This window comes from Oryx dammah, unplaced genomic scaffold, assembly GCF_014754425.2.
Source record: "Oryx dammah isolate SB20612 unplaced genomic scaffold, SCBI_Odam_1.1 HiC_scaffold_11185, whole genome shotgun sequence".
NCBI lineage: Eukaryota > Metazoa > Chordata > Mammalia > Artiodactyla > Bovidae > Oryx > Oryx dammah.
This window is the reverse complement of record NW_024080578.1, coordinates 151,127-223,215: the sequence shown is the minus strand read 5'-3', so window position 1 is coordinate 223,215 and position 72,089 is coordinate 151,127.

Here is a 72,089-nt window from a genome sequence, read left to right as displayed (position 1 = left end):
TAACTGTGGTTTCAGTCTGGCTGCATTCTGATGCCCTCTCTCAGCGCCTGCCGTCTTACTTGGTTTCTCTTGCCTTGCATGTATCTCTTCACAGCTGCTCCAGCAAAGTGCAGCCACTTCTCCTTACCTCAGACGTGGGGTAGCTTGTTGGCTTCCACCCCAATCTTGGACGTGGGGGAGTTCCTCAAATAAGAGTATGTATTTATTGAGCATTCACTATATCTCAGTTAATATGCTAAATATCACTCATGAATTATTATACAGCAATCGTATTAGGCTAGTTTTGTTTTGAGTACCCCCAACATCTTCCTTCCTTTAATCGCTCTTTCATAAATAATAACTGTATTCTGGTATAATCTCTCAAGAATAAATTGCATTTATTTAAAGTATAATGAATCAGTTTTGGCTATCTAAAATCAACACCACAAACAAGATGCAGGATTGTTCTGTCACCTGTAAGGTTCCAGAGCTCCTTTCCAGTTCTTTCTTTCTTCCTGAAAAGAATGAAGGGATGGAGCCAAAGCAAAAACAACACCCAGTTGTGGATGGGAATGGTGATAGAAGCAAGGTTCAATGTAGCAATGAGCAGTGTTGCATAGGAAACTGGAATGTTAGGTTCACGAATCAAGGCAAATTGGAAGTGGTCAAAAAGGAGATGGCAAGAATGAACATTGACAGTCTAGGAATCAGCAAACTAAGATGGACTGGAATGGGTTAATGTAACTCAGATTACTGTGGGCAGTAATCCCTTAGAAGATATTGAGTAGCCATTATAGTCAACAAAAGAGTCCAAAATGCAGTACTTGTATGCAATCTCAAAAACGACAGTATGATCTCTGTTCATTTCCAAGGCAAATGATTCAATATCATGGTAGTCCAAGGCTATGCCCCAACCAGTAATGCTGAAAAGGCTGAACAATTCTATGAAGACCTACAAGACCTTCTAGAACTAACACACACAAAAATGTATTTTTCATTATAGGGGACTGCAATGCAAAAGTAGGAAGTCAAGAAACACCTGGAGTAACAGGCAAATTTGTTCTTGGAGTAGAGAATGAAGTAGGGCAAAGGCCAATAGAGTTCTGCCAAGAAAATTCACTGGTTGTAGCAAACACCCTCTTCAAATAACACGAAAAGACTCTACATATGGACGTCACCAGAACATCAACACCGAAAGTAAATTGATTATATTATTTGCAGCCAAAGATGGACAGGCTCTATACAGACAGCAAAACAAGACAGGGAGTGGACTGTGGCTCAGATCATGAACTTCTTACTGCCCATTCTAGACTTAAATTGAAGAAAGTAGGGAAAACCACAAGAAAATTCAGGTATCAGTCAGTTAAGTTCAGTTGCTCAGTCATCTCTGACTCTTTGTTACCCCATAAACTCCAGCATACCAGACCTCCTTTCCATCACCAACTCGCGGAGTCAACCCAAACTCATGTCCATTGAATCTGTAATGCCATCCAACCATAATATCCTCTGTTGTCCACTTCTCCTCTTGTTCTCAGTATTTCCCAGGATGATGATATTTTCAAATAAGTTAGCTCTTTGAATCAGGTGGCCAAAGTATTGGAGTTTCAGCCTCAGCATCAGTCTTTCCAATGAACACCCAGGATTGATCACCTTTAGGATGGACTGTTTGGATCTCCTTGCAGTCCAAGTGACTCTAAAGAGTTTTCTCCAACACCACAGATCAAAAATCATCAATTCTTTGGCGCTCAGATTTCTTCACAGTCCAACTCACACATCCACACATAACTACTGGAAAAACCATATCCTTGACTAGATTGACCATTATTGGCAAAATAATGTTTCTGCTTTTTAATATGCTATCTAGGTTGGTCATAATTTTTCTTCCTAGGAGTAAGCATCTTTCAATTTCATGGCTGCAGTCATCATCTGCAGTGATTTTCGAGCCCCAAAAAACAAAATCAGCCACGGTTTCCACTGTTTCCCCAACAATTTGTGATGAAGTGATGGGAACAGATGCTATGATCTTAGGTTTCTGAATTTGGAGCTTTTAGCCAACATTTTCACTCTCCTCTTTCACTTTCATCAAGAGGCTCTTTAGTTCATCTTCACCTTCTGCCTTAAGAGTGGTATCATCTACATAGCCGAGGTTATTGATATTTCTCCCAGCAATCTTGGCTCCAGCTTGTGCTTCCTCCAGCACAACGTTTTTCATGATGTACTCTGCATATAAGTTAAATAAGAAGGGTGACTGTATACAGCCTTGATGAACTCCTTTTCCTATTTGGAACCAGTCTGTTGTTCCATGTCCAGTTCTAACTAGTGTTTCCTGACCTGCATACAGACTTTTCAAGAGGCAGGTCAGGTGGTCTGCTATTCCCATCTTTTTCAAATTTTTCCAGTTTATCATGATCCATACAATCAAAGGCTTTGCCATAGTCAATAAAGCAGAAATAGATGTTTTTTCTGGAACTCTCTTGCTTTTACCATGATCCAGGGGACGTTGCCAATTTGATCTCTGGTTCCTTTGCCTTTTCTAAAACCAGCTTGAACATCTGGAATTTCATGGTTCATGTGATGATGAAGCCTGGGTTGGAGAATTTAGAGTATTACTTTACTAGCATGTTAGACAAGTGCAATTGTGTTTTAGTTTGAGCATTCTTTGGCAATGCCTTTCTTTGGCATTGGAATGAAAACTGACCTTTTTCAGTCTAGTGGCCACTGCTGAGTCTTCCAAGTTTGCTGGCATACTGAAAGCAGCACTTTCACAGCATCATCTTTAAGGATTTGAAATAGCTCAACTGGAATTCCGTCACCTCTACTAGCTTGGTTTGTAGTGACACTTCCTAAGGCCCACTTGACTTCTCATTCCAGGATGTCTGGCTACAGGTGAGTGATCACACTATCATGATTACCTGGGTCATGAAGATCTTTTTGTATAGTTCTTCTATGTATTCTTGCAACTTCTTAATATCCTCTGCTTCTGTCAGGTCCATACAATTTCTGTCCTTTACTGAGCCCATCTTTGCATGAAATATTCCCTTGGTATCTCTAGTTTTCTTGACGTGATCTCTAGTCTTTCACATTCTATTGTTTTCCTCTATTTCTTTGCATTGCTCCCTGAGGAAGTCATTCTTATCTCTCCTTGCTATTCTTAGGAACTCTGCATTCAAATAGGTATATCTGTCCTTTTCTTTGTTTTTTTTTTTTTCCTTCCCTTATTTTCAAAGTTATTTGTAACGCCTCCTCAGACAGCCATTTTGCTTTTTGCATCCCCCCCCCTTTTTTTTTGAGTAATGGTCTTGATCCCCGTATCCTGTACAGTCATGAACCTCCGTTCATATTTTACAAGGCACTCTGTCTATCAGATCTAGTCCCTTAAACATATTTCTGTCTTCCACTGTATAATGAAAAGGGATTTGATTGAAGTCATACCTGAATAGTCTAGTGGTTTCCCCCCTTTTTTTCAATTTAAGTCTGAATATGGCAATAAGGTGATCATGATCTGAGCCAATCAGCTCACTATATTGACCTTCTTGATCTTTGGCTGCAAAGAATATAATCAGTCTGCTTTTGGTGTTGACCATCTGGTGATGTCCATGTGTAGAGTCTTCTCTTGTGTTTTTGGAAGAGGATGTTTTCTGTTACCAGTGCATTCTCTTGGCAAAACATTGTTAGCCTTTGCTCTGCTTAATTCTGTACTCCAAGGCCAAATTTGTCTGTTACTCCAGGTGTTTCTTGACTTCCTACTTTTGCATCCCAGTTCCCTATAATGAAAATAACATCTTTTTGGGGTGTTGGTTCTATAAGGTATGTAGGTCTTCATAGACCCATTCAACTTCAGCTTCTTCAGCAGTACTGGTCAAGGTATAGAGTTGGATAAACGTGGTATTGAATTGTTTGCCTTGGAAATGAACAGACATCGTTCTGTCATTTTTGAGACTGCATCCAAGCACTGCCTTTCAGACTCTTTTGTTGACTATTACGGTTACTCCATTTCTTCTAAGGGATTCCTGCCAACAGTAGTAGATATCATGTTAATCTGAGTTAAATTCACCCATTCCAGTCCATCTTAGTTCACTGATTCCTAGAATGTCAATGTACGCTTTTGCCATCTCCTGTTTGAACACTTCCAAATTGCCTTGATTCATAGACCTAACCTTCCAGGTTACTATGCTATTGCTCTTTACAGCATGGGGTCGCTGAGGGTCGGACATGACTGAGCATCGTCACTTTCAATTTTCACTTGTATTCATTGGAGAAGGAAATGACAACCCACTCCAGTGTTCTTGCCTGGAGAATCCCAGGGATGGGTGAGCCTGGTTGGCTGCTATCTCTGGGTTCACACAGAGTTGAACACGACTGAAGTGACTTAGCAGCAGCATTGGACCTTGCTTCCATCACCAGTCATATCCACAGCTGGGTGTAGGTTTTTCTTTCATTTTTTTCCTGTAGTTATTTCTCCACTGATCTTCAGTAGTATATTAGGCACCTACTGACCTGGGGAGTTCATCTTTCAGTGTCATATCTTTTTGCTTTTTCATACTGTTCATGGGGTTATCAAGACAAAAATACTAAAGTGGTTTGCCATTCCCTTCTCCAGTGGACCACATTCTGTCAGACCTCTCCATCATGACCCATCTGTCTTTGGTGGCCCCACACATCATGACTTAGTTTTATTGAGTTAGACAGGGCTGTGGTTCTTATTATCAGATTGGTTAGTTTTCTGTGATTGTATTTTCATTCTGTCTGTCCTCTGATGCCCTCTCTCAGTGCCTACTGTCTTTTGGGTTTCTCTTACCTGGACGTGGGGTATCTCTTCACGGCCTCTCCAACATAGTACAGCTGCTTCTCCTTAACTTGGACATGGGCATCTCCTCCCAGTTGCTGCTCCTGTCCTTGGATGTAAGGTATCCTCCCACGGCCACCATTTCTGACCTTGGACGTGGGATAGCTCCTCTCAGCCGCCACCCCTCACCTTGAACATGGGGTAGCAATGGCTCCTGACCTTGGATGTGGGGTCACTCCTCTCGGCTGTTCCTGTGCATGTGCTGCTCCTGTGCTGTGCAGCCACTGCTCTTGCATGCAGAAATATGTGTCTATAATTTTTCTTTTATGTGATATCTTTAACTTTGATATCAGGGTGATGCTGTACTCATAGGATGAGTTTGCAGGTTTTCCTACCACTGTAATATTTTGGAAGAGTTTCAGAAGTGCATGTGTTAACAAGTCTTTTGGTTCATAAAACTTACCTGTGAGGCCATTAGGACCTTGAATTTTGTTAACTGGAAAATGTTTCATCACAGTTTCAATATTAGTGCTGATAATGCTGTGTTTATATTTTCTCTTTCCTCTCAGTTGAGTTTCCAAGAATTTGTCTGTGATTTACAGATTCTATATTTTATTGGCTTAAAGGTGTTTGTTGTAGTCTCTTATGATCCTCTAATATTTCTGTGGTACCACTTATAACATCTCCTTTCTCATGTCTAAATATTGATTTGAGTGTTCCTTTTTTGTTGATGAGTCTGGCTCATGATTTATGCATTTTCTTTATGCTCTACTAGCATTCCCCCTTTATGGAGAAGGTAATGGCACCCCAGTCCAGTATTCTTGCCTAGAGAATCCCAGGGATGGGGAAACCTGGTGGGCTGCCATCTATGGTGTTGCACAGAGTCAGACATGACTGAACAACTTAGCAGCAGCAGTAGCATGCCCTTTTAGTATTATTGGTTTATGCTATTGCTTTCATTTTCTTTTTTCTGTTCTGTTCTCTATGATATTTTTCCCAAAACTAATTTTTGGTTTTGTGTGTGTTTTTTTTCTTTCTCTAATTGCTTTAGTTGTAAGGTTAGGTTGATTATTTGTGACATTCCTTTGTTATAATCTTTACTCTTAGTGTTTTCCCCTGTTTCATAGGTTTTATGCAATTACATTTTATTGTCATTTGTTTGTATGAATGTATAAACATGCATGCATGTACTCATAGGATGAGTTTGCAGGTTTTCCTACCACTGTAGTATTTTGGAAGAGTTTCAGAAGTGCATGTGTTAACAAGTCTCTTAATGGTTCATAAAACTTATCTGTGAGGCCATTAGGAACTTGAATTTTGTTATATATATATATTTATTTTACCTTCTCTCTGATTTCTTCATTGATTTCTCGGCTATGTAGAGATGTATACATGAGCCTCAACACATGTATTGTGTTTTTTAGTTTTGTTGTTGTTGTTGTTATTGTTTTCTTATTTTTATTTTTTTTTTATTTTCTCCCCCCACAACTGACACTTAAACCATAACATTGTGGTAAAAATAAATGTTTGATACAATTTTGATTAACTTGAATTTACCAAGGTTTGATTTGTGATCCAGTTTGTGATTTATCCTGAACATGTTTCATCTGCCCTTTAGAAGACACTGCATTCTGCTGATTTTGGATAAAATCTACTTAAGTATCAATAAAATTGTCAGATCTGTTGTGTTATTTAAAGCTTGTGTTTCTTTTAATGCTTCATTTTTAAATTGGAAGATAGTTATTTTCCAATGTTGTTCTGGCTTTTGCTTTAAAAAAGCATAAATCAGACTATGGGAGCCAGCACGGGCGATCCCATGAAAGTCGAGAGGAACTCCAGGGGTCGTGTCACCATTCCCAAAGTCCCCCAAATGTCTCAGTACACTCCAGAAGAACGTGATTTCCAAGCACTGCCTCGACTTGCACGCCAAGGATCGACTCACACCACATTGTCACGTGTGACAGCCCTGTGGGAAAGCCTCGTGGGAAAGCCTACAGGGAAAGCCACAGATCCCTGTATCAAGGCGACAGGAAGCCTGCCAAGGCTGCTCCAGCTTGGGAGGAAAGCGGACTTGCAGTCCCCACTCGAGACGATGACTGACTCCCCTGTGGATCCTCCAGAAGTACCCCAAGATCCATGTCAGCACTGGAGAGGAATCCTCAGGTTCTGGCCTTGACTCCATACGAGGTCTTAGGCCTCAGCACTGACAGGAGAGGAATCCCGAGAGGCCTCTCGCAACTCACATGGAGACTGGTCTTTCCTGAGGCCACAAGAGCGGCTACCTGAGGTCCCCGTCGTAACTCGAGAAGGACCCGCCGCAACTCGAGAAAATCCAGGAGGTTCTCCCCTCCAGTCGAGATGAGGCCCTTTTCTGCTGAGGTGTGTCGCGGCAAATCACACCATCCCTCTTGAACTTCGAAAGGGTCCTTCACAACCTTGCTGAAACTCTAGAAGTTCCCGGACATACCCGTCTCCACTCTAGAGGAACACCTAGGGTCCTGCTCACATCAAGAGGAGCCCCCTTTCCACCTCATAGCTCGAGATGAGCGTTCCTTTCCCTGCTTCATTGGGAAAGGATTCCCGGTGTTCCCGTCACATCTCAAGAGGAGGCTATCTCCACAGGAAAGTCGAGAGGAACTCCAAGGGTCATGCCACCATTCCCAAAGTCCCCCAAAAGTCTCAGTCCAGTCCAGAGGAACCTGATTTCCCTGAACTGACTTACTTGATTAGGTCCCAAGGGGTCCTCTGCCTGAGCATCTACTCCGAAATCAATATATGTCTGTATCATTATTTCATGTCTCTCAGCAACACCTCTGACATTAATAGAGGGCTGTCCCCGACCACCTTTATCTGAAGAAAATCAACTTAGAGCTTTTAATAAGTCTCCTGAGCATAATACGAGTGTTTCAATTCAGACCTCTCTGATAGCTTTCTTTCTTTTTTTTCTTTCATCTTTCTTTTTATTGCAATATTGTTAATTTACAATGTTGTGTCAGTTTCAAGTATACAGCAAAGATTCAGTTTTACATACATATGTATGCATTACTTTTCAGATTCTTTTCTATTATAGACAATTGCAAGATATTGAGTATAGCTCCCGGTGCTGCATAATTCTAACTTGCCTGACAGGCTTATCTGGACTTTTACAACTACGCATATGATTGTTTATAGCCTCCCAACCATGAGAGGCATAGGAAGCCTAAAACATTTTAGAAATGTAGAGCCTTTTGAGGAGTTAAAAATCATTAGAATAGAACTGATTAAGGGTTGCATTGTTGAGCCAATACTTGCTGCCAAGTTTTCATATGCTTTATTTATTGTGTACCTGGGAGTGCATTAATTAATGTAGTTGGTATATAGAAAAAAGAAGTGGCAATATAGATCTTTGAGTTAAGCACTTTCTTTTTGGTAACCCACTGCACATTTGTTCTATAAGGATGTAACTTTATTTAGTACTTTGAGGGTGATACAGATTATAGAAAAACACTTTAAGGGAAAATTAGTTTTTCGGTTGATTAACATTCATCAAGGAAAAGAGCCATAAAATGTTAACAGGCCTCTTGACCAGAAGATAATATAAAATCACTGAGAACTTTTGCATAAAGAAAAGTATGCAGAAAGAAAACCTGGTATCGATAACAGTCAGGACTGCTGCCCCACATGACTCTGCCTCTTCCATTATGTAAAACTTAGGGTATATAAGCACCTTTTGAAAATAAAGTTATGGGGTTTTTGCACAAGCTTGGCCTCCCTCGTGACAATTCTTTCTCTCTCTTTCTCCCTCTCCCTCCCTCTCTTTTTTCAGGCTGATCCCTTGGAACACAGAGGCTCTCTGTGTTCACTTTTCTGCCTGGGCTTCAAAGACCCACGTGAGAGGGAGCCCAAGGTGGGACATCCACCGCTACTCAAGCGGGCACCTGTGGTCTGCATGAACAGAGCAAGTCTCTTGTCTTGAGACTTTATTGGCTTTCTGTGTAAACCAAGGAATATCAGCCTTTCTCTCCTCTATTTTCTTAACTGTTTACTTATCTCTATATATATCTCTAAGTCTATAAATCTATATCTATACCTATATAACTCTCTTGCATGGCTGTCCATGCTTTGGATACCCTGGATCCAACTGGGGCTGGACCCCAATAGGCTACAGTATACAGATGTCAGTTATTGTTCAGTTAATCATTTGTTATTGTTTCATTGTTCCACGCCCTTCTTAAATATTTCCTGCTTGATCTCTATTTATTTTCTGAGATGTTTGGTCATCTTTACTATCGTTACTCTCAATTCTTTTTCAGTGACACTTTCTCAGTTCAGTCGCTCAATCGTGTCCAACTCTTTGTGACCCCATGAATTGCAGCACACTAGGCCTCCCTGTCCTTTACCAACTCCCAGAGTTCACTCAGACTAACGTTCATTGAGTCAGTGATGCCATCCAGCCATCTCATCCTCTGTCGTCCCCTTCTCCTCCTGCCCCCAATTCCTCCCAGCATCAGAGTCCTTTCCAGGAGTCAACTCTGTGCATGAGGTGGCAAAAATACTGGAGTTTCAGCTTTAGCGTCATTCCTTCCAAAGAAATCCCAGGGCTGATCTCCTTCAGAATGGACTGGTTGGATCTCCTTGCAGTCCAAGGAAATCTCAGGAGTGTTCTCCAACACTGCAGTTCAAAAGCATCAATTACTCCATGCTCAGCTTTCTTCACAGTTCAAATTTCACATCCATACATGACCACTGGAAAAACCATAGATTTAACTAGATGAACCTTTGTTGGTAAAGTAATGTCTATGCTTTTGAATATGCTATAGAGTTTGGTCATACATAATTTTATTCCAAGGAGTAAGCATCTTTTAATTTCATGGCTGCAATCACAATCTGCAGTGATTTTGGAGCCCCCCCCCAAAATAAAGTCTGACACTGTTTTCCACTGTTTCCCCATCTATTTCCCATGAAGTGATGGGACCAGATGCCATGATCTTCGTTTTATGAATGTTGACCTTTAAGCCAAAATTTTAACTCTCTTCCTTCACTTTCATCAAGAACTATTTTAGTTCCTCTTCATTTTCTGCCATAAGGGTGGAATCATCTGCATATTTGAGGTTATTGATATTTGTCCTGGCAATCTTGATTCTAGCTTGTACTTCATTCACCCCAGCATTCCTCATGATGTACTCTACATATAATTTAAATAAGCAGGGCAACAATATGCCGTCTTGACGTACTCTGTTTCCTATTTGGAACCAGTCTGTTGTTCCATGTCCAGTTATAACTATTGCTTCCTGACCAGCATATAGGTTTCTCAAGAGGCAGGTCAGGTAGTCTGGTAGTCTCATCTCCTGAAGAATTTTCCACAGAATATAATCAAATTGATTTTGGAGTTGATCATCCAATGATGTTCATGTGTAGAGTCTTCTCTTGCGTTTTTGGAAGAGGGTGTTTGGTCTGACCAGTTCTTTCTCTTGGCAAAATTCTATTAGCATTTTTACTGCTTCATTCCGTATTAAAGGCCAAATTTGCCTATTACCCCAGGTGTTTCTTGACTTCCTACTTTGCATTCCAATCCCCTATAATGAAAAGGATATCTTTTTCGGTGTTAGTTCTAAAAGGTCTTGTAGGTCTTCATAGACCCTTTTAACTTCAGCTTCTTCAGCATCTCTAGTTGGTTCATAGGCTTGGATTACTGTGATATTAGATGGTTTGCCTTCAATGAACAGAAATTATTCTGTCATTTTTGAGATTGCATCCAAGTACTACATTTTGCACTCTTTTGTTTACCATGATGATTACTCCATTTCTTCTAAGGGATTCCTGCTTATAGTAGCAGATATAATGGTCACCTGAGTTAAATTAACCCATTCCAGTACATTTTATTTCGCCAATTTCTAGAATGTCGACGTTCACTCTTGCCATCTCCTGTTTCAGTTCCGTTCAGTTTAGTTCAGTCGCTCAGTCATGTCCGAATCTTTGTGACCCCATGAATGACAGCACACCAGGCCTCCCTGTTCATCACCAACACCTGGATTTCACATAGACTCACGTCCATTGAGTCCGTGATGCTATCCAGCTATCTCATCCTCTGACATCCCTTTCTCCTCCTGTCCCCATCCCCTCTCAGCATCAGAGTCTTTTCTAATGAGTCAACTCTTCGGATGAGGTGGCCAAAGTATTGGAGTTTCAGCTTCAGCATCATTCCTTCCAAAGAAATCCCAGGGCTGATCTCCTTCAGAATGGACTGGTTGGATCTCCTTGCAGTCCAAGTGACTCTCAAGAGTCTTCTCCAACACCACAGTTCAAAAGTATCAATTCTTCAGTGCTCAGCTTTCTTCACAGCCCAAGTCTCACATCCATAAATGACCACCTGTTTGGCCACTTCCAATTTGCCTTTATACATGGACCTGACATTCCAGGTTCCTATGAATATTGCTCATCAGACCTTGCTTCTATCATCAGTCATATCCACAACTAGGTATTATTTTGTTTTGGCTCCTTCTCTTCATTCTTTCTGGAGTTATTTCTCCACTGATCTCCAGTAACATATTAAGCATGTACAGACCAGTATAGTACATCATTTAAAAAGAAAAATCCGGTTCTATGGGCTTATTTACAAACAATGGGATAACCAATTCAGCCTCTTTTTTATGAACCTTTGTTGTTTTAATTTTTTTCCAATTTTTAAAATTGTTTTACTCACAGTTATTCTAGCAATTTGACTGCTTCAAATAGTTTGAGACTTGTTGACAAATATCTGTTGTGAATACCTCAAATTCCTCTTTGTTTAGCATATTTAGTAGCAATGGCATCTTACTGATTCTACTTTCAGTAACTAACTCTTATCTTTTAGTTTGTTTAGTTACCTAACATTCTTTTTAGTAATTTTGTTTTGTGTTCAATTTTCTCTATTCTTTTTGTATTTATATTATCTTATACCCATACTAATATTTTTTGATTTCTTCTTTCTCCTTGCTGTGAATTTAGATTTTTTTCCCTGCTTCTGAAGAAGGCATTAGCTTATTCTGCTGTATCTGATGACCTGCTATATTGGTGTTTTCATTTTGAATCACTGCAAAATATGTTCTCATTCCCCATGTGAGTTATTATTTGCCTCATTGAACCCTACACAATGTGTTGTTTAACTTTCCACATGTTACATTTTTAAAAATTTCCTCCCATTGTTGATTTCAATTTAAATAGTTGGGTTGCCAGATACCATATTTGGAATGATTTACATTGTTAATGTTTTTTTCCTGTCTTAATATAAACCCAATTATCAGGAATTTTCTGGAGATTATTCCATATGCAATTGAGATAGATGTGCATTCTTCTGTCAGTTTTGAGCAGAATATTCTCCACATGTGTTTGGTCCACTGGTTTGTATTGTTGTTTAGGTTCTCTCTTCCTTCAGTGGTCTAATCTTCTTCTCGAATTATTTGAATATTTATTGCTGAATATTTATTTTTGGGCTATAATGCTTGCTCATGTTTTGCAGTTTTTACCCTTCGTGTTAGGATAAAGGCAGAGAAACCATCCAAATATTAGGTAACTGTAACTATTTGATTTTCTGAACTTCTCTTTGTGTGTGATATAACCATATATCATTAATATACAGGTAATGTGAAAAATACATAATTACAATAATCATTGGAATGACTAATGCTGAAGTGACAACTCCAACATTTGGCCACCTGATGTGAAGAACTGACTCATTTGGGAATACTATGTTGCTGTGAAAATTGAAAGCAAGAGGAGAAGGGGACAACAGAAGATGTATGGTTGGATGGCATTACCCACTTAATGGACAGGAATTCAGAAAAAACTGGGAGTTGATTTTGGATAGGGGGGCCTGGAATGCTGCAGTCCATAGGGGTGGCAAAGAATCAGATATGACTGTGTGACTAAACTTAATATATTTAGTGGCATTTGTTTCATATTTTTTTTTAAATTTAAAGTCTGTTTTATCTACTATTAGTATAGTAACTATGGCCCTCTATTGCTTATTATTTGCTTAAAATGTTCCTTACAATGTAATTTTGCAAATTTATTCCATTGTAAGATGTGTCTCTTTGACAGTCTATAGTTGCCGTATTTAAAAAAAAAAAAAAATCCATTATCCCATCTCCTAGTATACCACCTTAATGTGTTGGGGTTTTTTATGTTATTGCTATTTCTTTTACAAAATAGATTTTAGAGTGATTTTAAAAAGTTCTAAATAGCAAATGAAGCAACTGACAAACAACTAATCTCAAAAATATACAAGCAACATATGCATCTCAATTCCAGAAAAATAAACGACCCAATCAAAAAATGGGCCAAAGAGCTAAATAGATATTTCGTCAAAGAAGACATATGGATGGCTAACAAACACATGAAAATATGCTCAACATCACTCATTATTAGAGAAATGCAAATCAAGAGCACAATAAGGTACCACTTCACACCAGTCAGAATGGCTGTGATCCAAAAGTCTGCAAGCAATAAATGCTGGAGAGGGTGTGGAGAAAAGGGAACCCTCTTACACTGTTGGTGAGAATGCAAACTAGTATAGCCACTACGGAGAACAGTGTGCAGATTCCTTAAAAAATTGCAAATAGAACTGCCTTATGACCCAGCAATCCCACTGCTAGGCATACACACCGAGGAAACAAGAATTGAAAGAGACACATGTACCCCAATGTTCATTGAAGCATTGTTTATAATAGCCAGGACATGGAAACAATCTAGATGTCCATCAGCAGATGAATGGATAAGAAATCTGGGGTACATATACACAATGGAGTATTACTCAACTATTAAAAAAGAGTACATTTAAATCAATTCTAATGAGGTGGATGAAATGGAGCCGATTATACAGAGTGAAGTAAGCCAGAAAGAAAAACACCAACACAGTATACTAACATATATATATGAAATTTAGAAAGATGGTAATGATGAACCTTACACGAGACAGCAAAAGAGACACAGATGTGTGGAATGGACTTTCGGACTCTGAGGGAAAGGGAGAGAGTGGGATGATTTGGGAGAATGGCATTGAAACATGTATACTACCATTTAAGAAATGAATCGCCAGTCTATGTTCAATGCAGGATACAGGATGCTTGGGGCTGGTGCACGGGGATGACCCACAGAGATGATATGGAGTGGGAGGTGGGAGGTTGGAGGGGGGTTCATGTTTGGGAACTCTTGTACATCTGTGGTGGATTCATATCAATGTATGGCAAAACAAATACAGTATTTTAAAGTAAAATAAAGTAAAAAAAATGTAGTTCTAGATATTTTGATTGTTGTTGTTCATTCACTCAGTCATGTCCAACTCTTTTGTTACTCCCTGGACTGCAGCACACCAGGCCTCCTTCTTTCACTGTTTCCCATAGTTTGCTCAAATTCATGTCCCTTGAATTGGCGATGCCGTCCAACCATCTCTTCCTCTGTCACCCCCTTCTCGTATCATCTGTCTTTCCCAGTCTCATGGTGTTTTCCAGAATTGGCTCTTTGCATCAGTATGGCAACATCCTCGAGTTTCAGTTGCAGCATTAGTGCTTCAAAAGTATATTCAGGGTTGGTTTCTTTGAGGTTGTATCTCCTTACACTTCAAGGGACCCGTAAGAGTTTTCTCCAGCATTACAGTTTGAAGATATCAATTCTTCAGCTCTCAGTCTTCTTTAGATTCCAATTATCACATCAATATATGACTACTGGATAAACCATAGGGATTTGTGACTGGGGAGACCTTTGTTAATAAGCTCATGTCTCTTCCTTTTAATACAAGGTCTAGGTTTGTCATAGCTTTTCCTCCCGGAAGTAAGTGTCTCTTAATTTCATGCCTGCAGTCAACATTCACAGTGATTTTGGAGCCCAAGAAAATTAAGTCTGTCACTGATTCCACTTTTTCCCCTTCTATTTGCCAAGTAAAGGTGGGATCAGACACCCTGTATAGGTCTTTTGAATGCTGAATTCTCAGCAAGGTTTCAACTCTCCTCATTCAACCTCATCAGGATACTCGTTAGTTCCTCTTCACTTTCTCTTTTACAGTGCTCCCATCTGCATATCTAAGGTTGTTGAAGTTTATCCCAGAAACCTTGATTACAGCTTATTATACATCCAGCCTGGCATTTTGAATAGTATGCTTCTGCTAAGTCACTTCAGTTGTGTCCAACTCTGTACGACCCCATAGACAGTAGCCCACCTGGCTCCCCCATCCCTGGGATTCTCCAGCAAGAACACTGGCGTGGGTTGCCATTTCCTTCTCCAATTCATGAAAATGAAAAGTGAAAGTGAAGTCACTCAGTCATGCCCGACTGTTAGTGACCCCATGGACTGCAGCCTACCAGGCTCCTCCACCCATGGGATCTTCCAGGCAAGAGTACTGGAGTGAGGTGCCAATATTTCACATAAGCAGAATGATAATATGCAGTCTTGCCACTCACCTTCCCCAGGTTTAAACTGGTCAATTGTTTCATGTCTTGTTTCAACCCTTCCATCTTGACCTGCATACACATTTCTCAGGTGACAGGTAAGAAGGTCTCTGACCCCTGTCTCTTTCAAACTGTTCACAGTTTACTGTGATACACACAGCCGATGTCTTTAGTGGAGTCACTGAAGCAGAAATAAATGTTTTTTTCTGAAATTTCTTTGTTTCCTCTAGGATCCACTGAATGTTTCCAAATTGTTCTCTGGTTCGTCTATTGTGTCCAAGCCTAGATTTCACATCCTAAAGTTCTTGGTGTAGGTACTACTGAAGAATTTTGACTTTTACTCAGGTAGCATGTGGAAGGAACAAAAGTACATGCTTGTTTGAAAATTCTTTAGTATTATCCTCCTTTGGTGTTAATGAAAACTGACCATTTCCAATCTCATGCCACTGATGAGTTTTCCAAATCTGATGACGTATGAATTCAGTATCCCAGTTTAACAGCATCATTAAAAGCTTAGCAGTTTCATGTTAACTACTGCTCAAAGGTTTTGCTTAAACCATTTTATTTTTTCCTTCATATCTGAATGAGATCCTTGTTGCTGTTAGAGTTGGCTCATTAATCATTTTGAGAATGTTCTACCATACTCTAATGACCTAAAGAGTTTCTATTGAAAGATCAGCTGCTATCTTCATGGGGATTCAACTGTATATTTATGTCTTCCCTCTTCCTGAATTTAATGTTTGTTTCTTGTGTTTAAATTTTCAGTGTCTGATTAAAATAATTTTTGTGGGGTGTTTCACTTTGGGTTCATCCTGTTTGGAACATTCTGGTATGTTGCAATTCAGGGAGCTGTTTCTTCCCCATTTAATGGAGGTTCTCCACTTTTATCTCTTCAAGAATTTTCTCATGCCCCCCCTTATTTATTTATTTATTATTATTATTATTATTATTGGTCTTTTCCATGTGGATATTGTCATGATAGGGCATTTGATATTATCCCAGAATTCTCAGAGCTTTCCATGTTTTTCTTTTTCTTTTCTTTTCTTTCTTTTTTTTCTTTTAACACACCCCACTGTGTGTCATTTATTTCCTCCTTTCTACCTTCACCTAATTAGTTGTTTCTCTGTCTCAGTTATTTTAATGTTGGTTCCTTCCAGGGTGTTTGCTAATCTCAGTTATTGCATTAATTATTAATGCTTGATTCTTCTTTATTTCTTCTAGATCCATGGTAAACATGCTTCTTTCTTCTCAATCTGGGCCTCCAGTGTATTTACTGGCAACTTCACTTAGCTTTCCAGATTTGAGTCATCTTTACTCTCATTATTTTGATTATAATTTTTTTTTTTCAGGAAAACTTTCTATCTCTTTTTTTGTTTGTTTTGGTGGTTTTATCATGTACCTTCACCAGTCACATATTTCTATTCATTTTCATTTTGTTTAGATTGCTGTGGTTTGGGTCCCCTTTCTGCAGGCTGTGGGGTTTGGGATCCAATATGCTGAGGGTCTTGATCTTTATGGTTGGGATTATACTGCTAAGTTTTCAAGGTTTAATGCTTGGGATATTTTGTGCCTGTGGTCTGTCAGATGGAGCTGAATCACTTCCCTATGAAGTGAAATGAATTGTCCTATAATGTGCTTTGTGGTGTCTGTGGGTGGCTTCAGGCAGTGCCTTTTATAATATTCATTACTGTGTTTCTGCTTTGCTGAAGAATAGGTGTGTGTTGTCTTACCTTGAAATTCCTGGCTTCAGCTTGGGGCTTTATTTCCATATAGGCAAAGAAACTTTTGAATGTATTTCTCTTTAAATGTTCCTTCATATCAGTTCAACAATGATCTAAAGAATTAGAGTGACCTCATGGCCTCTGGGTTTTGGTCCCTGAGTCACAGAAGCATCAAGAATGCTGCATCCTCAGAACAGAAGATAAAACCCAAGGTTGGTGGTGAAGCAATTCTCTATAGACAAAAAGACTCAAAGGGATTCACAGAGTTAAACAGAGCATAGCAAAGTGGGGAGGGAGATAGAGGTTTCCAGAAAGAGAAAAAGGAGACTAAAAAGGCGAAAGTGCAATCAACTCAGAAATTAAATCTGTAGTGAAAATAGATTCTAAAGATAGAATTCCTAAAGGTATAAACATTGATTAATAAAAAGTTTCAAAAAGCAAAGTTTAAGAACCTAGAATACAATTCAAACTACTATAAATACTGGAAAAAAAGATAGTAGACAAAATAATTCTCAAACATATAATAATGTAGTATATAGAAATGAAACTAAAGGAAATGATAAGGAACAAAGCATATTTAATTAAAAAACAAAACATGAAAACAATAAAGAATAATCTAACAATTTGTCTAAAGTTGCTGTGAGCTTAGTGATGTCAAATAACTGTCAGATTGCCTTTTTTTTTCCCCCTACTTCTACTTGTTGCCAAAGGCTCTTGTTCCCGAATTGCACAGTTTCTGCTTTAACTTCAGAGTTTCAATTTGTTGCACTTGTCATTTCTGGGCTAGTTCACTCTTCTGTGCTTATTTTTACTTCCTCAGTTTGCATTTCTCTTCCTTAACAAGTTTGGTGCGCTATAACATGAGGGGACAGCAGACATTTACTTGACCACACTTGCTCAGTAGTGCAGTGGTGAGGGGGAGGGCACTGAAAACAAATACCAGTGGGATATGTGGGTGTAGCTGTTTAAGGTTGATGGGGGACTGTGGGCTTGCCACTGCCATAGGTGACATGTACTTTCTTTGTCCACCCTGCTCAGGTTCCTCGGTGATCCACCTGGGCACTGCCCAAATTGGGCCCTGTGTTTCATGGACTTCCCCAGTCTAAGCCACGCAGGCTCTTAGGTGCTCTGCAAGGGCACTGAACACAACTGGCTGTGTGCTTTGGTTCCTTCCCAAATCCAGACTGCTCAGGCAACTGGTTGGCAGGCAATGCACTGTCCAAGTTAGGCCATTCATCTTATGTACCTGTCAGGTACTATCCATTAGGTTTGATAGTAGAATAGGGGAGTTAGAGAGGGCAAAGTTCAGAAAATTAATGAGACTAGCACTTTACAGGAACAGATCATCTTCAGTGAGACGAGAAAGGGTAGCAGTCACATTAGTGAGATGCTGCACTAACCCAACAAAAGAGTAAATATATATATTAAAGCCACTGTCTTAAGCGGGCCTGTTCTTCTCCAAGGTTGTTTGGAGTAGTTGTTTCTTAAGTAGTTATCTCTTAAACAGCTGGGACAAGGAATTTTGGAGATTAGCCTGAGGCTAGACCTGCTGGGAGCTGAGAGTAATCAGCCTTAACCCTCATTTTTTTCTTCAGGTGAGAGTACTTTGTTTTGCATAGAATTGTAGGAAGGACCTGGAGGGGAGTTTTAACTCCAGGCTCTTTGAGCCATATAAATTTTCTTCATTGTTGGCTTTTCCAGAATTGCAATTTTCAAGAATTCCCTGTGCTGATGGGTGCTGAACTCATGCTTTGACCCTCCTGGCCTATGTGAACTGTTCATCAATTCAAGAAGACATGGCTAGCAACTGACAGCATGCTCAGCGCTTGGTAGGAGATATGGTCTCTGGGACTGATATAACAGCTGCTTCTTGCCTTCGGCCTCTTTTGGATGCAAACATTCCTCTCTGCCTCCATGGAGGAAAAGGCCATAAATGGCAGGTAGCATACACACCTTTGATATTTTGTCATGTGCAATCTTTTGTTCTAAGAATGTGTCAGTTTTCACTATGTGGCCATAGAGACTTCTCTCAAGAAAGGTCATTTCTGACATTTTTTTTTTCCTCTGGAGTTTCCATGGTTTAGATAGCAACATCACCTTTGCTCTGTCAGATCATCCTCAGAGGATTAAAGCCGAGTCCTTACCATAGAGCAGATGATACAGACCAGGCATCCCTCCAAGCTCCACCTCAATGATGGTGGACAGGAGTATCTGAGTTTTTTCTCTGCTGGTAATTACAATTAGGGGCATGTGATTTTGTTTTTCTTTCCCTTGGTTATGTTGTTCTATGAGATCCCAGAGTTCTCCACTGTCACTGATCTGAAGGGTTTGCTATTGTCTGCAAGCTTCACCTCATTTACAACTCTCCAAAACTGGCCTCAACCCCTAAATACTTTATCTCACTTTATGTCTCTTTGATTTTGTCCTACCTCCTTGTGAAAGGACATATTTGACTTTCTGGGTATCTTGGGCCAGTCAACAGCATTCACAATTTGTTATCTGGAAGTTCTTCCATGTGCAGTCGATGCTAAGATGAATTTGTTGAGGGGAGAGTGGTCTTTTCCTTCTATTCCTCTGATATTTTTGGACCAACAGTCTATCACCAAGTTTCGTTTTATTAATGGTAATGTTATTATTTTCAGCCACCAAGCCATGATTGACTCTTTGTGTGCCCTTGGACTGTAGCACATCAGGCCAATCTGTCCCTCACCGTCTCCTATAGTCACCCTGGGATCATGACCTTTTAATTGCTGATGCTATCCAAATGTCTCATTCTTTCTCATTCTCTGCTCCTCCTGCTTTCAACATTTTCTAAAAATCATGGTATTTTCTAGTGAGTCAGCTCTTTACCTCACATGGATGAAGCATTGGAGCTTTATTTTCAGCATCAGTCCTTCCAATGCTTCTTCAATGTTGATGTCCTTTATGATGCATTTGTCTGATATTCCTGCAGTCCAAGGGACTCTCACAAGTTCTCCCGAGCAGAACAGTTTTTGAACTGAACTCAATAATTCCTTGGTGTTCTCTCATCTGTGCATGTTTTTGAAAGGCAATAGATGTGACTCTATGGGCCTCTATTGGCCAAGTAATATCTTAGTTTTTAAAACACTTTCTAGAATCGCTTTACTTGCGTGTATGTGAGATGGGTGCTATTATGCTAGAGTATGTGCATTCTTTGGCATTGTCTTTCTCAGTGATTGGAATGAAAACTTACCTTTTCTAGCCCTATGGCCACTGCTGAGTTTTCCAGATTTTCTGACATATAGTACAGCACTTTTATAGCATCATTTCCAGGATTTGAAATAGCTTTACTTGGATTCCATGATCTACACTAGCTATGTACATAGTGATGTTTTCTAAGGCCCACTTGACTCCACATTCCAGGATGTCTGACTCTAGATGAGTGATCACATCATTGTGATTATTTGGGTCATGGAGATCTTTTTAGTACAGTTCTTTTGTGTATTCTTGCCACCTCTTCTTAATATCTTCTCTTCTGTTTGGTCCCTCACGTTTTTGTCCTTTATTGAGATTACATGTGCATGAGACATCCCCTTGGTATCTCTAATTATCCTGAAGAGATCTCTAGTCTTTCCCATTCTATTGTTTTCCTCTATTTCTTTGCACTGATTACTGAGGAAGGCTTTATTATCTCTCCTTGTTATTCTTTGGAACTCTGTATTCAAATGGGTATATCTTTCTTTTTCTCCTCTGTTTTTCACATCCCATCTTTGCACAGCTATTGGTAAGGTCACCTTAGATAGCCATTTTGTTTTTTTACATTTCTTTTTCTTGCAGATTGTCTTGATTCCTGTCACCTGTACAATGTCACAAACCTTCATCCACACTTCTTCAGGCACACTCTCTGTCAGATTTAGTCCCTAAATCTATTTCTCACTTCCACTGTATAGTCACAGGGGATGGATTTACATCATACCTGAATGGTATCTTGGTTTTCTCCACTTTCTTCAATTTCAGCCAGAATTTTGCAATAAGGAGTTTATGATCAGAGCCACAGTCAGCTTCTGATCTTGTTTTTGCAGACTGTATAGAACTTCTTCATCTTTGGCTGCAAAGAATAAAAGCAGTATGATTTCAGTGCTGACCATATTGTAATGTCCTCTTTCGGGAGTGTCATTTGTTTGGCCAGATCAATAAAGATGCCTTAAATTATATTTTAACAACAACAACAACAACAAAACACTTGGAAAATGATACAAATCGTGAAACCATTTAAATGATATTTACTGTAGACTGATAACATATTTTACTTGAGGAGCATAATGTCTACCACTGTGTAAGTTTTTAAGTCTACTGTTGGAGGGGGATTATTTGATGCTGTTAACTTTTTATGATTAAAAGAATGAATTTTTCCTTTTTTATGATTTACCTTTGTTGAAAAACTTACCAATTCTTTTTTTCCCCTTTTTCCTAGTTGAAATTCTATCATAACCATATTTTGAACGAAGTTTTCCTAAAATTTAATAAGAATGAAAAGAAGATTTGGGAATAAAAATGTCACTACAGAATCTTCATTAGTCTGAGATTATAAGAAGCATGTTAAAACAAGGGGTAAATGTGGATGATCATAATTCCAAATTTCTTCCTGAAACTAGAGAAGAGAGTGTATTTTCTGCCTGCAGAACTTTAAGTGTGCCATTCATACAGAAGTGTTATACTATCCATATAGTTGCTGATATAGGTACTCCAACTTGAAATCATTTCTCTTTTCTATCATCAATATCAGTTAAACCACAGGAGCATGTTGTGTTACATCAACCTGCTGTTGCTATTGTTGTTTTAATCAAAGAGTATTTTTTTTTTAATTTTGCTGTATTCTGTCACATCTCAAAATAAGTCAGTCTTAGATATACCTATTTTTTTCTCCCATTTGGAACACACTCCCATCTCCCTCCCCATCGCACAATCTATGTTGAGCATTTTTCATGGAGTTTCACCTAGCATCTGCACTAAATCAAATGGCTCCAATGAATATTTTGCAGCTTTATCTACTTCTATTTCTCAGTACCACATCATATCTTCATTACAGAGCACTTATTTTGAACTGACGGTGGAATCTTCGACTTTTCCAGGTTTGTACGGTAATACACCAGCTCAGGATGATCATTTTCCTAAACTATAACAGGAAGGCATTTCGTATTTCCACGTGCCAAAGATCAATGATACATTGCTGCCTCTCTTTCTAGGTCAACACATCAACCATCTTCATTATCTGAAAATCATCCTAATACAACTGGTATAACAAATAGGAATCAGATTATGCAGGATCTGTTCAGTTCAGCTCAGTTCAGCTCATTTCAGTCACTCAGTCATGTCTGAATCTTTGTGACCCCATAAATTGCAGCACGCCAGACCTCCCTGTCGATCACCAGCTCCTGGAGTTTACTCAAATTCATGTCCATTGTGTCCGTAATGTCATCCAGGCATCTCATCCTCTGTCGTCCCCTTCTCCTCCTGCTCTCAATCCCTACCAGCATCAGAGTCTTTTCCAATGAGTCAATTCTTCAGATGAGGTGGCCAAAGTATTGGAGTTTCAGCTTTAGCATCAGTCCTTCCAAAGAACACCCAGGACTGATCTCATTTAGAATGGACATGTTGGATCTCCTTGCAGTCCAAGGGACTCTCAAGAGTCTTCTCCAACACCACAGTTCAAAAGCATCAATTCTTCAGTGCTCAGCTTTCTTCACAGTCCAAATTTCACATCAATACATGACCACTGGAAAAGACATAGCCTTGACTAGACAGACCTTTTTTGGCAAAGTAATGTCTCTGCTTTTGAGTATGCTGTCTAGGTTGGTCATAACTTTCCTTCCAAGGATACAGAAGATTAAAATTAATATTGGGATATATCAATGAATTCCTACAATTCTCTTATTTGAAGAATAAATTTACATGTTCATCTTCATAGTGTCAATTTCTACTTTGAAATAAGAATAAAAGGAGTATATCAGTTCCTAAATATTTTATTCTGCTTTAATATAAACTCTTCTGTTCAAAGAAACATTCAATATGCATCCTAGGTAAATTACACATAAGTTATTTTAAAAAATAGAAAATGCAAACAAAGCTAAAAAGAGAAATGTAAATAAATTAAATTCTGAAATCATCCAGGCTGAACTGATTGGCTGTCTAAATTAGGATGGTATTGGAGAAGGAACGGATACAAATCGAATTTAGGAAAAGTAAATGAACAGTATATACTTTAGTGCTTTCTCAGTTTTATTATATTATGTTCATTATTGGGAAGAAAACCAAGAGGTTAGACAGCAGGTTATCTTCATTAAAAATACATATAAACACATGTTTCATACTTGAAAATGTAGATGTAGCTTACTCAGTATTCATGATTACTATCATAGCATGACTGATATTTTCAAAGATTACACCACAGTCAGCAAAAGATAGGCATTTTACAAGTGGTATTATAAAAGGTCATTCTTGTTCTGCTCTCTTTATATTTTGCCATTATTTCCTCCCACCAAGACACCACCCTATATTTCCTAATGGATATTTTGATGTTGCTTTCCTGTTCCTGCAAAGACAGACTTAACTCATTGTGATGAATGCAGCATCTCAGCATGATAATCAGTTCTTGGAAGACATGACATCTGTTTCCATTTTTAGCTTCATTATCAGTCTTTCAAATGAACATCCAGGACTGATCTTAAAATGGACTGATGGATTTCCTGCAGCCCAAGGGATTCTCTAGAGTCTTCTCCAGCATCACAGTTCAAAAGAAACAATTCTTCTGTGCTCAGGTTTCTACACAGACTGACTCTCACATTCATGTATGACTACTGGAAAAACCGTAGCCTTGAGTAGACAGACCTTTGTTGGCAAAGTAATATCTCTGCTTTTTAATATGCTGTGTAGGCAGGTCATTAGCTTTCCTTTCTAAAGTAAACATCTTTTAATTTCATGGCTACAGTCACCATAGGCATTGATTTGGACCAACTCTCCACCAAAAAAGTAAACTCTAAACCCGTTTCCCTAATATTTGCCATGAAGTGATGGGACAATGAAGTGATGGGACCATGATCTTGATTTTCTGAATGTTGAAACGTGCCAACACGTTTCTTTCTCATTCAAGAGACTTTTAGATATACCTCATTTTCTGCCATAAGGGCGGTGTCATCTGCATATTTGCAGTTAGTGATATTTCTCCATACAATCTTGATTCCAGCTTGTACTTCATACAACCCCGTGTTTCTCATGAGGTAATCTGCATATATGTTAGATAAACAGGGTGACAATAAAGCCTTGACCTACTTCATTTTCTATTTGGAACCAGTCTGTTCTTCCATGCCTTATTCTAACTGTTGCTCTCTGACTTGCTTCCAGATTTATCAAGAAACAGGTCAGGTCGTCTGATATTCCAATCTCTTGAAGAATTTTCCACAGTTTATTGTGATACATAGAGTCAAAGTCTTTGGCATAGTCAAAAAAGCAGAAATACATGTTTTTCTGGAACTGTCTTGTTTTCAGAGATCCAGTGGATGTTTTCAATTTGATCTCTGGTTCCTCTGCATTTTCCAAAACCAGCATAAACGTCTGGAATTTCAGGGTTCAAATATTGTTTAAGCGTGCCTTGGAGAATTGTATTATTTTATTACTGCATGAGATGAATTTTATAACATTTTGAGTATTCTTTGACATTTCCTCTCTTTGAGATTGGAATGACAAGTGACATATTCCATTCCTGTGGCTATTGCTGAGCTTTCCAAATTTTCTTGAGCAGCGAGCTGTGGCTCTATGGCACTGGATCAGCCAGCTATCAAGAGGAGATAACCCACGTTCAATGTAAGGAGCAGTGGCTGTGCTTTGCTGTAGCAGCAGTGAAGAGATACTCCACGTCCAAAGTAAGAGAAATCCCGGTAAGATGGTAAATGCTGAAGAAGGTATTAGAGGGAGAAACACTGAAACCACAATCACAGAAACCTACCCAATGCATTACCTGGACCCCTGCCTTGTCTAACTCAGTGAAACGAAGCCATGCTCTGTAGGGTCATACAAGATGGACATCCATACATATACTGGGGGTTGAAGAAGGGAAATACTAGCTTTGCCTACAAGCACCTTTGTCGACAAAATGATGTCTCTTCTTAGTACATTGTGTAGATTTGTCATAACTTTTCTTCCTGGGAGCGAGAGTCCTTGATTTTCATGGCTGTAATCATTATCACCAGGGATTTTAGAACTCAAAAACACTGTCTGTCGCTGTTTCCATTTTAAATCTTTGTAGTTGCAAAACTCTGCCTTTAATTTTTGTTCTCCATCATTTTGTACCCCATGTCCAATCTTACTTGTTACTCCATGTATCTCTTGACTTCCTGTTTTACATCACAGTCAGCTATGATGCAAATTTAATCTATTTTGGGTGTTAATTTTAGAATATTGGAGGTTTTCCTAAAACTATTAAAGTTTTCTGGTAGCTTCAATGGTAAAGAATTTAAATACAGAAATTTGCATTGTTGATCTATGAAAATCTACACCAAGATTTTCATACAAAATTAGATAATTCCACATTTGCAGTAGGAAGCATAACCATCCTGAATTTCAAATGTGAATTATAGAGAATTCCAACTTTCAAATAGATTTGACACCTAGAGTTTCCCATGTGAAATTTAGAGAATCATATAGGAAAATCTACACCAAGAAACTCATATGTAAAATATAGAGAATATCTATTTCATTTAGGAATAATGCCCTTGAGTTTTATATTTGAAATATGAGAATTCATGAAATTTACTACATTCATTGCTTAGCTCTTGTAATTTTCTGGTGGAGTTTTTAGGGTTTTCTATATAGAGGATCATGATATAGGCAAAAAGTGAGAGTTGTAATTCTTCTTTTCCAATCTGGATTCCTTTTATTTACTTTTCTTCTCTGATTGCCATGGCTAAAACTACCAAAACTATGTTGAATAGTAGTGGTGAGAATGGGCACTCTTGTCTTGTTCTTGATTTTAGGTGGAATGATTTCCATTTTTCATCATTGAGGATCATCTTTGCAGTGGGCTTATCGTATATAGCTTTTATTATGTTGACGTATGTTCATTCTATTCCTTCTTTTTAGAAGATTGTTATCATAAATGGATGTTGAATTTTGTCAAAGGCCTTCTCTGCTTCTGTTGAGAAAATCATGGTTTTTTTTTTTTTAATATATATATTTCAATTTGTTAACGTAGTGGTGTATTACATTGAAATGAATATTAAAGAATCCTTGGGTCGCTGAGATAAAGCCCACTTGGTCATGGTATTTGATCTTCTTAATAAGGTGTTGGATTCTCTTTGCTAGGATTTTGTTAAGGATTTTTGTATCTTTGTTCATCAGTGTTATTGGCCTATAGTTTTCTCTCTCTCTCTCTCTCTCTCTCTTTTTTTTTTGTGGCATTTTTGTCAGGTTTTAGTGTTAGGGTGATGGTGGTCTCATAGAATGAGTTTGGAAGATTCCCTTCCTCTGAAATTTTCTGGAAGCATTTTAGTAGGATAGGTGTTAGCTCTTCTTGAAATCTTTGGTAGAATTCAGCTGTGAAGCCATCTGTTCCTGGGCTTCTGTTTGCTGGAAGATATCTGATTACAGTTTTGATTTCCATGCATGTGACATGTCTGTTAAGATTTTCTATTTCCTCCTACTTCAGTTTTGGGAAGTTATACCATTCTAAGTGTTTGTCCATTTCTTCCAAGTTGTCCATTTTATTGGCATATAGGTGCTGATAATAGTCTCTTATGATCCTTTGTATTTCTGTGTCGTCTGTTGGGATTTCTCCATTTTCATTTCTAACTTTGTCAATTTGACTCTTCTCCCTTTGTTTCTTGATGACTCTGGCTAATGGTTTATCAATTTAATTTATGTTCTCAAAGACCAGCTTTTAGCTTTGTTGATTTTTTCTATGGTCTCTTGTTTCTTTTGAATTTATTTCTGTCCTAATTTTTATAATTTATTTCCTTCTACATGCCCAGGCACTCTTCATGTCTTCCTTTATGAGTTTCTTTAGGTGTAGAGTTAGGTGATTTATTTGACTTAATTCTTGTTCCTTGAGGTAAGACTGTATTGCTATGAACCTTCCACTTAGCAGTTTTTTTAAGTGTCCCATAGGTTTTGAGTTATTGTGTTTTTTTTTTTAATTTATTTATTTTTTATTTTACTTTACAATTCTGTATTGGTTTTGCCATACATTGATATGAATCCACCACGGGTGTACATGCGTGAGTTATTGTGTTTTTAATTTTGCTCATTTCTATGCAGATATTATTTTTTATTATTCTTTTTTTTCTTGGTTATAAAGAAGAGTGTTGTTTAGTCTACACATATTGGGATTTTTAGAGTTGTTTTCTTTTTTTTTTTTTTCCCTGTAATTGATGTCTAATCTTACCACACTGTGGTCAGAAAAGATGCTTGGAATGATTTCAATTTTTCTGAATTTACCAAGGCTAGATTTATGTTCCAGGATATGATCTATTCTGGAGTACCTAGAGTTTAAAAAGACCAAAGATAGGGGAATCCATATTTCATATAGCAAAATCTCGGCTGAAATTTTCACTTTTGAAATATACAGAAGTGAATATTTCATGTAGGAAAATCATGACCCACATTTTCCTGATGATATATAGAAAATTCATTATTTGATTGGTTAAATCTCTGCCTAGATTTTCATATGTGAAATATAGAGTATTCCATATTTAATAGAGGAAAATAAATACCCTGATTTACATATGTGAAAAAATCAAAATTCCATCTTTTGTGTGCTAAAATCAATAGCCAGATGTTTATAAGGGAAAAATGCAAAATTCCACATTTCATGGAGAAAAGATAGCACCTAGTTTTTCACATGTGTAAAACATAAAATTCCTAATTTCAGGTGGAAAACATGTGCACAGATTTTCATATGAGATATACAGAATTCCAATTTTGTTTTGGAAAGTCCGTGTTGTCATTTCCCCAGGTGAAATATGGTGAATTTATATTTCCGAGAGGAAAATTACATGCATGTATTCCTTTCTCAACTATTGAGTTCTATGCTTCATGTAGAAAAATTTGGCCACGTTTCAGTATGTGACATTCAGAGAATTCCATATTTAGAAAAGGAATTCTCTCTATAGAAAGAAATTTACAGATAACTCATCACTACATATGGAGATATGAAGGGACAGCATCAGGCTAAGGGCCATAACTCACCTGTGTCACAAGGATTGAAGTCTGCCATTTACCAGAAGAAGACCTTTCAAAGTGGTTCTGTTTATTTCCAACCTCCAGGTGAGGACACACCCAAATTTATCCTGTCACCCTAATACTGTGGGACCAAGTGCAGTGAGAGGATCAAGCAACGCCATCCTCTTCAGAGTCCTGATACCCAAGGCAAGATTTAAGGGACTAGATTTGATAGACAGAGTGCCATATGAACTATGGACGGAGGTTCGTGACATTGTACATCAGACTAGAATCAAGATCACCTCTAAGAAAAAGAAATGCAAAAAAGCCAAATGCCTGTCTGGGGAGGGTTTAATCCATTTTGAGTTTAGTTTTGTATATGGTGTTAGGAAGGGTTGTGATTTCAATCTTTTACAGCTGGTTGATCATTTTTTCCCAGCATCACTTCTTAAAGAGATTTTCTTTTCTCCATTGTATATTCTTGCCTCCTTTGTCAAAATTAAAATGTCCATAGGTGCATGGATTTATCATTAGGCTTTCTATTTGGTTCCATTGATCTAGATTTCTGTCTTCATGCTACTGTCTTGATGACTGTAGTTTTGTAGTGTATTTTGAAATCAGGCAAGTTGATTCCGGCATTTCCATTCTTCTTTCTTAAGATTGCTTATGCTGTTAGAGGTTTCCTTGTGTTTCTACACTTTCTATGAAAATATACAAAGTGTGAAAATCTTTCTTCTAGTTCTGTGAAGAATACCATTGGTAATTTAATAAACATTGCATTGAACCTATAGATTGTTTCAGTATGTACACTCATTTTCACTATATTGTTTCTTCAAGCCCATCATCTTTGTATAATTCTCCATCTTTTTTGTCTCATCTTTCGTTTCTGTCATCATTGTATACATATAGGTCTTTTTTTTTCTTTATGTAAATTTACCCCTAAGTATGCTATTTGTTTCACTGCAATAGTGAGCATGATTGTTTCCTTAATTTCTCTTTCTGTTTTCTCATTGTTCATGTAATGTAATGCAAGGGGCTTCTGTGTAGTAATTTGTAACCCACAACATTTTCATATTCATCAATTAGCTCTAGTAATATTCTCGTGATGTCTTTAGGGCTTTCTATGTAGAGGATCATGTCATCTGCAAACAGTGGGGATTTCTTTTCTTTCTTTTTTTTGTTTTTAATCAACCTGGATTCCTTTTTATTTAGTCTTCTTCTCTGACTGTTGTGGATAGAACTTCCAAATCAATGTTCAATAGTTGGGGTGAGAATGGTCACCCTTGTCTTGTTCCTGATTTTAGAGGAAATGCTTTCAACTTTTCACCATTGAAGATAGTGTTTGCTATGGTTTTCTCATTTATGGCTTTACTTTGTTGAGATATGTTCCTTTTATACCTGCTTTCTGGAGAGTTATCATAAGTAGGTGTTGAACTTTGTCAAAGAGTTTCTCTGCATTTATTGAGATAATCATATGGTTTTTAACCTTTCAGTGCAATATGGCATATCATATTGATTGATTGACTTGTAAATATTAAAGAATCCTTGCATCCCTGGGATGAAGCCAAAGTGCTTATAAGGTAATGAGTTATGACTTTTTCAATATGTTGTTGAATTCTGCTTGCTAGAAGCTGCAGGAAAATTTGTACATCTATGCTTACCAATATTGTTAGTGACATTGGTCTGTAGTTTTCTTTCTTTATTGCATTCTTGTCTGGTTTTTGTATTAGGGTGGCCAAAAAGTGACCTCATAGAATATATTGGGGAGCTTACCTTCCTCTGCAATTTTCTGAAAGAATTTGAATTGGTTAAGTGTTTGTTCTTCCATAAACTTTTCTGGTAAATTCTAAAAAATAAACAAAGAAAATAAAATAAAGAAAAAAGATAATTGCAGGATTCACCTGTGACACCATCTGGTCCTTTTTTTTTTTTTTTTTTTTTTGATTGTAGAAAGATTTTTTTTTATGAGAGTTTTAATTTCCATTATTCTGATGTGTCTGTTAAGATTTTCTACTTAACAAAAAACCACAATAACAATTGTGATGATTGCATGTTGGAAGTTAAAGTAGTACCAGTTATGTGTGTGTAGGTATGCAACCTCCCATCAAACAGATTAATTCATGTCAACTAATGTTTCATGTTTTGCTGTTAAGGAAAAAAGAATAATACAGCTTGACAGGAAAACCTGAGAGTTTCCAGGAAGCCTGAAATGTATGAGGATGGGAAATGCAACTCTCTTAATGAATGGATCAAAAATAATATTTCTACATGGACAATAGTTCTCCCAAAACATCAGATAAATACTAACAGAAGACCCTGGTAACCAAAGTGTCCCATGTGGGTTTCAGATATACCTGGGTGTGAAGGAATTAAGATGGGAGAAGGAGGAGAAGAGGAAGCAAGCCAAAATCTGTGCCTTGGGGCAGGAGATGGAGAAGCAGGGAAGAGATTTCCAGAATGAGACAAGCCCCTTCACTAAAGGGTAAGTTACTTTGGACTGAAAGGAAGCAAGGTAAAACAGCTGATGAAATATAATTTGTATAGAGCAAGAATCACACAGAAAGTGTATGTTGTGGGCTTATATGGCCTAAAGTGCAATGCAGCTCAACCAGTGTGCATGGGGTCTGGAAACTGGAACACAGGATTTAGAGAGCCATCCTGGGAGAGGACTGTTGTGACTATGTGGAGATGGCCTGATGCAGCAGGTACAAGAAGATGTGTAGCAGGTAATTACTTTTGAGAATTCCCAAACTGCCAAAGAGGCAGGACCTTACTGCTGTGTCACACTCAGGAGGAAGAGATATCTTTGTAGCCCCTCCTCTTCCCACCTGTTAACACCTACTACAAGGCAATAGAGAAAGACCAGCCAGAAGTACAGCTCATGCTCCTGCAAGCATAGGCTAGAAAAGGATCCCATTAAGGCCAAATCTCTTCTGCCCATGGCTGCTGGCTCCTATTCATAATTGGCACCACCAGGGTTCCAGCACTTCTAGTATCTGTACCACCTCCTATGCCCATCAAGGAATACCCCAGTGCTCCACAAGTGTCTCAGCGCAGACTCATTTGGTGACCACATGTAAGGAAGGATGAAAATTACATCTGAGACCCAGGGACAGAGCCATTAAGGAAGAGGTTGGAAATCTTCCAACCAGTTGTGCATGCTGCAGATTAAATACACGGGATTAATGACACCGACCCTGTATCAATGGAATACATCAAAAGATGAAAAAAAGTCAAATGAAAGAAAATGCCCAGGCTCAGGCAGCTGTAAGAAAGCAGCAGAATTTTAGCAGTTTTGAGTCTGAGCTGTCCTTAGAGAGATCCAAACTCCAGTTCTCTCAATCTTTGGAGAGCTTCCCAAAGAGAGGTAGTTGTCCTCTGGCTCATGCTGGGGACTAGGACACTGAAAGATGAGACTCTAGTAAATATGTATTATTATTTTGATGCATTGAATTCTTGTGTTGTTTGTGTACTGTTTTTCTCAGCTGTAAACTTCTTTGTTAGTACACATTGATTTGGTCTTTTAAGATTATTTCACCATATTTAAATTTTTTGTATAGCTATTTCTACTTTTACTTTGGTTTCCTATTTTCTGTGCCTTTTGTTGCTTTGGCATCTCTTCATTTTTTTTAAACAGGTATGCTTTTCGATATTAACTGTGATTTTCTGTTATTCTGTGAGGGTTGTATCTGATCTTCTTATCAGATCTGGTTTCTTTATTCTTCAGTTGACACTCTTCTCTGGTGTTGTTTTTTGCCTTGAGATTTACTTGATTGGTTCTGTTTATGAATCTGTTGTCTTCTCTGAAGTGTTTATTGCCTGTGGTACCTTTGATTTTTTTCTTCCCATTTATCTATGTTACTTTTTTAATCTCCTCAATCTCTTATTATGGTATTGTGGTTCTCTGAGCATAAGTTGGGCCTGATCATCTCTTGTGTCAGCACTTGAGAGGGTAACAGGCAGGGAAGCCAGGGGTCTCCAAACGGAGGAAATAGCCTGCCAGTATAAGATATTTTTATCTTTTTTAAGCAGCAGGAGGAAACAAACTAGTGACTTTTTATTTTTTTTCATTCTCTATACAAATTTAAAGGGAGTTTTCTCTTAAAATGCTCTCTTGATATAATGTCACCTGGTTTCTCCTGAAGTGAACTATTTTCAAACCTAGAGATAATCAATACATTTTATGGAAATGTTTGTCTTAAGCTATGCTAATGTACTATGCATTTACCCCAAACTCTGTCCTCAAGTCGGTTCTGCCTAATGGCTCAGAACCTACTTGACAAACGAGTATTTTATACTCAGATATCATTTCCCTAATCTATATAAAGGAAACTAATCTGTCCTGAAAGACTCAAGTTAATTATTTTGTGGCCTGGAATGAATTGTCCGATGCCAAGATGATCCCAAAATGCATTTTATGAGTTAGGTGCCATTCTGAGTTTTAATACATTCCTTCCTTTCATTAAATGAGTGCTAATTACTATATAATATTCAGCTGAGGACTATCAGAGGGGTACTTTTTCTGCCCCCTTCTGATGCCTATGTGAGAAGCTTTCTCTATCTCCTTTATACTTTAATAAAAATTTACTACACAAAGCTCTGTGCAATCAAGGCTTCTATCTGGCCCCAGGTTGAATTATCCTCCAGAGGCCAAAAATCCTGGTGTCTTTTCATTCAACAAGAATCTTTCTTCTTGGGGGCTCATCCAGGATCCTTCAGCACAAGGATGCATGGAGCTCTAGTTCTTTGTTCTCCTAGAGAACATGTTTTCTACTGTACATTAATAATTCTTCAGTGTGCTTGTGTGAATGAATGAAATGCCCTTCATGAAGCAAATGAGGAGCCCTTCTCTGCGGTTCCAGAGTGATCTCACATGGCTTATTGCAGACTCTATTGAGGGTTTATACTGACCTGCCAGTGCCAATATGCACCCAATGTCTCCTTCAGGAACCAAACAGAAATGGGCATAGTATGTGGACTGAAGTGTCTTTTCTCAGTCAAACTTTTCTGTCTCTTTGACCATTTCATAACTCCTTTGGAATTAGAAGTACTAACCTAATCTATCGGATCCAAGACTTTCTTTCTTTTTTTTTTTTAATTAATTAATTTATTTATTTTTAATTTTTACTTTACAATTCTGTATTGGTTTTGGCATAGATTGACATGAATCCACAACAGGTGTACATGCGTTCCCAAACATGAACCCCCCTCCCACCGCCCTCCCCACAACATCTCTCTGGGTCATCCCCGCGTGTCAGCCCCAAGCGTGTCATATCCTGCATCAGACATAGACTGGCATTTCGATTCTTACATGATATTATACATGTTTCAATGCCATTCTCCCAAATCATCACACCCTCTCCCTCTCCCTCTGAGTCCAGGGGTATGATTCTCGCTTAGGATCCAAGACTTTCAAGGGACTTGTGATCTATACTGTTACCATGTACTGTGGCTTAGGTCCCAAACTTTGATTGGTAGTCAAGAAAGCACATAGCCTTGCTAGTAATCAAAAATTTGGATGCTAGATGGAGATCTAGCTCCAAGAGCATCTCTGAGGTTAAAGGCTACTTAGATTGGCACTGCATTCCCCCTCCCTTTGGTAACGCTGACTCTTAGGAGACCAGAGGAGACTCTCATACTGGTGTGGTGAAGCTTGAAAGGAACATCTCAGTTTTATGTTCGTATATCATGGTCAGGAATATCCTCAGGGTCATGCACAGGCACTCAGATGGCAAATGTTTCCCCCAGCGGTCTTCTCTTGGGAGGCATTCTGGAAGGTTACTCAGATTGCACACTAGGTGACATCAGAGGCAAGCAAGTTTTCAAAGGTGAAGAGCTAAATGTCAGGTAGGGATGCCATCAAGTCTATCCCTGGTACATCTCCACCCTGTCTCGGTAACAGAACTGGGAGGGATGAGTAAAGCACCTGCATTGGTAAGGGATGGTTAAGTCTGACCAGGAAAGAAAAGCTTTGCTGTAAAATCTGTCTACACCCCTGTCTAGAGCAGGGAGGGACACCTCCTATAGAAAGATGGCACTGGTCACTGTTTTTCTCTCTTACAGATGAGAGCTAACAATTCCAGCCTCACTCCTTTGAACTTTATGCCAAAAAACTGGGATAGGTTTGATGCCCAGGGCCTAAAGAAGACACACCTAGTCTTCCTATGTGATATTTCATGGCCTCAGTATCCACTGGAGGATGGTGAATGGTGGCCAGTTAGAGGGTCTTTTAAGTATAATACTGTTTTATGATTAGACTGTTTCTGTAAGGAACAAGGGAAAAGTGATCTTAAAGGATAGATTTCTCACTCAGTAGGCTCCACATATCTGCCTTAAGCTTTTAAATCAGGCGTATGGACCAAATCAGTCTTTAGATACTCTATTAAAACTGAGTCAGATAGTCTATTATGGTAGGGACTATGAGGAAAAGAAAGAAAGGCAGAAAATACAAAGGAAAAGGCAGAAACCTTCACAATGGCTATGAAAAACATTCTTAAACAACCTGAGAAAAATGCCCAGAGGGACCCAGGTAAAAAGGGATGGGCTTGCTGTTACTGTGGAGAAAAGGGGCACTTCGACCGGGATTGCCCTCAGGCATCTAAGCACCCCCACCCTCCAGGCCCATGTCCAGACTGAAAAGGACCACACTGGACGAGAGACTGCCCCCAGAGGCATAGGTCTCCAGGGTCAGACTCTCAAGGCAATCAGGACTGAAGGTGCCCTGTGGTCCCCACACAAGCTCCTGTCCTAATTACACCTGAGAACACCAGGTACTAATAATTGTGTTTGGGGCAGGGAAGGGGGGGCAGGCAATTCATTAATTTCATTTTAGATACTGGGGCAAATTACTCTGTGCTTACTGAAGCCCCTGGCCCACTTTCTTCCTGATCCACTTCCATAATGGGACTGTGTATGATCCAAAAGGTATTATTTCAGTTATTCTTTATCTTGTAACTGGGATTCTGTGCTATTTTCACATGAGTTTCCGATCTTGCCAGAATCTCCTTCACCCCTTTTGGAGAGGGAAATACTGAGCAAGGTCCATGCCCCTGTTTTCATGAATATGGAGCTCTCCCTTTCTCTCTCTTTATTTGAACAAAATGTAAGTCCTAGAGTATGGGCTGATGAAAAATCTGTGGTCGAGCACAAAATGATATTCCTATAGTTGTCAGACTCAAAGACCTGCACTTATTTCCACAAAGACCTGCACTTATTTCCACATAAGAAGCAGTATCCCCTGAAACCTGAGGTTAAGGAAGGGTTAAATTCTATCATCGAAAATTTAAAGATGCAGGGACTACTAATTCCCTCTAACAGTCTATGCAACACTCCTATTTTGAGTATAAAGAAATCAAATGGAAAATGGAGACCAGTTCAAATTTATAAATAAGAAATGAGGCTGTAGTTCCTTTACACCCTGTGGTGCCTAATCCTTATACTCTATTGTCGAAATTCTTGAACCTGCCAAATATTTCTCACTAATTGATTTGAAAGATGCCTTCTATTTTGTGCCTTTTGGCAGAGAAAAATCAATTACTATTTGCCTTTGAAGACTCTACGCAGCGAGCTTCTCAGTTAACCTGGATAGTTTTGCCCCAGGGATTTCCTGACAGTCTTCACTTATTTGAACAAAGTTTGTCACGGGATCTACAAAGCTTTGATACCTCTGAAGTGGTGGTGTTACAATATGAAGATAGTGCCCTTTCTGCTGAGACATAGGAAGCTTGTTCATGAGCCTCAGAACATCTCTTAAAATTTCTGGCAAGCTGTGGTTACAAGGCATCAAGAGAAAAGGCTTAGCTTTGCCAACAATTGGTTAGATATCTGGGCCTAATCATATCAGAAGGGACTAGGGCCATAGGCCTTGAGAGAATTGTACCTATACTAAATCATCTCCTACCTATGACTTTAAGACAATTGAGAGGATTTTGGGGAATCATAGGTTACTGTAGCATTTGGATTCTGGGTTATGGGGAACTTGCTTGTCTTTTATATAAACTTATAGCTGAAATTCAGCAGGCCCAAACCAACAAACTGGTTTGGTCTCCAGAAACTAAAAAGGCTTTTTAAGGTTCTTCAGACTGCTCTCCTGTAAGATCCAGCTCTGAGCTTGCCCACAGGGTCAGAATTTAATTTGTTTGCCACTGAAAGAAAAGGTGTGGTTTTGGGAGTTTTGACACAACACCGAGGATGTCACTAGCAACCTATAGCTTATCTAAGCAGAGAATTTGGTGTAATTTCACGTGGGTTGCCACACTGCCTATGATTAATTGGGGAAGTGGCTTTCTTAGCACCTGAAGCTTTAAAATAATTAATGGATGAAACCTTAATGTACTGACTTCTCGTGATGTGAGTGGAATCTTAAATTCTAAGATTAATATTTGGATGACAGACAGTTGGATTCTTAAATATCAGTCATTGTTGTTAGAAGGACCCATAACTAAGCTTAAAGTTTGTGGAAATTTAAATCCTGACACTCTCCTTCCTGAGAAGGAAAATGAAACACCTGATCACGATTGCTCCCAATTCCTATCTTTAAACTATGCAGCTCGGGAAGATCTAATGGATACCCCATTAGACAACTGTGACATAAAATATTTACAGATGGCAGTTCTTTTGTTCGGGATGGAAAGCATAAATCAGGTTACACCTTTGTGACTTCTGAACAGGTTTTGGAAGCAAAATCTCTCCTCCAGGGAACCAGTGCTCAGTTAGCGGAGCTTGTGGCTCTGACCTGAGCTCTAGAGTTAAGCAAAGGGCAGCAGGTAAATATCTACACGGATCCTAAGTATGCTTATTTGACTTTACATGCTCATGCCTGAAATATGGAAAGAAAGTTTAAAACAGCAACAGGAGAAGCTATTAAGCATTTCAGAGAGATCCAGAGACTTTTAACTGCTATATATTGTCCTAAAGAATTAGCTGTTATGCACTGAAAATGTCACAGCAGGGATGGGAATAAAGTCACCCAAGGTAATCAGTTGGCTGCCTGTCAAGCCAGGAAAACAACACTTTAGAAAACCCCTTCACTACAGACGCCTTTGATCTGGACAGATCCTGTGGAACAGGAAAAACCACAATACACTGAGGAAAAATTAGAAAGATATGAGAAAATAGAAGCAAAGTTTAAAAGATAAAGGATGGTTACAGTCCAAGGATGGATGTTTAATAATTCCTGAAAATGCTCAGTGGAAAATTCTTAAGGGTTTACATCAGAGTTTTCATTTGGGTACAGAGAGTACTTACCAAATGGCTTCTCATTTGTTTGAAGGAAAAAAATGTAATGAAAACTTTAAAGAATATTATCAAAAGGTGTGAAGTTTGTCAGAAAAGTAACCCAAAGATGGAAAAGCTGGCAATATGTGGAAAACAATGAAATGGGAAGCATCCTGGAGAGGTCTGGGGAATTGAATTTACTCATATTCCAAAAGCTAATGGATATTCGTGCTTACAAGTTTGGGTAGATACTTTTACTGGATGGATTCAGGCTTTTCCCTGTCATGGTGTACAATAAGGAGGTTATAAAGATTTTAATCCATGAAATTATCCCCAGGTTTGGGCTGCCAAGGAACCTTCAGAGTGACAATGGCTCCACCTTTAATGCTGCTTTAACTCAGGGAGTATCTAAAGCTCTAGGAATAGAATATCACTTAAACTGTTCCTGGAGACCCCAGTCCTCAAGAAAGGTTGAAAAGCTAATTACATTATCAAAAGACATCTGCACAAATTAACTCAAGAGACGCAGGACAATTGGATTTAAGTCCTACCCATAGCTTTAATGAGGGCTCGAACTATTCCCAAAAAGAAGGTACTGTCTCCCTTTGAATGTATTTATGGAAGATCTTTCTAATGCACAGACATTGTAATACACCCTGAAGCCTTGAGATTAACTAGTTATGTGATTCAGCTCTCAGCTTTTCTATAGACATTAACAGAACTCCAGGAGATGACTCATAACCCAGCCTCTGAGTCAAGCACCCCTCTATATGAGCCACGAATGGAGGTTCTCATAAAAACATTGGGATCTGGGGGCCCATCCCTCAAGCCCCTCTGGAAAGACACTTATCAGGTTATTCTTTCCTCTCCCACAACTGTCAAAGTGCCAGAAGTTGATTCGTGGGTATATCACACTTGACTTAAGACGTGGCACCCTGACCAGAACTAAGTGACTTCATTTCTGCCTTTACTTTCTCAACCCTGACTTTGTACTTTTCAGAAGGGCCCTGATAGTCTACTTCTGCTGACTCAAAAAATCCTGAGTCTGCTGTTTGATCCTCAAGACAATGCCTTCCTCTCGTAGGCTCACTCCTACGCTGCATTCCACAATCAGTCTAACCACTGGGTCTGTGGAGTGCTCCCCTCTTCATCAGTGGAAGGCTTTGGGTGGTGGACATCTCCATTTCAAGGAAAAGACTTTCTCCACTTCTGTGAATACCTTCCACAACAACCATATGTGATGCTTCTTTTTCATCTGATGACATCTAACAACCCTAAAATGGGCTAGTGCAACACGTTGCACTTTAACTATAGACATAAAGTGGCTTTTAACTTTGATTTTAACTTGTATGAATGACTATTTTGTCCTATATCTGTAACTGTGTAACTGGATTTGTTTCTAGTAGCATGAAAGCTTTTAAGTTACAAATGGTTGCTCAAACTCCTACTATATTGCTGCAGCTTTTTCCAGTTACTATTTGAAGCCCCTGCATCAGATATCCTCAATATGAGGATTAGGAGAATATGCTGCCTCACCAATTTAGGGACAACACCCCTTGTCAGCTCAGAAGCAGTTATGGAACAAGAACAATCCTTTCCCTAGGCAACACAACTCTCCTCAAAGAAAAGAGGGAAATGAGAGGGTAACAGGCAGGAAGACCAGGGGTCCCCAAAAGGAGGAAATAGCCTGCAAGAGTCAGACATTTTTATCTCTCTTAAGGGGCAGGAGGAAACACACTAGCAATATTTTTTTTCCTTCTCTACACAAATTTAAAAGGAAGTTTCTCTTAAAATACTGTGTTGCCGTAATAACACCTGGTTTCACCTGAAGTGAACTATTCTCAAACCTTGAGATAACCAATGCATTTTTCTTTTGGAAATGTTTGTCATAAGTTATGCTAATATACTATGCATTTAGCCCAAACTCTGTCCTCAAGTCTGTTATGCCTAATGGCTCAGAACCTACTTGGTATACCAGTATGTAATTCTCAGATTTTGTTTCCCTAATCTATGTAAAGGAAACTATTTGTACGGTAATCTGTCCTACAAGATTCAAGTTATCATTTTATGACCTGGGATGAATTGTCTGGTGCCAAGATTATCCCAAAATTCATCTTATGGTTAAGGAGCCTGGTGCCATTCTGAGTTTTAAGACATTTCTTTCTTTCATTAACAGACTGCTAGTGACTATATGACATCCAGCTGAAGACTAGCAGGCGGGTATTTTCTGTGCCCTTCTGATGCCTATGTCAGAAGCTTTCTCTATCTCATTTAAACTTTAATAAAATGTTATTACACAAAGCTCTGAGAGATCAAACCTTATCTCTGGCCCCAGATTGAATTACTCTCCCAGGAAGCCAAAAATCCTGGAGACTTTTTATTCAGCAAAAACCTTTCACACTGAGGCCAGGATCATGGGACACCAGATAATTCCTGTCTACAGTGAATGTTATCTGCTGATAGTCTCCATGAAGACCTCCTTCTTAATCTAAGATGCACTCTACCCAACTTCATTCACAACACAGGGCTGATGCCTTATACCACACAACAAGCAAGACAGAAACACAAACCAAATAATCAGCAGATAGACTGCCTAATGTCAAACTAATCCCATAGACACCTGCAAATGACACGAACAGTCATGGTCCCACCATTAGAGAAGGAAGACTCAGCCGCAGACTCAAGAACATAGTTGTCAGTCTCTCCCACTCCAAAGCCCACACTAGCCACTAAAACAACTTTATCGACTTGGAGTGGAGACTAGGAGCAATACCTATAACCCTGTAGTCTGGGAAGAAATGATCATTAACACAGTAGGTAGGGAAATGTAAAGATAGAGAAATATATTGTGGGCAAAGGAATGTGTTGAAATGTCAAAACGTAATGAAAGAAAAAAAAAAAAAAAGGTAGGCTCCCTGAAAAAGACTTGGAAGTTATGGTAGTAAAGGTGATAAAACATTTGAGAAATGGTATGGAGTAAAGATGAGAAACGTTTCTGAAAGTCCTAGAAAAATGAATAATAACAACACAAAAATGGGCATTCATCAAATATAGACTAACACAATATTGGAAAGAAATGATCTTTCAATATAAAAATTAAGTTTAAAAAGAAACACAAGCGTTCAATGGAACAAGAGGCTTGACAAAGTTTATTGACACTTTTAGGACATTTCACCCAAACACAGCAGAAAATACATTTTTTTAAAAGTGAAAGTGAAATATCTCCAGGATAAATCACAGATGGTATCTCAAATCAAGCCTTGGTAAATTTAAGATAATGGTAATTGTATCAATCATTTTTTTTAACCACAATGCTATGATTTACATACCAGATATTGAGAATGGGGACTGTGAAAAACACGAATCCATTTAGGCTAATAAATACACGTCTACATGGCCAAGAGATCACTGATGAAATCATAGAAAAGATAAAAGAAAAAATTTTAGAATCAAATAATATTAAAAACATGATTACCTAAAAGTTATGAAGCATGGTAAAGTAGTCAAAGAGTGAAGTTGATAAATACTACACATCTCAAATAATCCACATAACTTTATAAATAAAGCATTTAGAGAAAGAATAAAAAAAATGAAACAATTCCCCAAGGTGAGTAGAAGGGGAAAAATGATAAAAATCAGGGCAGAAATTAAAGAAAATAAATTATGAAAAAAATAGCCAATTATTAGTATCACTATAAGGACTCTGTTGGCTAGGAGAAACAAAATAGCCAAATCATGGTCCAGACTTATCAAGAAAAAAGGGGCAAACTCTTAAATCAATCAAATTTGACATTACAATGGGTGACATTATTACTTATAGCACAGAAGTAACAAAGAATCATAAGAGATACAGCACACAACTATGTCAATAAAATTTAGAATCTGAAATCTATGGACAAATGCTTAGAAATTCAACTAAGAAGAAACAGAATTATTAACAGAGCAATTACAAACACTAATATTGAAACTGTGATTTGAAAAAAAATAATTCCAGTTGACAAAATTAAAGTCAGATAACTTCATATGGAAAGTTTACGAACCAGTCTGAGAATTGCTAGCAAATGCACTTCTGAAACTCTTCCAAAATTCTACACTGGAAGGAAAACACACAAACTTATCCTACAAGGTCATCATCACTCTGATACCAACACCAAGATAACACAGAAAAGGAAAGCTAGAGACCAATATCACATGGACAAACAGAGGCAAACATCATCCTTAGCAAAATACGAGCATAAAAAATCCACCAGTCCCTTAAAGGGATCAAACACCATTATTAAGTGGGGTGTTTACCCCACGTATGGAAACATTCTTCAGTAGCTGCATATCAATGAATAGTGAAGGAATAAAACCATATGATCACATTAATAGATGTTGAAAAAGTTTTATATAATTCAGCAACTGTTTGTGATAAAATTCTCCAAAAACTGAACATAGCAAAAACTACCTCAACTTACCAAAGGCACACAAATCAAAACTACAATGATCTACAACCTCGCACCATTCCAAGTGACCATTATTAAAAAAAAAAAAAAAAAAAAAAACTACAACAGGGGTCTGTGTTCCTGGTCCAGTGGCTAAGACACAATGATCCCAATGCAGGGGTCCCAGGTTTGACCCCTCGTCATGGAATTAGATTCCACATGCAGTGATTGAGGTTTTTGGCAACTAAATAAAGAAGTAAACATATATATGTATATAAATATGTTTATATGATTACATAATAATATATGAAGGAGATGATGTAGAGAAAAGAGAATTCTCCTGCCTTGCTGGACTACTGTTAGGAATATAAATTATACTGCCACGATGCCAAACAGTATGGAAGATCCTTACATAACTAGGAATAAAACTACCATTTAACCCAACAATCCCACTATTTGGCATATACTAAAAGGAAAGTTTAATGAAAAATAGATATGTGTGCCAGGAACCATAGAAACACCATTTATAGGAGCCAAAAAAGGGAAGCAGCCTCAATGTCCTTTGAACAAAGAATGGATAAAGAAGCTATGGTACATATATAGGATGGAAAATTACTCACCCATTAAAAGGAACAAACTTGGATAATTTGAAGAGGTGCAGATGATTCTAGAGACTATTAAACACTGAAGTAATAATTTAAAAAAAGCCAGAAAGACCAATATTGAGTATTAATGCATATAAGTGGAATCTAGAAACAAGGTAATGTGGGAAGGAGAGAACTGAATGAATTGAGCAAGTTGCACTGATATATGTAAAATACTAAGTATGTAGTAGACAGCTAGTGCTATGGAGTGTCAAACTAATGGGTTGTGGGATACGAGAGGAGGCCCTTGAGGGAGATGGGAGGACTGCTCTAAAGGAAGGCTCAGCTATACTTACTAATAACATTTATTTTTTTGGACAGCAGAAACTAACACAACTTTGTAAGTTAATTATACTCCAAATTTTAATCATTTTGTTTCAAGTGAAGAAAGAAAATCGGTCCTTTGCTAAATTGTAAAAGTGACAAATAAATCATCATAGTGCATATCAAGTAAAACATGTGTCCAGGACTGCTTTAGTGTGTATAGATAAAGGAAAAAAAAAGACAAACTTAAATGAAAAGCTAAGTTAGCCAGAATAAATTCAGACTCTACACTTGTGTCCCTTCACTTCACTAATTTGTCATTGTTTCTAAAAGTAAAGAGAGTTTTTTTTTAAAGTAAAGTAAATATATATGGTTATATGTTTTCATAAATTGATGTCACCAATTTATGAACCATGAATGCCTTCAAGTTTTAATAAGTAATAGTAGACCTTTGACTTTCAGAACTATGGTAAATAGGAATTAGTGAACATAGGTTAAAACTGAGGTGCTGCACAATAATCCCTTATATTGTAATTTAGAATGTGTGCTACTGACTGGGAACAATGCATAGCGCAATAGTGGAGAATTATATTTTCTTCCTCAGGACTTTCATCCTAAGAAGGATTTAATCATGAAGAGCAACTTCTCAAGTATTGTGAAAAGACGGTTCTGAAGAAGGATAGGTTTTTCAGAAGTTTTGGTACAATGATCAGGTATGGAGACTGCCGGGAGCCAGCACAGGAGATCCCACCCATGACAAGGTCATGAGGAAGAGACCTGATGGGCAAAGGCAAAGCAGGACTCAAGGGATCCCCTGGACCTGCTTGACCATCTACCCCCAAATCAGAGTCTGTCTGTCTTTTTATTTTATGCCTTCCACCAACTCCTCTGATATCAATGGGGGGCTATCCCCAACCACCTTTCTCTGAAGAAAGTCAACTTAGGGCTCTAGTTAATAAGTCTCCTGGGAATAATAGAAGTGTTTCAATTCAAACCCTTCTGATGGCTCTGTAACCTGCCTGACAGGTTTATCCAGACTTTTACAACTACGCTTGTGATTGTTTACAGCCTCCCAACTACAAGAGGCACAAAAGCTTAAATAAAGCCTTTCAAGGAGTTAAAATTATTAGAATAGTACTGGTGAAGGGTTTCATTGTTGAGCCAATGCTTGCTGCCGAGTTTTCATTTCTCTTACTCATTGTATGCCTGGGAGTACAATGATTAATATAGTTGATATATAGAAAAATAAGTAGTAGCCTTGGCATTAATAGCATTAGACCTTGAGTTAATAAATTCTCTCTCTTTTTTGTAACTCATTGTACCCGTGATCTATGAAAAATGTAAGTTTATTTAGTATTTTCTGAGAGTGGTACCAGACTTTAGGTTGAAAAAGAAAAGAAAAGAAAAAACCACTTTTAGAGAAAATAAGTTTTCTGGTTGACTAAACTTTATCAGAAAAAAGGGTCATAAAATGTTAACAGGCCTCCTGGCCAGAAGATTATGTAAATCACCTAAGACCTGTGTGTACAGATAGGTATGCAGAAAGAAAGCCTGGTCTCGATAAGGTCTAGGACTGCTGACCCTGCATGACTCTGCATCTTCCATTATTCTCTATGTACAACTTAAGGTATAAAAGCTGTCTGTGAAAATAAAGTTGTGGGTCTTGCTCACAGAAGCATGGTCTCCCCGTGTCATTTTTTCTCTCTTTTTCTCTCTTTCTTTCCTTTTCAGGCTGATCCCCTGAAGCACAGAGACCCTCCGTGTTCACTTTCCTGCCTGGGCTTCTAAGACCAACTGGAGAAGGTGCCCAAGGTGGGGTGCCTTCACTACACAGAGAAGGCGCCTGTGGCCTACATGAACAGAGCAAGCCCTATGCAGGGGTTTTACTGGATTTCCACATAAACCAAGGGATATCAACTTCTTTCTCTCATTTATTTTCTTAACTGCAGCATTCTCTCTCTCTCTCTCTCTCTGTCTCTCTCGCTGATGCCATCTCCCCTGAAGGTATCCCTGGATCCATTCAACTGGGGCTGGACCCCGGTAGGAGACTATCCAAATATTATGGTTAACGAAAGAAAAACTGGACACCTCAAGTGAATGGAGTGAGATATTTTCTACCTATGGGAAGATGTAATAATCTGGGCTCCTTGAAAAATTCCTTTGATAAGCACCTTAACTAGGGCTAGTATCTATTCTTTCTGTCTCAAGTCAGTTCTTCGGGCAACACTGGTGGCAGCTGCAGTAACTTAGGACTTGACAGTGGGCAACCTGATTTCATCAGAGGGATGGTACGGGGAGGGAGAAGGGAGGAGGTTTCAGGATGGGGAACACGTGTCTACCTGTGGCAGATTCATGGTGATGTATGGCAAAACCAATACAGTATTGTAAAGTAATTAACGTCCAATTAAAATAAATAAATTTATATAAAAAATAATCTCCTTATGTTTCACATTTATGGAGGGATGCAATGCACACACTCATACACATATATTTCCATATGTATCTGAAAATTCTCTAAAATATTCTCAAAAATAGGCTGGCATTAAGGCATAACAAAAGTCTTTGTATTTTAAATCATAGCAAGTATGTTCTCTGAAAACCATGAAGTGGAGCTAAAAGTTAAAAATGAGATACTTATTTACAAATATTTCAATGTGTGGAAAATTAGACAAGACATTCCTAAAGAACCAATATTGCAAAGTGTAAGTCACAAAGAAAATTAGATAATTACCTGAGGTAAATGTAAGTAAAGCACTTTTAGCAAATCATCAGATTCTGCAAAAGTACATACCTGCAGTTATATACCTCCTACAAAATGTACACTGCTACCTATAGACAGCAAAATTATATACCTAAACTTTCTACATATACATGTGCAAATATACGTGTAGCTATATATACACTAATGGTTGGCCAGGTAGGACTAGTAATAAGGAACCTGCCTTCTAAAGCATAAGTCATAAGAGATATAGGTTCAATCCACGGGTTCTGAAGATCTTTTGAAACAAGATGACAATCCATTCCTATTTCTTTGCCTTGAGAATCCCATGGATTGAGAATACACGATGGTGATAGTCTGTGTGATACAGAGTGTCAGACACGAGTGCAATGAATTAACACAGGAAATATCACTTGAACAGATTCTTATATATGAACTATATATATTATATTATATAACATTATTATATTATAGAAATATATATATATATATATATAGTACAAGTGTACACTTGTTCCTTTCATATATTACCAATATATTACCATATATTACCAATGACATGCTCAGCAAAATATCAGTTCACTCATTTCACTTCAGTCACACAGTTGTGTCTGACTCTTTGCTATCCCATGAATTGCAGCACACCAGGCCTACCTGTCCATCACCAAATCCCGGAGTTCATGCAAACTCACATCCATCGAGTCAGTGATGATATCCAGTCATATCATCCACTGTGTCCCATTCTCTTCCTGCTCCCAATCCCTCACAGCATCAGAGTCTTTTCCAATGAGTCAACTCTTCACATGAATTGGCCAAAGTACTGGAGTTTCAGCTTTAATATCATTCCTTCCAAAGAACACCCAGGACTGATCTCCTTTAGAATAGACTGTGTGGATCTCCTTGCAGTCCAGGGACTGTCAAGAATCTTCTCCAACACCACAGTTCAAAAGCATCAATTCTTCAGAGCTCAGCTTTCTTCAAAGTCCAACTCTCACATCCATACATGATTACTGGAAAAACCATAGCCTTGACTAGAAGGACTTTTGCTGGCAAAGTAATGCCACTGCTTTTCAATATGCTATCTAGGTTGGTTGTAACTTTCCTTCAAAGAACTAAGTGTCTTTTAATTTCATGGCTGCAATCACCATCTGCAGTGATTTGGGAGCCCCCAAAAATAAAGTCTAACACTGTTTTCACCGATTCCCCATCTATTTCCTATGAAGTAATGAGACCAGATGCCATGATTTTAGTTTTCTGAATGTTGAGCTTCAAGCCTTTTTCACTCTCCTTTTGAATTTCATCAAGAGGCTTTTTAGTTTCTCTTCACTATCTCCTATAAGAGTGGTGTCATCTGCATATCTGAGGTTATTGATATTTGTCCCAGCAATCTTGATTCCAGCTTGTGCTTCTTCCAGCCCAGCATTTCTCATGATGTAATCTGCATATAAGTTAAATAAGCAAGGTGACAATATACAACCTTGACGTCCTCCTTTTCCTATTTGGAACCAGTCTGTTGTTCCATGTTCAGTTCTAACTGTTGCTTCCTGACCTGTATTTAGGTTTCTCAAGAGACAGGTCAGATGGTTTGGTATTCCCATCTCTTTCAGAATTTTCCACAGATTATTGTGATCCACACAGTCAAAGGCTTTGCCCTAGTCAACACAGCAGAAACATACTTTTTTTTCTGGAACTTTCTTGCTTTTTTGATGATCGAATGGACTCTTCTTTTGATAATCCAAGAGACTCTGAAGAGTCTTCATCAAGACCACCTTTTAAAAGCATCAATTTTTCCATACTCAGCTGTGTTTACAGTCCAAATATCACATTTGTACATGACTGCTGGAAAAACCATAGCTTTGATCAGGTGTAGATTTGCTGGCAAATCAATGTCTCTGCTTTTGAATATGCCATCTAGGTAGTTCATGCTTTTCATCCAGGCAGTAAGTGCTTTTAAAATTCATGGCTGCTGTCACAATCTGCAATAGTTTTGGAGCCCCCCCCCAAATAAAGTGTATTGTTATTTCCATTGTTTCTCCATCCATTTGCTAAGCAGTGACGAGACCGGATATCATGATCATAGTTTTCTGAATATTGAGTTTTATCCCAAATTTTTCACTCGCCTCTTTCATTTTCATCAAGTGAAATGTTTTTTACATCTTCATTTTTTTCCATAAAAGTGATTTCATCTAAACGTCTTTGAGGCTCTTGATATTTATTCCAGCAATCTTGATTCATTCTTGTGCTTTTTCAAGCCTGGTATTTAGCATGTTGTACACTACATATGAACTGTGAATAGAGGTTTTGACATTAACAGAGGACAGGAATAAAGAACATGCCCAAGAAAAAGAATAGCAAAAATGGTTGTCTGAGAGGCCATACAAAGAGTTGTGAAAAGAAGAGAAGACAAAAGCAAAGAAGAAAAGGAAAGATTTATCCATTTGAATGCAAAGTTCCAAAGAATAGTAAGGAGACTTAACAAAGCCTTCCTCAGTGATCAATGCAAAGAAATAGGGGAGAATAGAATAGGGAAGACTAGAGTCTCTTCAGGAAGATTAGAGATACCAAGGGGATATTTCATACCAAGATGGGCTCAATAAAGAACAGAAATTATATGGACCTAACAGAAGTAGAAGATATTAAGAAGAGGTGCAAGAATACACAGAAGAACTGTACAAAAAAAAAAAAAAAAAAAAAAGATCTTCCAGACTGAGATAATTACAATGGTGTGATCACTTAGCCTCACCTAGAGCCAGACGTCCTTGGAATGGGAAGTCAAATGGGCCTTAGGAAATATCACTATGAACAAAGCCAGTGGAGGCGATGGAATTCCAGTTGAGCTATTTGAAATCCTAAAAAACGATGCTGTGAAATTGTTGCACTCAATATGTCAGCAAATTTGGAAAACTCATCAGTGTCCACAGGACTGGAAATGGTCAGCTTTCATTCCAATCCCAAGGAAAGACAATGCTGCAGAATAGTCAAACTACCACACAATTGCACTCACCTCACACACTAGTAAATAATGCTCAAAATTCTCCAAGCCAGGCTTCAACATATGTGAACTGTGAACTTCCAGATGTTCAAGCTGATTTTAGGAAAGGCAGAAGAACCAGAGATAAAATTGTCAACATCTGCTGGATCATCGAAAAAGAAGTGAGTTACAGAAAAATATCTATGTCTGCTTTATGGACTGTACCATAGCCTTTGACTGTGTAGATCACAATAAACTGGAAAATTCTGAAAATTGGGAATAACAGACCTGACTCTTGAGAAACTTGTATGCAGGACAGAAAGTAACAGTTAGAGCTGGACATGGAACAACAGTTTGTTTCCAAATAGGAAAAAGGAGTATGTCAAGGGCTGTATACTGTCACCCTGCTTATTTAACTTAAATGCAGAGTACATCAAGAGAAATGCTGGGATGAAGAAAACACTGTCCGGAATCAAGATTGCTTGGAGAACTATCAATAACCTCAGATATGCAGATGACACCACCCATAGGGTAGAAATTGAAGAACAACTAAACAGCTTCTTGATTAAAGTGATGAGGAGATTGAAAAATTTGGCTTAAAGTCCAGCATTTAGAAAACTATGATCAAGGCCTCTGGTCCCATCACTTCATGGGAAATAGAAGTGGAAACAATGGAAACAGTTGCTGACCTTATTTTTATTTTCTTAGGCAGGTGGGGCTTCTAAATCCCTGCAGCTGGTGATTGAAGCCATGAAATTAACAATTCTCTCCCTGGTGTCTCAGAGGTAAAAGAGTCTGCCTGGAATAAGGAAAAGGAAATGGCCACCCACTCCAATATTCTTGCCTGGAAAATCCTATGGACAGAGGAGCCTGGTAGGATACAGTCCACGAGGTCACAAAGAGTCGGACACAACTGAGCGACTTCACTTCACTTCACTCCTTGGAAGAAAAGTTATGACCAACATAGATAGCATATTATAAAACATTACTTTGCCATCAAAGGGCTCTCTAGTCAAGGCTATGGTTTTTCCAGTAGTCATGTATGGATGTGTTATTATTTTGGACTATAAAGAAAGCTGAGCACCAAGAATTGATGCTTTTGAATTGTGGTGTTGGAGAAGACTCTTGAGAGTGCCTTGGACTACAGGAAGGTCCAACCAGTCCATCCTAAATCATTCCTGGGTGTTCATTGGAAGGACTGATGTTGATGCTAAAACTCAAATACTTTGGCTACCTGATGCGAAAAAGTGACATAATGGAAAAGATCCTGATGCTGCAAAATATTGAGGGCAGGAAGAGAAAGGGATGACAGAGGATGAGATGGTTGGATATCATCACCACCTCAATGGACATGAGTTTGGGTAAGCTCAAGAAGTTGGTAACAGACAAGGAGGCTTGGTGTGCTATGATTCATGGAGTGGCACATAGTCAGACACGACTGAGCTATTGAAGTGAATATTACATATAATTTAAATAAGCAGGGAGACAATACGCAACCTTGTCATAATCCTTTTCCTATTTGGAAGTAGTCTATTGTTTTGTATCCAGTTCTGCATACAGATTTCCCAGAAGGCAGGTCAGTTGATCTGGTGTTCCTATCACTCTAAGTATTTTTCACAGTTTATTTTGATCCACACAGTCAAAACATTTGGTATAAAAGGTTAAGAAGAAGTAGATTTTTTTTTTCCTGGAGCTGTCTTTTTATTTTAATGATCCCACACATATTTGATATTTGATTTCTGATTCATCTGCCTTTAAAATCCAGCTTGAACATCTGGAATTTCATGGATCACGTACTGTTGTAGCCTGGCTTAGAGACTCTTGAACATCACTTTGCTTCCGTTTGAGATAAGGGCAATTGTATTTGTGTGAATAGTCTTTGGCATTGCCTTTCTGTGGGATTGGAATGAACCTTTCCAATCCTGTGTCCACTGTTGAGTTTTCCAACTTTGCTGTCATATTGACTGAAGCACTTCCAAATCTATGAAATAAGTAGAATTCCATCAGTTCCACAAGCTTTGTTCATACCAATGCTTCTTAAGGACTCCTTGACTTCAAATTCTAAGATGTCTGGCTCTAGGTGAGTGATCACAACATTGTGATTATCTGGTTCATGAATACCCATTTGGTAGTTCTTCTGTGTATTCTTACCATCTCTTCTTAATATCTTCTGCTTCCATTAGGTCCATGAAGTTTCTGTCCTTTATTCTGACCATCTTTGCATGAAATTTTCCCTTGGTATCTCTAATTTCCTTGAAGGGATCTCTAGTCTTTCCCATTCTATTATTTTCCTCTATTTCTTTTGCATTGATCACTGAGGAAGCCTTTCTTATCTCTCCTTACTGTACTTTGGAACTCTGCCTTAAAATGGGTATTTTTCCTTTTCTCCTTTGCTTTCAGCTTTTATTCCTTTCTCACCTATTTGTAAGGCATCTTTAGAAAATCATTTTGCCTTTTTGTATTTCTTGTTCTTTGTTTTTTTTTTTAATGTATTTATTTTAATTAGAGGTTAACTACTTTACAATATTGTGTTGGTTTTGCCATACATCCACATTAATCCACCACAGGTATACATGTGTTCCCCAACCTGAACACCTCTCCCTCCCCGTACTATCCTTCTGGGTCATCCCAGTGCACCAGCCCCAAACATCCGGTCTCATCCATAGAACCTAGGCTGGCAATTCTTTTCATATACAATACTACACAAGTTTCAAAGCCATCTCCCAAATCACCCCACCCTCTCCGTCTCTCACAGAGTCCAAAAGATTGTTCTATACATCTGTGTTTCTTTTTTTGTCTCACATACAGGGTTATCATTACCATCTTTCTAAATTCCATATATATGTGTTAGTATACTGTATTGGTATTTTTCTTTCTGACTTCACTCTGTATAATAGGCTCGAGTGTCATCCACCTCATTAGAAATTATCCAAATGTATTATTTGTAATGTCTGAGTAATACTCCATTGTGTATATGTACCACAGCTTTTTATCCATGCATCTGCCAATGGACATCTAGGTTGGTTCCATGTCCTAGCTATAATAAACAGTACTGCAATGAATATTGGGGTACACGTGTCTCTTTCAATTCTGGTTTCCTTGCTGTGTATGCCCAGCAGTGGGATTCCTGGGTCATAAAGCAGTTCTATTTCCAGTTTTTTAAGGAATCTCCATACTGTTCTTCATAATGGCTGTGCTAGTTTGCATTCCCATGAACAGTAGAAGAGGGTTCCCTTTTCTCCACACCCTCTCCAGCATTTCTTTCTTGTAGACTTGGATCACAGACATTCTGACTGGCGTGAAATGGTACCTCATTGTGGTTCTGATTTGCTTTTCTCTGATAATGAGTGACGTTGAGCATCTTTTTGTGTGTTTCTTAGCCATCTGTATGTCTTCTTTGGAAAAATATCTATTTACTTATTTGGTCCATTTTTTGATTGGGTCGTTTATTTTCCTGGAATTGAGCTGCAGGTGTTGCTTGTATATTTTTGAGATTAGTAGTTTGTCAGTTGCTTCATTTGCTATTATTTCCTCCCATTATGAAGGCTTCCTTTTCGCCTTGCTTATAGTTTCCTTTGTTGTGCAGAGGCTTTTTTAAGTTTAATTAGGTAACATTTGTTAATTTTTGCTTCCCCCCTCCCCCCCCCCAGTATTCTGGAAGGTGGATCATAGAGGATCCTGCTATGATGTATGTCAGAGAGTGTTTTGCCTATGTTCTCCTCTAGGAATTTTATAGTTTCTGGTCTTATGTTAGATCTTTAATCCATTTTGAGTTTATTTTTGTGTATAGTATTATAAAATTTTCTGGTTTCATTCTTTTACAATTGTTGACTCGTTTTCCTAGCACCACCTGTTAAAGAGACTGTCTTTAATCCATCGTATATTCTTGTCTCCTTTGTCAAAGATAAGGTGTTCATAGGTGCGTGGATATATCTCTGGGCTTTCTATTCTGTTCCATTGATCTATATTTCTGTCTTTGTGCCAGCACCATACTGTCTTGATGACTGTGGCTTTGTAGTAGAGCCTGAAGTCAGGCAGGTTGACTCCTCCAGTTCCATTCTTCTTTCTCAAGATTGCTTTGGCTATTCGAGATTCTTTGGATTTTGAAATTATTTGTTCCAGCTCTGTGAAAAATACTGCTGGTAGCTTGATAGGGATTGCTTTTAATTAGTAGATTGCTTTGGGTAGTATACTCATTTCACTATATTAATTCTTCTGATCCATGAACATGATATATTTCTCCATCTATTAGTGTCCTCTTTGATTTCTTTCACCAGTGTTTTATAGTTTTCTATATATAGGTCTTTAGTTTCTTTAGGTAGATATATTCTTATGTATTTTATTCTTTTTGTTGCAATGGTGAATGAAACTGTTTATTTAATTCCTCTATTTTCTCATTTTTAATGTAAGGAATGAAAGGAATTTCTGTGTGTTGATTTTATATCCTGCCACTTTACTATATTCATTGATTAGCTCTAGTAATTTTCTGGTTGAGTTTTAGGGTTTTCTACGTAGAGGATCATGTCATCTGCAAAGAGTGAAAGTTTTACTTCTTTTCTAATTTGGATTCTTTTTACTTCTTTTTCTGCTCTGATGGCTGTAGCCAAAACTTCCAAAACTATGTTGAATAGTAGTGGTGAAAGTGGACACCCTTGTCTTCTTCCTGACTCTAGGGGAAAGCTTTCAATTTTTCACCATTGAGGATAATGTTTGCTGTGAGTTTGTCATATATGTTTTATTACATTGAGGTATGCCTTCTATTCCTGCTTTCTGGAGAGGTTTTTTTTTTTTTTATCATAAATGGATATTGAACTTTGTCAAAGGCTTTCTCTGCATCTATTGAGATAATCATATGCCTGTTATTTTTCAATTTGTTAATGTGGTGTATTACAATGATTGATTTGTGGATATTGAAGAATACTTGCATCCCTGGGATAAAGCCCACTTGGTCGTTGTGTATGATCATTTTAATGTGTTGTGTCCATACAACTGTTCCACTTCAGCTTCTTCAGCATAATTAGTCAGGACAAAGACTTGGATTACTGTGCTATTGAATGGTTTGTCTTGGAAACTAACAGAGATCCTTCTGCTTGCTACACATCTCAGGATCTGTCACCTTCACCTCTTCATCAGCTGTGGAAGGACACACATCCACACAGGAAAAAAAAAAAAGGCAACAAACTCACACATGTAGACACAAACAAATGGTCAAGGCACAGGAAAACAGGGAACAGAGGTGTTTCCGTAGCTGAAGAACCAGTGTTTTGTATGAAATACAGATATTTCCACTTTTTATAGGAAAATCTCCATTCTGATCTCCAATACCACTTTATATATAGAGAGAAGTCCAACATCCTATATAGAAAATTAGCACCTAAGTTGTGATACAGCATATGCAGAAAATTACACATTTCATGGAACAGACTCCTTGTTTTGATACATGATTGAGAAAGGCAACCACTCTCTACTTTGTGAAGAAATGGTGGTGTACAAATTTTCGTTTGTAAAATAGAAAAATTTGAAATTTCATACTGTATGAGAGTCCAGCTCCATTTGGATCCAGGGTATCCTCAGAGATATGACATCGGCAACTGGAAAGAGATTTAAAGAGAGATAAAGAAGAAATATTGTAGTTAGAAAAATAGAGGAGAGAAAGAGGCTGGTATTTCTTGGTTTACAAAGAAAGCCAATAAAGCCCCAGACAAGAGACTTGCACTGTTCACATAGGCCACAGACGCCCTCTTGAAAAGCAGAAGGTGCCCTGCCTTGGGCACCCTCTCTCGTGGGTTTTAGAAGCCAGGTCAGAGAAGTGAATTCAGAGGGCCTCTACACTCTAGGGAACCAGCCTGAAAACAAAGAGAGAGATAAAACACGACAGGGGGAGACCAAGTTTCAGTGAGTGAGGCCCACAACTTTATTTTCAAAGGGAACTTTTATACCTTGAATTGTACATAGAGAATAATGGAAGATGCAGAGTCATGCAGGGTCAGCAGTCCAAGACCCTTATCGTGACCAGGCTTTCTTTCTGCATACCTTTCCACATGCAAAAGTTTTACGTGATTTACATCATCTTCTGACCAGGAGGCCTGCTAACATTTTATGACAGTTCTTTCTGATAAAGTTTAGTTAACCAGAAAACCTATTTTCTCTAAAGGTGATTCTTCTAAAGTCTGGTGCCACTCCCCGAAAGCACTAGATAAAGTTGCATTCCTATAGGACAAAGGTGTGGTGGGCTATAACAAGGAAGGAATTTATTAACTCAAGGTTTGTTGTTGTAAATGTCAAGTCTACTTACTTATATTTCTATATATCAACTATATTAATTAACACACTCCCAAGTACACAGTAAAAGATATGAAAACTTGGCAGCAAGTATTGGTTCAACAATGAAACTCTTAACCAGTTCTATTCTAATAATTTTTAACTCCTCGAAAGGCTCTACATTCCTAGAAGGTTTTAAGCTTCCCGTGCTTCTCATGGTTGGGAGGCTGTAAACAATCACATGCAGAGTTGTAAGAGTCTGGATAAACCTATCACTCATTTAGAAAGCTATCAGACAGGTTTGAATTGAAACACTCTAATCATGCCCAGGAGACTTATTAACTAGAGTTCTAAGTTGATTTCCTTCAGAGAAAGGTGGTCAGGGACAGCCCCCATTAATATCAGAAGAGTTTGGCAAAAAGCATAAAATTGTAAGATGGACAAACTCTGGTTCTGGGGTAGATGCTCGAGCAGGTCCAGGGGATACCTCGAGTCCTGATCTGCTTTGCCCATCAGGTCTCTCTGAGTGACCTTGTCATGGGTGGGATCGATCAGGGAGTCCCTCGAGTCCTGATTCCACCTTGCCCGTCAGGCCTCTCCTGCATGACCTTGTCATGGGTGGGATCTCCCATGCTGGCTCCTGGGGCAATACTGGTTCTTCTTATCTTCAGAAAGTCAGTGCCAAGATTTTCATATGTGAAATATACATATTTCCACATTTAATGGTATAGAACCACCACCCAGATTTTCATACAAGAGGTATAGAAAATTCCACCTTTCATGTAAGAAAAATATATTCCGTATGTTCATGAAGTGAAATAAAAAACACAGCATATCATGTAGTAAATCCACAATCAGTATATTCAGATGTAAAAATGTAGGTGATTCTACATTTGAGTTTAGTTCAGTTCAGTCTCTGGATCGTGTCCAACTTTTTGCAACTCCATTGACTGCAGCACGCCATACTTCCCTGTCCATCACCAACACCTGGAGCATACTCAAACTCATATTGATCGAGTTGGTGATTCTATTCAACCATCTCATCCTCTGTCATCTTCTTATCCTCATGCTGTCAAAGTTTCCAGGCATCAAGGTCTTTTCAACTGAGTCAGTTCTTTGCATTTGGTGGCCAAATTATCAGAGTTTCACCTTCAGAATCAGTCCTTCCAATGAATATTCAGGATTGATTTCCTTTAGCTTCCTTAAGGCCAAGAGACACCTCAGAGTCTTTACCAACATCACAGTTTAAAACCATCAATTGTTCTGCATTCAACTATCTTCAGATTTCAAACCTCATATACATTCATGACTTCTAGAAAAACCATAGCTTTGAGTATATGGAACTTTGTTAGTAAAGCAATGTCTCTGCATTTCAAATATGCTGTCGAGTTTGGTCATAGCTTTCTTTTAGGGAGTATGTGTTTTAATTTCATGGTCCAGTCAACATCTGCAGTAATTTTGGAACCCGCAATATTATGTCTTTTCCTCTTTCCATTGTTTTTCCATCCCTTTTGCTAAGCAGTGATTGGATCAGATGTCATGAATGTTGTTTTTAAGCCAGATTTTTCACTTTTCTCTTACTTTTTCATCAAGAGGCTCTTTAGTTCTTCAAATTCTGCCATAAGGCTGATGTCATCTACTTTTCTGAGTTTTATGAGATTACTCCCAGCAGTATTAAGTCAACCTTGTGCTTCATCCAGCCTGACATTTTATATGTTGTACACTGCATATAAGTTAAATAAGCAGGGTGACAAAATGCAGTCTTGCCATAATCCTTTCCTAATTTGGAAGCAGCCTGTTGTCCCTTAACTTGTTGCTTCTTGACCTGGATACAGATTTCTCAGGAGGCAGGTGAGGTGGTCTGGTTTTCCCACCACTTTGATTTTTTTTTTAAATCCATTTTCTTTGATCCCCATATTCAAAGGCTTCGGTATAAAGAATGAAGCAGAAGTAGTTTTGTGTGTGTGTGTTTTGTTTTTTTTTTTTTTTTGATTTCTCTCTCTCTCTCTTTTTTTTTTTTTTTTTTTTTGATGATCCCACAGATCTTGGCAATTTGATCTCCATTTCTCACCATTTTCTAAATCCAGTTTGAACATCGGAAAGTTCATTGTTCATGAACTTTTGAAGCCTGGATTGGAGAATATTGAGCATTACTTCTCTAACTTTGACATGGGGGGACATGTGTGGTACTGTCAACAATCTTTGGTATTGCCTTTCTTTTCCAGTCCTGTGGCAACTGCTGAGTTTTTCAAATTTGTTGGCATGTTGAGTGTAGCACTTTCATAGAATCATCTTTCATTCTCTGAAATAGATCTACTGGAATTCCATCATCTCCACTAGTTTTCTACATAGTGATGCTTCATAAGGATGGTTTGACTTCACATTCCAAGATGCCTGGCTCTAGGTGAGTGATCACACCATCGTGGTTATCTGGGTATTGAAGATCCTTTTTGTATAGTTCTTCTGTGTATTCTTGACACCTCTTGATACATTCTGCTTCTGTTAAGTCAGTATCATTTCTGTTCTTTATTTCGATCATCTTTACCTGAAATATTCCCTTGGTATCTCTAATTTTCTTGAATAAATCTCATCTTTTCCATTCCATTATTTTCCTCTATTTCTTTTCATTGTTCACTGAAGCAGGCTTTCTTATCTGTCCTTCCTCTTCTTTGGAACTCTGCATTCACATGGATATATCTTTTGGTTTATCCTTTGCTTTAGCTTCTCTACGTTTCTTAGCAATTTGTGAAGTATATTCACACACCGATTTTAACTTTTTTGCATTTATTTTTATTGAGGATGTTCTTGACGGCCGCTTTTTGTACAATTTCACAAACTTCTGTCCATAGTTACTCAGAAACTCTGTCTATCAGATATAATCCTTTGATCTATTTGCCACTTTCACTGTGTAATCATAAGGGGGGTGATTTGGGTCCTACCTGAATAGTCTGGGGGTTTCCCTACTTTTTTCAATTTAAGTCTGACTTTGGCAATAAGGAGGTCATGATCCAAGCCACAATATATCCCAGTCTTATTTTATTTTATTTATTTATTTATTTATTTATTTTTGTTGACGGTATGTAGTTTCTATATCTTTGGCTGCAAAGAAAAGAATCAGTACGATTTCAGTATTGACAATCTGGTAATGTCCATGTTAGTGCCACAGGTTGGATGACTGTAATATTGACTGGTTTGTTTTGGAACCTAACAGAGATCATTCTGGTGGTGTGTGTGTGTGTGTGTGTGTGTGTGTGATTGCCTCCAAGTACTACATTTCAGACTCTGTTGACTATGATGGCTACTCCATTTTTTCGAAGGACCCTTGCCCACAGTCGTAGGCATAATAATCATCTGAGTTAAATTCACACATTCCAGTCCATTTTAGTTCATTGATTCCTAAAATGTCGATCACCTGTTTGACCCCTTGCAATTCACCTTAATTCATGAACCTAACCTTCCAGGTTCCTATGCAACATTACTCTTTATAACATTAGGCTTCATTCCATCACCAGTCACATCTGCAACTGGGTGCTGTTTTTGCTCTGGCTCCATGACTTATTTCCATAGTTTCTTCCTCACTGATCTTTTGTAGCATACTTGTCACCCTACAACCTTGGCAGTTCCTCTTTCTTTATGCTATATTTTGCCATTACATGCTGCTCATGGGTTTCTCAAACCAGGAATACTGAAGAGGTATTCTATTCCCTTCTCCAAGGAATACGTTTTGTCAGAACTCTTCACCATGACCTATCCATCTAGGGTGGCCTGACATGCATGGCTCATAGTTTCATTGAGTTAGACAAGGCTTTGGACTATGTAATTAGCTTGGTTAATTTTCTGTGATTGTGACTTTCATTCTGTCTTCCTTCTGATAGATAAGGATAAGAAGCTTTTGGAATCTTCCTGATGGGAGAAACTAACTGAAGGGGAAGCTGGTTCATGTTCTGATGGACAACACTTGTTCAGTTCAGTTCATATTTGTGGCTCAGTCATGTTCAAATCTTTGCATCCCCATAAACTGCAGCATGCCAGCCCTCCCTGTCTGGCACCAACTTACTGAGTTTATGAAAACTCATGTCCATTGATTCAGTGATGCCATTCAACCATCTCATCCTCTGTTGTCCCTCTTCCTCCAGACTTGAACCTTTCCCAGCATCAGAGTCCTTTCTTATGTGTCAGTTTCACATCAGATGGCGAAGTATTGGAGTTTCACCATTTGCTCCAGTCCTTGCAGTGAATAATCAGGACTGGTATCCTTTATAATGGACTGGTTGGACTTCTGCTAACCATCCAAGAGACTCTCAAAAGCCTCCTCCAGAATCACAGTTCAAAAGCATTAATTTTCCTGCTCAGCTTTCTTTATAGTCCAACTCTCATATCCATACATGACATCTGGATAAACAACAGCTTTGACTAGATGTATAAATCATGTAAAATTGCTTCAATCAAACTTTCATATCTGAAATAAGTACAGTTCATATCTTATAAGACAATGTTTACCCTGGTTTTCACATACGAAAGGAACAAAAATCCCAATTTTCCATGTCCAAAATTCCTCAGCAGTTTTTCATACATCAAGTATAGAGAATTCCCTATCGCATATCAGAGACTCTGCTGGCAGATTTACATATGTGAGATATAGAGAATTTCCTATTTTAGTTAGAAACATCTACATCTAGATGATACAATATAAAATATACAGAATACAATGTTTTGAGCAACTTTTTTAGTTTACTTATTTTTAACTGGGGGATAATTGTTTTGCAAAATTTTGTTTGGTATTAAATCTTAACATTCATTTGAGAATACCATATTTCATGCAAGAAAATATGTGCCTTGATTTTTATACATGAAATAACGAGCATTTCACAATTCATGTAAGATTTTCTAGGACCCACCTTTTTATTCATGAATTAATTTGTGAAATTCATCTATCATGAGGGAAATTTACCTGTATGTATCATGAGGGAAAGTTTCAACCCAGATTTTCAAAAGGGAAATAAAAACAATTACATATTTCAAGTAACAAAAACTGTGCTCAGTTTTAAGTCTTGGAAATACTGAGAATTTCATGTTTAATGTAGGATAATGGACACGTAGATTTTCTAATGACATATTTGCAGAATTTCAGACCATCATGTAGTAAAACCTGCATGCAGAAATTCATGTCAAGTCCATATTTCACACAACTAAAAGTGACATACATATTTCCATATGTGAAATATGCAGATTTATATTTCGTTTAGAACATCACAACCTAAAATCCCAATGTTACTATAGTGATTTACCTATTTTGTTTAGAAATATTGGCACCCAGATTTTCAAATGTAAATACAGGGTTTTTCATATATCATGTGGCGATATCTTCACCCAGCCTTTCAAAATTTAGTATAGAGAATACTAAATTTAAGTAGGGAACTCTGTGGCCACATTTTTTGAGAGGGCACATAGAGGAATGTATATTTGCCTGTTTAGTCCAGATCTCAATTTCTGAATCATGGAAAATTCCATAATCTATGTATGAAATTCTGACACAATATTTGGGGAGGGGTGATAAGTGAGATGTCATATTCCATATGAGAAAATTGTCCCCAAGATTTCAAAGGCAAAATATGCAGTATTCCATATTTCATGGCATATCTTCCTTCATAATCTCTTTGCTGAAATAAAGAAAATTTCATAGCTCAAGCAATTTTCCTCTATGATACAGGAAATTCCATACTTATTGTTGGATAATTGATGCCTGTTTTACAAATCTTACACACACAGTATTTCATATTTCTTGAAGGAATGTCAGCACACAAATTTTCAAATGAGAAATATAAAAAATCCACTACTCATGTTGAAAATCAGAGACCGTTCTTTGATATGTGAAACATAAATTGTCATATTCTCTGTGCACATATCTGTATTCAGAATTTCATAGCTGTAATATAAACAATTGGATATTTCATTCAGAAAATTATTCATATGTGATATGCCAATAATTCTGTATTTCCTGTTGGAAAATCTCTCCCAAAAATTTCATATGAGAATTATAATAATTTCATATTTCATGTCCTAAAATCTGCAGCTAGATTTTCATATGTGACACTGAGAATTTCATCATTGCTGAAGAAATATTTGGTGTCACACTTCAACACAAGGAACAGAAAGTTTGAATACTGTGGTAATAATCATATGTAAAAAATTTCCGATAAGAACATGTATACCCTGATTTTCACACTTGAAATACATAATATTCCATATTACACGTAAGTATATTTGTACTAAAATGTGGTGCCAGAGTAATTAAATCTCTCACAGTTTAAGAAGTAAAATATCCACCCAAGCTTTCATAAATGAAAGAGAGATGTCCAGAATTCATAAAGAAGTATCTAACTTTCCTATGGGGATATACAGAATTCCGTATATCGTAGAGGAAAATCTCCTCTTGATTGACATATGTGAAACAGAGTTGTTGCTGTTTTTCAGCTCACCGGCCATTTCCAGCTCTGCAACACCATGGACAGCAGCACTCCAGTCTTCCCTGCCCTTCCCTGTCTCCAACATTTTACTCTGACTCATCTTTGTTGAGTCATGGTTTTCCAGCTTGTCCAACCAACTCAACTTCTGTTGCCCTCTTCTTCTCCTGCACTCAGCTTTTCCCATATCAGAGCCAATAAAGTTTCATGACAAAGTAGAATGTCAGTCTTTTCTCATGAGTCCTTTAGTCAAAGTATTGGAGCTTGAGATTCAGCATTAGTCCATCCAATGAATATTTATGGTTAGCTTTTTTTTTTTTTTTTGAGGATTTACTGGGTTAACCTCCTTGCTGTTCAAGAGACTCTCAAATGGCACCTTCAGCAAGACAGTTTCAAAGTCTCAGGTCTTTCGCACTCAGCATTCTTTATAGTCGAACTTTCACATTGATACATGGGCTCAGTTCTTTTCAGTTCATTCTCTCAGTTGTGTCCAACTCTTTATGACCACATGGACCACAGGAGTCCAGGCCTCCCTGTTCATCACAAACTCCCTGAGTCTAGCCAAACTCATGCCCATTGAGGCTTCAATGACATCCAACCATCTCATCCTCTGTCGTCCCCTTGTCTTCCTGTCCTCAATCTTTACCAGCATCAGAGTATTTTCCAATGAGTCAGCTCTTCTCATCAGGTGGCCAAAGTACTGGAGTTTCAGCTTCAACGGCATTCTTTCAAATGAACACCCAGGACTGATCTCCTTACGATGGACTGGTTGGATCTCCTGCAATCCAAGGGATTCTCAAGAGTATTCTCCAGCATCGCAGTTCAAAAGCATCAATTATTCTGCCCTCAGCTTTCTATATAGTCCAACTCTCACATCCACATATGACTACTGGATAAAACATAGCCTTGACTAGACAGATTTTGTTGGCAATGTAATGTCTCTGCTTTTTAATATGCTAGTATGTTGGTCATAACTTTCCTTTCTGAGAAGAGGCATCTTTTAATTTAATGGCTACACTCACCATCTGCATTGATTTAGAGCCACACTCCACCAAGAAAATAAATAAAGTCTAATACTGTTTCCTTATCTATTTGCTATGAAGTAATGGGACCAGATACCATGATCTTAATTTTCTAAATGTTGAATTTTAAGCCATTTTTTCACTCTCTTTAACTTTCATGAAGAAGCTTTTAGATGTTCCTCATTTTCTGCCATAAGGGTGGTGTTATCTTCATGTTTACAGTTATTTATATCTCTCCATGCAATCTTGATTCCAGCTTCTAATTCATATAACCCAGTGTTTCTCATGATGTATTCTGCATATAAGTTAAATAAGCAGGGTAACAATACAGCCTTGACCTACTCCATTTCCTATTTGGAACTAGTCTTTTCTTCCATGTCTTTTTCTAACTGTTACTTTCTGATCTGTATTCAGATTTCTCAAGAGACAGGTCAGGTGATAGTCCCCATCACTTGTAGAATTTTCCACAGTTCATTGTGATCCATAGAATCAAAGTCTTTGGCATAGTCAATAAAGCAGAAATAGATGGTTTTCTGGAACTCTCTGCTTTTTCAGAGATCCAGAAGATGTTTGTAATTTGATATCTGGTTCCTCTGCCTTTTGCAAAACAGGCTTGTACATCTGGAAGTTCACCATTCACATATTCTTGAAGCCTGCCTTGGAGAATTTTTAGTATTACTTTACTCGTTCATGAGATGAAGGCAATTGTGTAGTAGTTTGGGTATTCTTTGGTATTGCTTCTCTTTGGGATTGGGATGACAACTGACTTTCCATTCCTGTGACCATTGCCATGTTTTCCAAGTTCGCTGCAGTCAACAGTCAAGAGGTGATATCCCACACCAAAGGTAAAGAGCAGCAGCTGTTCTTTGCTGTAGCAGCAGTGAAGAGATACTCCACACCCAAAGTAAGAGCAATCCCGGTTAGATGGTAGGTGCTGAGAGAGCGTTAGAGGGCAGAAACACTGAAACCACAATCACAGAAACCAGACCAATCCATCACATGGACACCACCTTGGCTAACTCAGTGAAACTAAGGCATGATGTGTAGGGTCACACAAAATGGACATCCCCCGACTAACTTTGCCTATATGCACCTTTGTTGACAAAGTGACGTCTCTGCTTCTCAGTAAATTGTGCCGAGGTTTGTCATAGCTTTTCTTCGTGGGAGTGAGTCTTTTATTTTCATGACTGTAATCACTGTCACCAGTGATTTTGATGCCCAAGAACACTATCTGTCACTGTTTCCATTTTTAACCTTTGTATTTGCATATGTCTAACTTTAGCCTTTGTTCTGCATCATTTTGTATCCCAAGCCCAAACTTGCTTGTTAGCCCACGTATCTCTTGGCTTCCTGTTTTTATGTCTCAGTCAACTATGATGAAAAGGACATATTTTTGGGGTGTTAAATTTAAAAATTTTTGGAGGTTTCCCTAAAACTATTACAATCCCCTGGTAGCTTCAATGGTAAAGAATTGAAATACAGAAATTAGCATTCTTCATATACGAAAATCTACACCCAGATTTTCATACAAAATTAGGGAATTCCACATTTGCAGTAGGAAGCATAACCATCCTGAATTTCAAATGTGAATTATAGACAATTTCAACTTTCAAATAAAACTGACACCTAGATTTTCATATGTGACATTTAGAGAATCATATGGGAAAAACTACACCAAGATCGTATACACCAATCTACACCAAGATCTCTGTATGTTAAACATAGAGAATTTATATTTCATTTAGGAATAGTGCCCTTTCAACATCTGGATAGTCAATGAAATACAAGAATTTCATATTACATGAAAGAAATTTACATGTATATAGTTTACTTCTTTATATTTTTAAAAATAATTTCTTTACTTTTTTATGGCTGCACTGAGTCTTAATTGCTGTGCACAAAGTTTCTCAAGTTTCAGTAAGTGCAGTCTACTCTCCATTGCAGTGAGCTAGCTTCTCATGGCAGTTCCTTCTCTTGCAAAGCAAAAGCTCTAGGGCACCCAAGTTAGGGAGTTGGGGCAAACAGGGTTATTTATTTTTATAGCATGTGTGATATCCTCAAACCAAGGATCAAACTCATGTCCACTACTTTGAAAGGCAAATTACATTACAATATTGCACTTGGTTTTCCACACATTGAAATGAATCAACCATGGGTTTGCGTGTGTTCCTGATACTGAAAATTCTTTCCACCTCCTTCCCCATGCCATCCCTCAGGTCATCCCAGTGTACCAGCTCTGAACATCTTGGATCATGTATCAAACCTGAACTGGTGATCTGTTTCACATATGATAATGTACATGTTTCAATGCTACCTCTCAAATCATCCCACCCTCACCTTCTCCCAGAAATTCCAAGACTGTTCTATACATTTTTTTCCATATTGCTGTCTCACATATAGGGTCATTGTTATCATCTTTCTAAATGCCATATATATGCATTAATATTCTGTATTGATGTTTTTCATTCTGACATACTTCAGTCTTTATAATAGGCTCCACTTTAATCCACTTCATAGAACTGATTCAAGTGAATTCTTTTTAATGTCTGAGTAACATCTATTTCTGCTTTATTGACTATGCCAAAGCCTTTGACTGTGTGGATCATAATAAACTGTGCAAAATTCTGAAAGAGATGGGAATACCAGGCCACCTGACCTGTCTCTTGAGAAATCTGCATGCAGGTCAGGAAGCAACAGTTAGAACTGGGCAAGGAGCAACAGATTGGTTTCAAATAAGAAAAGGAGTATGTCAAGGCTGTATATTGTTACCCTGCTTATTTAACTTATATGCAGAGTACATCATGAGAAACTCTGGACTAGAAGAAACACAAGCTAGAATAAAGATTGCCAGGAAAAATATCAATAACCTCAGATATGCAGATGACACCACCTTTGTGGCAGAAAGTGAAGAGGAACTAAAATGCATCTTGATGAAAGTGAAAGAGGAGAGTGAAAAAGTTGGCTTAAAGCTCAACATTCAGAAAACGAAGATCATGGCATCCGGTCCCATCACTTCATGGGAAATAGATGGGGAAACAGTGGAAACAGTTTGGGCTCCGAAATCACTGCAGATGGTGATTGCAGCCATGCAATTAAAAGACACTCCTTGGAAGAAAAGTTATGACAAACCTAGATAGCATATTCAAAAGCAGAGACATTACTTTGCTGACTAAGGTCCATCTAGTCAAGGCTATGGTTTTTCCTGTGGTCATGTATGGATGTGAGAGTTGGACTGTGAAGAAGTCTGAGCATCGAAGAATTGATGATTTTGAACTATGGTGTTGGAGAAGACTCTTGAGAGTCCTTTGGACTGCAAGGAGATCCAACCAGTTCACTCTGAAGGAGATCAGCCCTGGGATTTCTTTGGAAGGAATGATGCTAAAGAGGAAACTCCAGTACTTTGGCCACCTCATGTGAAGAGTTAACTCATTGGAAAAGACTCTGATGCTGGGAAGGATTGGGGGCAAGAGAAGAAGGAGACGACAGAGGATGAGATGGCTAGATGGCATCACTGATTCGATGGACGTGAATCTGAGTGAACTTCGGGAGTTAGTGATAGACAGGGAGGCCTGGTGTGCTGCAATTCATGTGGTCGCATAGTTGGACACGACTGAGTGACTGAACTGAACTGAACTATGATAGGTGCATATATATTCATAACTGTTATATCTTCTTGAATTGATCCTTTGATTATTATGTGGTGTCCTTTGTCTCTTTCACAGCCTTTGTTTAAAGTCTCATTCATTTATTTCTACCATTCTATCTTCTACCTCACTAATTCTATCTTTTGCCTCCATCATTCTACTGATTGTTCCTTCCAGAGTATTTTTGATCTCATTTATTCTAGGTCCTTGTTAAACCTTTCTTGCATCTTTTAAATCCTTGTCTCCAGACTATTTGTCTTTGATTTCATCTTGTTTTTAAGATTTTGAATCGATTTCACTTTCATTATTCGGAATTCTTTATGAGGTATTGTCCCTCTCTCTTCTTTTGTTTTGTTTGGTGGGCATTTATCCTGTTCCTTTACCTGCTGGATATTCTTCTATCTGTTCATCATGTTTATATTGCTGTGTTTGGGTGGCCTTTCTGTATTCTAGCAGTTTGTGGAGTTCTTTTTATTGTAGTGTTTCCTCACTGTTGGTGGGGGTTGTACGCATGGCTTGTCAAGGTTTCCTGGTTAGGGAAGCTTGTATCTGTGTTCTGGTTGGTGGAGCCAGATTTCTTCTCTCTGGAGTGCAATGAAGTGTCCAGTGATGAGTTATGAGATGTCAACGGTTTTGGAGTGACTTTGGGCAGCCGTATATTGATGATCAGGGCTATGTTCCTGTGTTGCTGGATAATTTGTGTGGTATGTCTTGCTCTGGAACTTGTTGGCCCTTGGATGGTGCTTGGTTTCAGTCTAGGTATGGAGGTGTTCGATAAGCTCCTGTCAATTAATGTTTTCTGGAGTCAGGAGTTCTTTGTCTCCTCAGAATTTGGACTTAAGCCTCCTGCTTCTGCTTAACAGTCTTATTTTTAAAATAGTCTCAAGACTTCTCCATCTATACAGAACCATTGATAAAACACCTAGTTTAAAGAGGAAAAGTTTCTCCACAGTGAGGGACACCCAGAGAAGTTCACAGAGTTACATGGAGAAGAGAAGAGGGAGGAGGGATATACAGGTGACCAGGATGACATGAGGTGGAATCAACAGAGGAGAGAGCAAGCTAGCCAGTAATCAGTTTCTTATGTGTGCTCCACAGCCTAGACTGCTCAGAGATGTTCACAGAATTATACAGAGTAGAGAAGAGGAAGGAAGTAGACAGAGATGGCCAGGAGGATAAAGGGGGGAATCAAAAGGAGAGAGACAGATCCAGCCAGTAATCAGTTCCATATGTGTTCTCCACTGTCTGGAACATGCAAAGAGATTCACAGAGTTTGGTAGAGAAGAGAGGGGGTGGGAGGAGATAGAGGCAACCTGGTGGAGAAAAAGGAGAGTCCAAAGAGGGAGAGAGCAGTCAAGCCAGAAATATCTCTGCCAAGTAAAGTGGGTACTGAAGACTTGGTTCTTAAGGTAAAAAAAAAAAAAAAAAAAAGATAAATACCAAAAAGCAAAGACTAAAAATCTAGAGTAGACATTGATTTTCAAAAATACAATACTAAAATAATAATAATAATTCACAAAAATTATATATATACAAAGTTTGCTTTAAAAAGTATAGTCTCTCTCTCTCTCTCTCTCTCTCTTTGCAAAGTAATAGTAAGTTATAAAAATGAAAAGTAAGAGAGTAATAGAGAACTTAAAACAAAAAAAGAATGATAGTAAAATAGTAAAAGATATATCTAGGACTTTCTCTGGGGTTGTTTTGGGCAGTGTGGGGTCAGTTCATTTTCAGATAGTTCCTTGATCCAGCTTATATTTCTCAAGATGTATAGGCTATGTAGTCGGTACTAACTACAGGGTTTTAATCTATTGCACCTGTCACTTCCACGGAGGATCCCTCTGTTTTAGCTTCTTCTGTTTCTGGTCTCTTCAGTGTCTAATTTCCGCTGTTACACAATGGGGCGCTGGTGGACACTTGTTTAGACCCAATTGTTCAGTAGTACTGTGGGGAGGGAGGGATGCTGCAAACAGATAACACTGGCATGTGCTCACAGTGTCTCGACTACACTGGGTTTGCCCCCACTCACTGCATGTGTGCTTTCCTTGTCTATCCTGCTTGAACTCTAGGTTGCTTTGCCAGGAACTCTCTGAGTTTGGCCCTGGGTTTTATGCACTTCCCAGGTCTAAGCCACTCAGGTTCAGGTACATGGTAGTCCTCAGAGACACAGTTTGGGCTGGGCCTGTGTTTTGTGCCCTCCCCAGTTCTGAGCATCTCAGGTGACCAGGTATTTTTTGAGTGCAGTTGTTGTTTTATCACCTCCCCTGTCCCTGACACTTGGTTTTCTGGGTGTACAACTGGCGCATATTCTCAGGTGGATATTAACTATCCAGAATCCCAAGAAGTCTTGGTTAGCAATGAAGCCTACTTGCAGTTTGGTAGATGATGACTCTCTGGGGCTGCAACTTCCCCCTGCTGTCTCTGGCTGCCCTCACCTGCCTATCATAGGAGGGGAGGATGTGCCAACCTGTAGCCAGCTAGCTCTGCTCAGTCCTTTGTTCTGTGAGTGGGCCTGATGATGTCCTCAGTGAGGGCTTTTTGTGAAGCTTTAGTCAGTCCTTTGTTCTGTGAGCAGGGCTGCTGGTGTTTTAGTTTAAGGCTTTTCGTGTGGTAGATATCCCACAGTCTGGTTTGCTATCCCAAGTTAGTTTCCTCAGATTGCCCTCAGGGCATTCAAGCTCAGTACTTACTCTAAGCATTGCAGCCTACACCTCCCTGCCAAGCCCCCACTTGCTAGTGGTGGCTGCCAGCATCTGCACTGCTCCTCCACTGGGGGAGTTACTGTTGGGCACATAATCTGTGGGGTTTATTTATTTTCCCTCACGGCTATGTTGTCCTCTGTAGTTCCAAGGCTTGTCACAGACTCAGCAGTAAGAGTGTTTCCAGGTGTTTTGCAACTTCTGTCTATTTTAAGACTCCCTTCCCAAGACGGAGCTCCATCCCTAGCTCTTTTGTCTCTATTTTTATTTTTTATCTCTATTTTTATATTTTATATTTTTGCTACCTCCTTTCACAGACAATGGGCTGCTTTTCTGGCTGTTTGATATCCTCTGCCGACATTCATAAGTTGTTTTGTGGACTTTACCCAGCATTCAAATGTTTTTTTTGATGAATTTGTGGGGGAGAAAGTGGTCTCCCTGTCCTATACTTCCACGACCTTAGGACAAACCCCCTTCATGTTGGATATAATTTTAAACTTTGAAGTCTGTAATAACATAGGAACATGTCAGAACCACATGCACAATCGTCAACTAGCTTGATTTGGAATAACAGCTACCCACTTAGTGTGTAAAACAGATGCCAGTGTGCTGTGCATAGATCATATTTGGGCTCTTCTGGCTAGCTGAATATTGAGATTATATGACGTGTATATCAAAATCACTTCTCCATCATTCAGTACGTAAACTTTTCTTTCATCACATTAAACTTCTGGCACCACATATTTCAATAGAAATCATTGATGAGGAAAACGTCTCTCACTTCATACCACAGCGGTTCAGCTTCCTGCCCACCCCCACATCATATCTCTTGTTTCTTGTCATCGTTTGTATTTTTGTAGTTACCATATTAGAGAAAATCTAAATAGATAACATGAACAGGTTCAATATATTATGTTAATGGAGAAATATGTTATAGGCTGTGTATTTTGTCAACATTTTACCAGTTATCACAGTCGCATGGCACAAATGCTCCAGCAGGACACTTAAAACCAACAATATTATATATAATGAGCAAACAGCTTCTTAGAATACTCTTAAAAAGCATTTTCTTATCAATTTTGCATAAAAGAAAGGTACAAGAACACAATAATTCTCAATGTTGATAGGAAAACAAACAGTAAACAGTACATTTGAATTCCAAGTATTACAGAAAGTAAGATCACGGCATCTGCTCCCACAGTTTCATAGGAAATAGAAGTGGGAAAGGCAGAAGCAATGACAGATTTCCTCTTTTGTGGCTCTATTCACTGCAGATGATGACGGCAGCTATAAAATTAGAAGACAATATGTTCCTTGAAGAAAAGCTCTCACAAATTTAGAAAAAGCTCTCACAAATATTAAAAAGTGAAGATATGACTTGACCAGTGGAGGAACATAGAGTCACATCTATGGTCTTTCCACACATATGTACAGATGAGAGAACTAGTCTGCTGGGGAAGACTCTTGAGTGTCCATTGGATTGCAAGATCAAGCCAGTCAAACATAAAGGAAATGAACTCTGAAGAGACATTAGAATCACTGATGCTGAAGCTGAGTCTCCAAAGCTTTGACCCCCTGAGCAAAGAACAGACTCACTAGAAAAGACTCTGATTCTTTGGAAACAATCAAATCAGGAGGAGACATGGGTTAGTGAGAAGGAGAAGGTTGTATAGCTTCAGTCATTCAGTGAACATGATCTCAGGCAGAGCCTGGGTGATGCTCAGGGACAGACAGGCCTTGTGTGCTGCAGTCCAAGGGGTCACAAAGAGCCAAATATAGCTTTGTTACTGAACAACAAGATTTAAGTTAATAAAGTAGATCTTCCATGGTCGTAGAGGTGTCTCATAATGTTAAAGGAATAAGAGGCACTGTCCACTTTCTCCCACACAAATCCATCAGAGAATCGACTGCACATGGAACACCTTCCAGAAATCAATTTGTGAACGATGTTGATGGGCCCTAGAAACTGAGAAAGGAAAACCAGTCTCTTAAAAAGGAGACAGGACAAGGTAAGAGATGTAAGAGAGGAAAAGGTTTTAGGGATCAAGAGCTCCCTTGGAGAAGGAGTCATAAAGGAGGAGAAATTTACACAAAATGAGAAACAATCTCTCATAGGTGTCAGTGGGAGAATAAACAGAACGAGGGGAAAAAGAACAAAAACACAGATTATGCCAATAAATGCATGAAGTGGCTCAGATGCTCCCATCCACTATCATACATGGGGTCTGGAAGGGAGGCCTGTGATGTATCAAATAAGCTATGATTAGAACCAGGCTTTAGTGACCTGAAGACAATCAGATGGAGCTAAGGTGACATAGAAACATAAACCATAGGAACACTAGAGACAGCCATTTTAGAAAGGACCTTTCCTACAAGAAGGCTCTAAGGCTACATAGTGAACCATGACACACTCACAGAACAGGAGACTGTGCACTAAAAAATATCAAAGGAGACCAACTAGCTTCCATTTAAGACCCTTCCCTCCACGGAGTAAGAGATGGATGTGTACAACTGCCAGAGGCAGAAGGAAATAGGTTACTGGTATCTTGGACCCAGAGACATCTCTAAGCTTGTTGACAGTTGCTAATGATGACTTCCCGGGTTCATGGACAGTTTACATAGGCCAGGATCATGACAGCCTCAGTCAGCTACCCTGAGGATACACATGGCACATATGAGATTGTATGCTCTGGCACAGACAGCAAACTGAGTGTCAGAGACTAGAGAGCTGCATAAGAGGCATGGCCCACCTGTGAGTGTACCTTGCCCTCCAATCAGTCACCCGAGATTTTGGACCTGCGAAGAGCACAAAGCACATAGCTAATCGTGGTCAGTGCTCCTGCTGAGCACTTTAGTGCCTAATTGGCTGGGAAGTGCGTGAAACACAGGGCCCACTCGGGACAGTGCTCTCATGTATCAACCGGAAGGCTGAGCAGGGTGGACCTAGAAAGTACATGACACATATGTCAGTGGCACGCTCAGTGTGATCAGTCCACCTCAAGCACCTGCACGTATCCCAGAGGTATTTGTTTTCTGTGTCTCACCTCACCACCAGTGAAGCAAATGAAGTCAAATACGAGGATACCACACCCTCAACTATGTTGAAAACCAGATAAGGAGAGGCTTCCAAATAAAAGAAGGAAATATAAACAAAGAAGCCTAAACCAAACCAGAAGTTTGGTCAACAGAATAAGTCTGCAATTGATGTCAATACTGCTCAATTGAGGGACAATAGTAGCCTTTGGCAACAAGTACATGCTTCAACAAGGGAGTATATGAGACTATACTGACACCAAAAAGTACACAACTTCTTTGATATTCTGAGATCTATTTCTATATGGTTTCTTTAACATTTAACAATGTTAACCCTTTATTTACCCTAATTATTTTTCTGTTAACTATTATTACCTTTCAAAACAAACAAACAAAAACCATAAGTCTATTTTAAACACTGCCTATATATATATGTATATATATATATATATATGAATGAATCTCTCCTCCATTTTCTTTTTTTTACATTATTTAAATGTCTGATTTTTATTCTTGATTCTTTATATTTGCTTTCAAAATATTGTTATAAATGGTGTAACTTTAGGTACGAAACATTAGAATCTGATTTCACATATGGTTTTGTTTCCTCAATTGATTGCTCTCTTCCCTTCTAACTCTACTGTATCTCCTCCTAGACACCTCCTTCTCCCTC